Source organism: Oryza glaberrima, chromosome 4, assembly GCF_000147395.1.
Source record: "Oryza glaberrima chromosome 4, OglaRS2, whole genome shotgun sequence".
NCBI lineage: Eukaryota > Viridiplantae > Streptophyta > Magnoliopsida > Poales > Poaceae > Oryza > Oryza glaberrima.
The window spans coordinates 25,750,212-25,817,111 of NC_068329.1; the positions used below are offsets into that span (position 1 = coordinate 25,750,212).

At 45.8% G+C, this 66,900-nt stretch overlaps 4 protein-coding genes across 4 annotated transcripts; 1 reads left to right on the top strand and 3 right to left on the bottom strand.

Moving 5' to 3' along the window:
- Positions 1–29,327: 29,327 nt before the first annotated feature.
- On the top strand, positions 29,328–31,959 carry LOC127772328 (BTB/POZ domain-containing protein At1g63850). Its single transcript, XM_052298357.1, has 2 exons — positions 29,328–30,208; positions 30,293–31,959. The coding sequence occupies exons 1-2, from the start codon at positions 29,411–29,413 to the stop codon at positions 31,289–31,291; spliced, it is 1,797 nt and encodes a 598-aa protein (XP_052154317.1). The 5' UTR covers positions 29,328–29,410; the 3' UTR covers positions 31,292–31,959.
- A 9,622-nt stretch (positions 31,960–41,581) lies between these two features.
- Positions 41,582–44,047, bottom strand: LOC127772294 (scarecrow-like protein 8). Its single transcript, XM_052298322.1, has one exon. It carries the CDS (start codon positions 43,803–43,805, stop codon positions 41,946–41,948), a length of 1,860 nt encoding a protein of 619 aa, XP_052154282.1. The 5' UTR covers positions 43,806–44,047; the 3' UTR covers positions 41,582–41,945.
- An 11,847-nt stretch (positions 44,048–55,894) lies between these two features.
- Positions 55,895–58,960, bottom strand: LOC127769839 (SUMO-conjugating enzyme SCE1-like). Its single transcript, XM_052295497.1, has 5 exons — positions 58,676–58,960; positions 58,447–58,530; positions 56,518–56,664; positions 56,319–56,432; positions 55,895–56,196 (listed from the first exon to the last, which is right to left on the bottom strand). The coding sequence occupies exons 1-5, from the start codon at positions 58,748–58,750 to the stop codon at positions 56,134–56,136; spliced, it is 483 nt and encodes a 160-aa protein (XP_052151457.1). The 5' UTR covers positions 58,751–58,960; the 3' UTR covers positions 55,895–56,133.
- Positions 58,961–63,147: 4,187 nt separating this feature from the next.
- On the bottom strand, positions 63,148–64,307 carry LOC127771802 (uncharacterized). Its single transcript, XM_052297738.1, has one exon. The coding sequence runs from the start codon at positions 64,292–64,294 to the stop codon at positions 63,293–63,295; it is 1,002 nt and encodes a 333-aa protein (XP_052153698.1). The 5' UTR covers positions 64,295–64,307; the 3' UTR covers positions 63,148–63,292.
- Positions 64,308–66,900: the final 2,593 nt, after the last annotated feature.

The window sequence follows — 66,900 nt, forward strand, 5'->3', positions numbered from 1 at the left end:
ACACGACGAGTGCTTTGTCACGTCGCGGGGGAGTCGCAGCCGTCTGCCCTTATTTCAGAAATACTCCACTCCTACTCTACTCCGTAGCGTTTACCAGCGGTTTTTCCCTGATATTTTCCGCTGCCATCACGCCACACTCATGCTGAAATCTTGAGTAGGTACAGGTTAGAGTAGTATTCTTGACAATACTTGTTGTATTCCTACTCTGAGAACAGAACATCAAAGGGGGTTGTACATGGCTACATTGGCTATGAAGTACTAACTGCAATCTCTCCAAAAATTAAAAGAGAAGAAAGTGCCAATGCATGCTGCAGTCCTCTTTTCTCAGTTTGGCTAAGCCAGGCCCGGCTATGGCTTCATTAGATTAATCATGACCCGTACGTCGGTGCACATTCTTTATTTCTTCCAGAAAAGCATCCGTCGGTTCTTCACTCTGCAGTACTAACAATTGTTAATCCTTTCTTGAGTTGGTCAATTACGTGGTCTAAAGTGGTTTAGAACGCACGTATTCAAAAGGTTCAGTCTAGATATCCTTTCCAGAAGTATAAACAACGGGAGCTAGTGAGCAATGACCCCGTTCAAAAGGTGCCCTGACGCAATTGGTTGGATTAGCAAAAGATTGCATCAATCGGCAGCTCGTCTGTGCCTATAACAATAATGCTCAAAGATATCCTTTAATTATGAATAGACAGTTTGTTGACACTGCTGGTGCATGAATGATGCATTATGAATGTCGTTCGGCACACTATCATACTCGATCAAAGCAGTGGAGGGAGCGAATCAGGGATTCTGTATATGCACTGACAGTGCTAATGGTGGTGCAGAAAATACACCTGGCACCTGGCAGCTGAACTTTTTTTTCTTTCAGAAGGTGACAGTCCTGATATGAACTGTGATCCCGGTGAAAATTAATTAATCCGATTCAGGTTTGTGTTCCGTGGAGGACTGTAAACGATGGTGGTGTTGGAGCTGATTGGCATCAAAAGGATCAGGGTGAAAACTCCAGCAGTGCATGCAGCATGTCCCCTGGCATGACAAGCAGAAATTAGTCAGCTAGTAACTAGTGAGGCGCAGGAAATTTTCGTTGTTCCCTTGCACGATCGAAAGAGACGTTCACCAATTTCCAATCACTAGTCAATCAGTCGCGAATTTGGACTTCCAAAGTCTGCAATAGCAGCGACTACAAACGCGCCAAGCCAATTGGCATTACAGTTTAGACCTAGAAATCAACAAAAATAATCTCATCGGAAGCAAACAAAACGGCTGCTGTGTTAGGCTGTCCCGCCGCCAGCTGCATTGCAGGACGACTCGATCTCTAGTACGTAGTACCGTTCTACTATCACTCATGATTCATCCAATGCAAAGGTTGTGATGCCCCATCATTAAGATTAGCCCAATCTTCTTCGATCCATTAAGTCAAGTACGGAAGCACCCCATCACCGTCGCTTAATTGCGTGATAACCAACGTGTCGTGGTGTTTGGTCTAGCTAATGAAGTGATCGGACATGAGAGCCATGAAGTCTTGTCTGCTGAGATCCTGTTCCCTCCTTTCCATGTTTGCCTTTCAATCTGAAAATGACATAAAGAGGACGATTGAATAAGAAAGGATAAGAAAAACGAGCCAGTTACAGTCTTTAGTTCAGTAAAAAGAAAGAGTTTGTATGCCAGATTAATTCTTCGAGCTGAAGTGCCAATGCACCTTACATTGGCACATTGCACAGTGCTCTCTGTCTATTCGCGGAGCAAAAACACCACTTAACATCCAGCGAACAAGTGTAGGATTAATTATCTTATCTATACACATCAACTCCCCCAGCTATTTGCCGTCGCTTTTCCTGTAGATTTGCTGAGGCGACCAACCAAAGAGGATTCCCTCTTATCTTGGCACTGAACAAGCTAAAGATGTACCGTTGGCTAGCCAGAGATAGAGTACTTTAAATTAAAACGCTGATACACATAGGCGACAAATAGGCATGGTACATCTGAGAAGGATAGGAAATAAAAATGTTGCATCAGGTAATGTGACTTCACCAGCTGTATCCTCGCTAACATCACAGACCGTACGATGCCACCGAGCTTCGTGAATCCTGATTGCTTCCAACTCCGCAACAGGGGTACTGTAGCTAGGACAAACTGTGGCAGCCTCCTGTCATCTATAGATCTACAGGACTACAGGAAGTGAGGACCAAAAATAGCTCAGCGAGAATTTTGGATTTTTGTTAACCCGACCTTTTAGAAAACTTATTTTATGTATAGACCCCATATAACTACCCTAGAAGTAATATTAGGCTGTATTTCCCCGGCACGCAAAACAAAGTACATATTATTGTATGATTAATTAAGTATTTACTATTTTTTTTCTTAAAAATGGATTAATATGATTTTTTAAGCAACTTTCATATAGAAATTTTTTGCAAAAAAAAGAATCGTTTAGCAGTTTGAAAAGCGTGCGCGCGGAAAACGATGGGAGGTTGGGAAAGGGAGGTAACCACCGGAGCCTTAGGCTTGTTCTATTCTAAGGCCCCCTTTGATTCAAAGGAAATTCATATGAATTTTAGAGGATTTTATTCCTATAGGAATTTTTCCTATAAAGCCCTTTGAATCAAAGGAATGAACCATATGTAATCCTATGAAATTCCTATGGAATGCCTCTTCCTATACAAGATTTGGAGGAATTTTAACAAGAGGTAAAACCTCATGAAAGAAATCCTTTGAGTCTTTATCTCCTCAAATTCTTGTGTTTTTCTTGTGGTCCAATCAAACGGTCATCCCTATGTTTTTCCTGTGTTTTACAATCTTCTGTTTTACATTTACATTCCTGTCAGAATTCTATGTTTTTTCTATTCCTCCGTTTTTTCATTCCTGTGACTCAAAGGGCCCTAAACCTTTTATGCTAGGCATGCAAAACGATATAACTCATTAACAGTTCACTAATTAAGTACTAACAAACAATTAAAAATAGATTAATATGTTATTTAACACAACTTTTCTATAGAAATTCTTTTGCAAACAACATAAGCGTACACGTAGAAAATTTGGGAGTAGTAGATTGAAAAGGGTAGTGCCGACCACACCCTAAGAAATGGGACCAAAACCTCGGTGCGTCAGTAGTTGACGTTGACGTTTGAACGCGTGGGGATGAGATCACGACACACATGGCATGAAATCCACATCAGTAAGGATGCTACAACGGATTTGGCATTGAGCTAAAATCTTCTTAGGCTTAGTTCTAACAGAAAAACTATACAACGGGATCCCGTCACACGGGATCGAGTCTCAAATCGTATCCTGACATAAACAGCTCTATAGCCTTTAGACCCGCCTCCATTTTCGCTCTCTCATAGTATATGCGTCTGGTACATATGTCGCAGTAGGGTCATGCATAGTGGGGTCCATGCACTTAGGGAATGTGTGCATGCATGCACGATGGCAGGCCCAAGAACCAGTCAAGTCCTCCTGTATGACTGCATGGTAGAACTAGGCTTTCCTGTATCCACGTGTGCAGCTGGTAACTAGTGAACCAGTGCATGAATCATCAAAAGTACAAGTATATCTGTATGTACCTCAATATCAGGTCTGGTACCCAGGTACCAAAGTCTGTGATACCTAGTTACCAGCAAGGTACCAGGTACCAAGTATCAGTCGGTACCCAATAAGTACCAAATGTACCAGGTACCAGGTACCAGCTGGTACCCAAGGTACCAGGTGCCAGGGGTGGTACCAGTTGCATGGTACCTGGTGCCTGTGATAGCTGGTACCTGATACTTATGATACCTGACACTTAGTACCTGTGATACTTGGTACCTGGTATCCGATACCTGTGACACCTGATACTTGTGATACCTGGCACCTGGTACCTGTGATACTTGTTACCTGATACCCGATACCCGATAACTGTGACACCTGGTACCTAATACTTGTGATGCCTGATACTTGGTACCTGGTATCTGATACTTGCGATACCTGGCACCTAGTACTTTGTGATACCTGGTACCCGATACCTGATACTTGTGATACCTGGCACCTAGCACCTGTGATACCTGGTACCTGATACCTGTGGTACGGCATAGTGTATAAATTAATCACACATTAAAATTGTCCCGTGACTTTACTTTTGCACGGTATCTCGTGGGCTAGCTGCCCTCTAGTTCTAAACATATAATTTCTCAAAAATTATCGAGCGGATTGTTGAAACGGAGTATTGCTCTACACTTAAAAAATATAATTTCTCAAAAAACAAATCTTCTACTGTCAGGGTTACGGGTAAGTTATATCCTCTATCATTCGATATACGTCACATATCGATATGGTATACTCGCGTGTATATGGACGTTTTCGGCATACGTTAAGGAAATTCATCATGGAGTTCTTAGATGGAAGGAGTCCTACTCGGACAGAACTGGGTCGTCATTGTATCGTGCCGGGTCCGATGTCTCCGAGTCCTACTTGGAGACCGGTTGACCTGCGATATAAAAGGGACCCCCGGGAGGACCTAAGGCATCAAATCTCATAGCCAACACATCCACCACAGCCGACAAAGTTGAAGCCTACAGGAGCCAAGTCGCCGGGAGATCTAATCGAACCTGTTCGATTACGACCTCGTCGGTATCATCGAGTTATGCGTTTCCCTTTGTAATATGTGGTTTCCATCATATAATCCCATATCTACTGGATTAGGGCTATTACCTATCAAGGGGCCTGAACCAGTATAATCTTTGTTTTTTGCCTGCTTGATGTCGTATTACGTAGATCCTTGTATCGGCGTACCCCAATACCCTCTATATCCGGTCTACGGGTATCCCCCGTCGATAGTGGCGCGCCAGGTAGGGGAACTCGGTGCTCAAGGTTCTACTACTATGTCATCCAGCTTCGTCGACAACAGCGTCAACACCAACCTCAACCAAGGAGTTCTTGCTTCAACAATGCTGGTGTGGACTCAAGTCGGCGAAATCGTCTTCCCAGTTTACACCACGGTGCCGATCTCGGCTGGTCCATCAGTGACCGGAAGCGAGAACGTAGTGGCTACAACCCAGGACGACTCCATGTCGAAGGATCCTCCCACCGAAGCGGAGAACGGAACATCGACGACATCCGAGCCCGAGAAGGATCCTAGTGCGGCCAAACCATATATTTCCGATAAGAATCACAAGCCGACGAGGATGAATTCCGAGGTGACAAGGTCCTGGTGTCCTATCCACAAAACCAGAAAACACACCTTGCAAGCCTGCTGGGTTTTTCTCAACGTCCACGCTGAAATTCGTGTCTGCAAAGAGCGTGGAATTCAGCGCACTTCTCCAACTCGTTATGTCTATTGTCCTATTCACAAGACAAAGAATCACGACCTCTCAAGCTACAAGGTCTTTCTCAGCGCGATGAAGACATCACCTCCTAAGGTCTAGCAGTCACATATCCCCTTCAGGGATGAGGACAAGGAACAAGGAGCGATGCCGATCTCAGATCGATTCGTTGGGGTAATCGACATCGATCCACACGAACTGTCAGTCCTACACCTGCTCAAAGACTATGGCTCATCGTCAACGAGTACACCACGCAAGCTATTGGCTATCGACGGGACCAGCACGTCAGCGCGCGCTAATGCGGAAGCGGAAAATCAAGTGACTACCCCGGCCCAGCACATCAGGGCCATCAACGCAATACTGAGGGAAACGCCCTACGATCCCGTTCTGAATGACGATCTAGCACGGTGGACAGAACGGCTACGGGAATCAGTGACCAACCTCAGCAACGTGTTTGAAGAGATCGCTGCTGCAGCGCACCCGGAACAGCAGCAACTGGCGGTGCTAATGGCGAAAACCCTGAACAGCGGGAATCGCCTCATCGAGCCACCCCTCCACCTCGCGGCACCGGCGATCTCCGCGATCACCTGAATGGCCGCCGAGAGGCGCGACGTGCACGAGACAACGAGAACCGTTCACGACATCGCGTCTCTTCACGACGTCACGATAACGAAGAACGAGGAGGCTGTTCGAGCGAAGACCGAGACCGTGATAACCGCCACAACCGCCACGATCACGATGATCGCGAACGGCGGGTGCTGGGCGATACTGGTCGAGGATGCCACCATAATGACGATGACGATGGAGATCGGCGCCGGGACAACAACGGGAGACGATGACAGGATTCTTGAGAACCCGGCCGACGCCCTCATAATCGTACACCGGAACCAAGTGACCCATCGTCATTGTCGTCATCTTCCTCATCCTCATCATCAGTTAGACATCCACGAAGGACGTACGATCGCCGACAACCCACCGCCCCCAGCGCTGGGTGTAGAGCTTTCAGTCGTTCGTTGCGTGATGTCCGATGGCCTGAGAGATTCCGACCAGGAGCAATAGAGAAGTACGATGGGAGTACCGACCCAGAAGAATTCCTTCAGGTTTACTCCACGGTACTCTACGCGGCCGGAGCGGACGACAACGCGTTGGCGAATTATTTGCCAACTGCATTGAAAGGCTCTGCGCGTTCATGGCTGATGCATCTCCCGCCCTACTCGATTTCTTCGTGGGCAGACCTGTGGCAGCAGTTCGTCGCCAACTTCTGAGGAACTTACAAGCGCCACGCGATCGAAGACGACCTACATGCGTTGACACAGAACCCAGGTGAATCCTGGAGGGATTATGTTCGGCGCTTTAATGAGTGCAGAAATACAATCCCCGAATTCACTGACGCTTCTGTAATCCGCACCTTCAAGTCCGGTGTCAGAGATCGCTATACTACCCAAGAGTTGGCAATGAGGCGCGTCACGACTACTCGAAGATTATTCGAAATTGTCGATCGATGCGCTCACGCGGACGACGCACTGAGACGCAAGAACGACAAACCGAAGACCGGAGGAGAGAAGAAACCAGCCAAGGACGCACCTGAGTCAAGCAAGAAGAAAAATCGCAAGAGTGTGAAAAGGAAAGCTCAAACGGAAGTTCTCGCAACTGAATACACGGACCCTCCCAAGCGCCCAGACCCACAAGGTAGCGACATGGAGAAAACATGGTGCCCTATACGCAAGTCGGACAGATACTCTCTAGAAGATTACCTCGTCTTCAAAAAGTCGCTCGCAAAACACATGGCATTGGAAAAAGGCAAGCGAGTACGTGTGGTCGAGAAGGACGTTGAGGCGGCTACTCAGGAATCGGACTCAGCACTACGTTACCCAGATACGGCGATACGGATACGGATACGCGTATATATATATATATATATATATATATATATATATATTAAAAAATAAAAAAAATTGAAGAGTAAACTAGACAATTAGCAGAGCAGAGCATGCCAACACCAAGCGACCAACCATCAGATTCCATTACGTGCTCTACCTTCAATTGAGTCAAAGGAATTAAACCCACTCCCAAGCAATGAAAAATTTGCAAACTGTTGTTTGATCTTTCTTAAGTCATCCCCAGAGAAATACCTTCTAAAACATTTATTTCTCATTTCTGAAATCTCTACATCCATATGAGGGCCTTGGCTGGTTGGAACATCCTCCAGCCAAGTTTCACAATAATAATTAATACCTACACATTGTAAAAAAAAATTATCAAGCTGCTAGCAACTATTACAAGATATGGAAAAAAAATCAAAATGAATTAGAACTTTACTTGGGGTTTAGTGAGTGTGCCAAGCAATGCAGGGGAGTACTACTTTTTGCCCATCGAGAGTGTAAGATCTCATTCACATGAAAGAAAAAAGAAGAATGCTTATCAAGTTTTGTCCCTTCACGACAGAGCTGCGCCTAGCAGAGACGACAGCGGACGGCAGAGGCACGGTGCTACGGCTGCAGACGGCGGAGGTGCGGCCCGGCGACGGTGGACGGTGGCGGCGCCGGCGTGGCGAGCCGGCGACGGCGGAAGCGCGGCGCTGCGGCCGCGGACGGCGAAGGCGCGGCCCGACGACGGTGGACGGCGGCACCGCCGAAAGAGCGGCGCTGCGGCCGCGGACGGCGGAGGCGCGGCCCGGCGACGGTGCACGGCGGCGGCGCTGACGCAGCGAGCCGGCGACGACGGAAGCCACGCAGGAGAGAGCGAGCAGAACCAGGGTTGGGGGAGGCGGCGCTGGTGGTGTGGAATTTGGATCGCTCGATGCAGGCTGGGGCTTTGATGGAGGGATTTAGGGTTTGATCGTATCGGAAACGTATCGGGATTTTTTTTATTTATTTGAAAATCAAGAAAAGAGAGGATACGTACGGGATACGTCTCGGGGCGTATCCGATACGTATCCGTATTCGGAGCCGTATCTGATACGGATACGAGGCCTGAGAGGAGTATCCAGGTAACATAGACTCAGCATACCCGGACTCCGATCTCCATGTCTCACACATCTTCGGAGGTTCCACGGCATACTCCTCAAAGCGAGAATACAAGAAAGTGGAACGTGAAGTCTGTTCGACGTGGCAGGGAGCTGCACCCAAGATAAAGTAGTCTGAACAGAAGATAGAATTCTCTGTAGAGGACCACCCAAAACTACTGTCATCCCAGGGCGATATCCGATCGTGGTTGAACCCACTATTCGGAACATCAGGGTCACGCGAGTTCTGGTCGACGGCGGCAGCTCAATCAACCTTCTCTTCGCCAGCACCTTGGACGCGATGGGGATCCCACGAAACGAGTTGACGCCCACTGATCAACCCTTCCATGGAATCACTCCCCAGTTATCGTCCAAACCATTGGGCAAAATTACGTTGCCTGTGACTTTCGGCCAAGCAAATAACTTCCGAACGGAGCAGATCACCTTCGATATCGCTGAATTCGATACAACATACAATGCCATCATTGGGAGAACTGCACTCGCGAAGTTCATGGCCGCATCTCACTACGCGTATCAAGTGCTCAAGATGCCGGGACCGAAGGGAACAATCATTATTCAAGGGAATACTAAGCTGGCAGTACAATACGACAAGCGGAGCCTCGATATGGTCGAGCACACGCCCAGCCCACCTGCCACAGCTGAGCCACCCAAGAAAGTGAGCAAAACAAACAAGACGCTGAAACCCGACGGCGCAATCAAGATCGTTCCACTCTCCAGTGCCAACCCCGACAAGACCGTTAAGATCGGGGCATCATTAGACGAGAAATAGGAACTCGTGCTCAGCACCTTCCTCCACGACAATGCTGACGTGTTCGCTTGGCAGCCGTCCGACATGTTGGGAGTACCCAGGGAGGTGATTGAGCACAAACTCATGGTGCGACCCGACGCCAAGCCAATAAAACAAAAACTGCGGAGATTTGCACCAGATCGAAAACAAGCCATACGAGAAGAACTCGACAAGCTTCTCAAAGCTGGTTTCATCAGAGAGGTACTCCATCCAGAGTGGCTAGCCAACCCAGTCATGGTGCGGAAGGCCAACGGGAAATGGAGGATGTGTGTCGACTTCACCGACCTCAACAAGGCGTGTCCCAGGGATCACTTCCATCTTCCTCGAATAGACCAACTGGTGGACTCAACAGCCGGTTGCGAGTTGTTGAGCTTTCTCGACGCTTACTCCGGCTACCACCAAATCAGCATGGCGAAAGAGGACGAGGAGAAAACAACATTCATCACGCCGTTTGGGGTATTCTGCTACGTTAAGATGCCGTTCGGACTAATAACCGCAGGAAACACTTTCCAGCGCACGGTCCAGGGCGCACTTAGCGACCAACTCGGAAACAATGTCGAGGCCTACGCTGATGACATTGTTGTCAAGACCAAGACAAGCGACTCATTGATTCACGATCTACAGGAAACGTTCGACAACCTCCGACGATATCGCCTCATGCTCAATCCAGAGAAGTGCACGTTCGGGGTACCATCGGGCAAGCTACTCGGTTTCCTCGTCTCTGGCAGAGGAATAGAAGCAAATCCCGAGAAGATCAAGGCAATCGAGAACATGAAGTCGCCTACAAGACTCAAGGAAGTACAGAAGCTAACCGGATGCATGGCGGCACTAAGCAAGTTCATCGCTAGGATGGGAGAGCGAGGACAACCTTTCTTCGCTCTGCTGAAGAAACAAGACAAATTTATATGGACACAGGAAGCCGAAGAGGCATTCGTTGCCCTCAAGCGCTACCTATCAAATTCCCCTGTACTTGTTTCCCCCCAACCTAATGAAGAGTTATTTCTCTATATTGCCGCCACGCCATATTCCGTTAGCATTGTCATTGTTATCAAGAGAGAGAAGGTGCAACGACTAGTCTACTATGTCAGCGAAGCTCTCCACGACGCAAAGACAAGATATCCACAGATCTAAAAACTGCTCTATGCGGTAATCATGACATCAAGAAAGCTACGCCACTACTTCCAAGCCCACAGGGTCACAGTTGTATCCTCCTTCCCTCTCGGTGAAGTCGTGAGAAACAAAGACATTGTCGGCCGCATTGCGAAATGGGTAGTCGAACTAAGCCAATTTGATGTCCACTTCATGCCACGAACAGCCATCAAGTACCAGGTACTCGCCGACTTCGTAGCCGATTGGACTATGCCTGATAACAAGCCAGACAACCAAATCGACAACGAAACGTGGACAGTGGCGTTCGACGGCGCACTCAACAGCCAAGGAGCAGGGGCAGGATTCATCTTGACATCACCTTCGGGAGATCAATTCAAGCATGCAATTCACCTCAACTTCAGGGCGACCAATAACACAGCCGAGTACGAAGGACTACTCGCCGGGATAAGAGCTGTAGCTGCACTCGGAGTTAGGCGACTGATCGTGAAAGGGGATTCCGAACTAGTCGCGAACCAGGTGCATAAAGATTACAAGTGCTCTAGCCCCGAGTTATCCAAGTATCTCGCAGAAGTCAGGAAGCTAGAAAAAAGGTTCGATGGGATCGAGGTCCGACATGTATACCGCAAGGACAACATCGAGCCGGATGATCTAGTACCGCGTGCGTCCAGACGAGAACCACCTTTCTAGACGTCCTGACAAGGCCATTAGTGAAAGAGGCAAGCGGCGAAGATAGCCCGGTCGCCCTCAACAACAGCTCGGGGGCTACAGAGGAAGAGCGCGCCGTTGCCGATATCGAGACCACAGACGACTGGCGCAACCCACTCATCAAATTCATAGGCAGCGAAGAGTTGCCCGAGGACGACGCAGAAGCCGAAAAAATAACCCGTAAAGCAAAGGTCTACTGTATGATCGGCAACGATCTATACAAGAAGGCGCCAAATGGGGTACTCCTAAAATGCGTCTCGTCCGATGACGGCAGACATCTCCTCCTCGACATACATGAAGGGATCTGTGGGTCACACGCCGCCGGTCGGATATTAGTCGGAAAAGCTTTTCGACAAGGGTTTTTCTGGCCGACCGCCCTCAAAGACGCCTGCGACATGGTTCAGGGGTTTGAAGCCTGTCAATTCCACAGTAAACACACAAAGCTACTAGCGCAAGCGCTCTAGACTATCCCTCTTACTTGGCCATTCTCGTGCTGGGGGCTAGACATACTCGGGCCGTTCCCACGAGGACAGGGCGGCTACAGGTTCCTATTCGTGGCGATCGACAAATTCACTAAGTGGATTGAAGCGAGACCCACGGGGGAAATCAAGGCCGACAACGCCATCAAATTCATCAAAGGGATATTTTGCAGATTCGGATTGCCTCACCGTATCATAACGGACAACGGCTCCTAGTTCATCAGTGCCGATTTCCAAGATTACTACATCAGGCTGGGAGTCAAGATCTGCTTCGCCTCGGTTTCTCACCCTCAGAGCAATGGACAGGTCGAGAAGGCAAACGGCATAGTACAACAAGGAATCAAGACCCACGTCTACGACAGGCTCATGTCACATGACAAGAAGTGGGTCGAAGAACTCCCGTCAGTGCTATGGGCCGTGCGTACCACACCAACAACGTCTAACAAGGAGACACCCTTCTTCCTCGTGTACGGCTTAGAGTCCATGCTTCCCACTAAGCTACGACATCAAAGTACACAAGTACAGAAGTATTCCGACGAGGATCAGGAGGAGCAGCGAAATGACGATGTGAATCTACTCGAGGAACATCGCGAACGAGTTGCCGTTCGAGCAGCCAGCTACCAACAGGCCTTTCACCGTTACCACGAGAAGTGCATCCGAGCACGCACACTTTCGATCGGCGACTACGTCCTCCGACGGGTTCACAGTCAAGCAGGGCGAAACAAGCTCTCACCCAAATGGGAAGGACCGTACACGATCACACAAGTTTTGCGGCCAGGCGCATTCAAAATTGCAGACGGTGATGGTCGCGAGTTGGCAAATTCCTGGAACATTGATCAATTACGTAAATTCTATGTATAAGTCAATAGTATCCATACTTGTAAGGCACCTTACAGCTTCAATAAAGCCTATTTTCAGGTACAGATTACAATCAAAGTGTTCCTTCCCGACGATCCCTTACCCAGATGACACCTAGCGTTGAAACCTATCCTCATGTCCCTTTACGCCGTCTTGACAAGGCCTTCAAGGAACCTAAGGGAACTTCGGCTGGGGACGTCCAGAGCCGATAAGGCCTTGTCGGATCCTATAGAGACGAAAGACCATGTAAGATCTGGTTGTGTAAGAGTTCTCGCCGTGCATATTAACCAAGTCGTGTAATCAGAAATTAATTTTCCAACTTCACGGCTGGGGTCTAGGATCAGTGCTTGTTCAACCGAGGCAGGTCAAAGGTCCAAGAGCCTTATCTTCCGAGAAGAATTCCCCAATGACAAGGCTGGGGGCTAGGGAGAGTGTATAACTCAAACGACTGATCGAAGTCGCGAAGTGAGAAGATACTCTTACACGCTACGTCCAAAGTAAGAAAGCTTAGTTACATAGATTTCTTTTCTATTTCACAAGTATTTCTTACAACTCCGTAAAAATCCAAAATAATATTACACTTTTCCCTAAGACATTTGTCACAGGACACGGAGACTACCAGGAAGGCCAACGCCAGTCCATGGACTGGAAGACCTTCTCCGCCAGCGGTGCCATCGACTTCGCTAGGCCATCTATCTCCGTAGGAGTTCTCCAAGAACGAGAAAACCCTTCGTGGAGGAACTCGGGGTGCAGCTGCGGACGATGATCTCGTATGCAAGCCAGTACATGCCCCCCGGCATATCGGCTCGATCAACGGCACTCCTGCTTCAGGGCCTCGTCGATACGCCGGCCGATGCCTTCGAGCTGGGCGCAGGCCCCATTCAGCCACGAGATGTATCCAGCTGCCGATTCCTCGGGATCCCCACGAGGTACTCGGAGCTCTCTATAGACCCTCGTCATGGACGTGCAGCAACTCTTCAGATACGAGCTGAACCACACCTCGCGACCTCGGAGTGTTTTCATGGCCTGGTCCTTCTTCACTTCCAGCATAGTCCTCTCGAGTTCCGTGACCTCAAATTTCGTCCTCCAATACTGGATGCGGCGATCTTGGTCAGGAAGCGCACTCTCGAGGTCTGCTCAGCATGGAAACGACTAAGGCAAACTGCTCTTCTCTCCCGAGAACACAGCAAAGCAAGTCGATCCAGACAGAAGAGTAAAGGAGATGAAAACAAAAATAACCAACCTAAGGAAGTCGTCGCCATGCCTGTTTCCACAGGAGAATTCCGATCTACATCGCCCTGCGACACATATGGCTCGAACGCAAGTGCCGGAACGATCATTGGCAACTCAGGCTGCCCGCGCTGCTGGACATCCTCGACATCAACATCTCTACAAACGACAACAAAGTACTCGAGATCAAAATGCTAAAGAAAACTAAGGTGACGACTGCACACACAAAGGCGGTTGGATCCAATGAGAGTTTTTACAAAGCATGACTAAAGAGTACAAGGGAGCCGAAACCCTACTCTTCAAAAAGCGGGAGGACGGACTCCCCCAGATCGCCGACCTCTTCCATCACATCCTTGCGCACGTCGCTAGCCGCCCCCTGATCCAAGATCTTCCGCAGATCGAGTTCAGGGTGCGCCAGCCTCACACACGCAAGGACATGCACGCCCCGGTATAGATCCCGTTAGACGTCTCCTCTCCGATCCTGGCCGCGTGCTTGGAGGGGATCGCCTCCATCACCGTCGCCAGTTCTGCAGGCGAAGACGTCAGCGAGAACTCGTCGGGATTCGCCGGTATGGTGGTCTTGACGCCACACTCCCCGGCGAGCTGGTGCAGACTGGTGTAGGTGACCCGCAGCGAGCCACGGATTTCTGACAAGTTGTTCTCGAGCTCCGACATACGACGCTCGAGCCCTTGCCGTTGTCGCTCATTGCCGGCCACCAGCTCCCTCATCTTCTGGAGGTCCTCCCGAACCTCCGCCAAATCACGCGTCAGCCGGTCGGCGCGCTCGTTCGCCGATGACGCCACCGCTGCCCTCGCCTCCGCGATCTCGCGGCTAATACCGCGAGCACCAGCCTCAAGGAGGCGCCCCATCTCGACCTGGAGCTCCTTCCAGGTGAGGACGGCAGCCGCCGGACCCCGACCAGCCGCGACATCGCTGGCTGGGCCGCTAGGCGTCGCCTCCCGACTCTTGGGCACGACCACGACATCCGTCGAGGCCACGGCAGGAGACGCGCTGGAAGTCCTTCCAGATCCGTCTTGCGCTGCCTTCGCCCGCGCTGCCCTGTGAAAGGCTGTGATTGAGACAGGCTGCAAGAGTTTGATGAAGCGACGAAACCTCAAATTCATCCACTTACTTCTCGCCGAGCGTCACAAGCCGCTGCCGTCGCGGAGGCGGGGGAGACGCATCCGAGGCCTGGAGTATAACGGGCATGATGTGAGGTGGAAGTTTTCCGACTACGCGATGAAGGACCAGGAGAGCTTACCGAGGTTGTGGGTGTCTTCCGACGATTTCCGAGCACGGAGGAGAATTTCCTCCCCCTTTTCGGAATATTGCCGCCACTCGTTGTGGCAGCAGCGGCAGCAACATCGGACACCTCCTTGGTGATGTCCTCCTTCAGCGACGCCGCCGCCTGATGATCCACGAGCGGCCCGATGATATCAGTCAGAGGGAGAGCCTATACTTCATGAAGTCACAATGCGATCCTGGGAGAAAAATGCGAAAGGGCCGCCAAGTACACTTACATTGATGGCAGCCTCGCGTTCGGCTGCCCCCTTCTCGCAAAGGGGGACGGGGACTTTGCTCGCCGTTGTCGGGCCGCTGATCATCAATTGGCCGACGCGGCGCTCCACGGTTTCGCTGTTCAAACCTGTAGATCGAGAACCAGAATTCGATAAGTCAGGAGGAACACGCATATAAGGAGGTCAATTCAAATACAAGAAAAATACCCCGAGGAGAAACCCGGGTCGCCTCGTCCGGCCCAGAATAGTCAAAGGCTGGGTGGGCTCGAGCCTGGAGCGGCTGGATCTGCCTACCAATGAAGTCGGCAGCGGCTTCATACCCCGACAAACCTCGTACTCGGAGGTCATTGATGGCATCGATGAAGGACTGAAGAGAAGGGGTTAAGGCGGGTTTTGCGGTCCAAGACCAAATCTTGTCTGGTTGTTCCTCAGGAACAACGAAGACTGGATCCGAATTTTCTATCTGAAGATAGAACCACCTTGCCCGCCATTTGCTACGAGAAGAAGGGCACTGGAAAGGGATATAGCGCGACTTGAGGCCATCCCGGAGTCGGAAACCGACGCATCCAGATACCCTGTTGGATTCCATCCAACGCAACTCGTAGTAGAAACGAAAGAGGTTAAGAAACGGCTCTACACCAATGTAGGCCTCACAAAGATGCGAAAAAATACTGAGGAAGGCGATGGAATTGGGGTTCAAATGGAGCAAAGAAAGGCCGTAGAAATTCAAGACCAAAAGAAGAAATTCAGAAGGCGGAGGAAGAAAACCACAGAGAATATAGTCCTCGATCGCAACCATGCGACCCAGGACAGGCTGGGGTTCAGTACCTCCTGCTTCTCTCTCCATGGTCCCGCGACCGGGAAGGGCGTCGTCCTCCTGTAGTTTCTTTAGCGACGCGCTGGTGGAGGTAGACTTGTCGAGGTCCATTGCCGTCGGAGATCGCCGGAGAAAAGACCGAGATGAGCTAGCTAGGGTTTTTGCGGGAGCGGAGAAGATGAGGAACGCTTGGAGGCTGGAGAATTTTCTCACAACAGGCGGACTTCAAAATGGATCCCCAAAACTCCCTTAAATAGTCGCACTTCCGATGGTGCGAATTCCAAGGAAAGGAGAGAGATTGCCGCCGGGAATTTCTAGGTCCGTTACACGCGGCAGTTTTTCGGACTTCAATTTAAATTCACTCATGACCGTTGAGCTTCACTTGGCGTTGTCGATTACTCCTTGTCTCTCGGTCCTCACACCGAGAACGACAACAACCTTAACATCAGAAGTCACGATCGGTTACACGAGTTCATTTAAGCAGAAGTCGGGGGCTACTGTCAGGTTTACGGGTAAGGTATACCCTCTACCCTTCGATATACGTCACATATCGATATGGTATACTCGCGCGTATACGGACGTTTTCGGCATACGTTAAGGAAATTCATCATGGAGTTCTTAGATGGAAGGAGTCCTACTCGGATAGAACTGGGTCGTCATTGTATCGTGCCGGGTCCGATGTCTCCGAGTCCTACTTGGAGACCGGTTGACCTGCAATATAAAAGGGATCCCCCGGGAGGACCTAAGGCATCAAATTTCATAGCCAACACATCCACCACAGCCGACAAAGTTGAAGCCTACAGGAGCCAAGTCGCCGAGAGATCTAATCGAACCTGTTCGATTATGACCTCGTCGGTACCATCGAGTTATGCTTTTTCCTTTGTAATCTGTGGTTTCCATCGTATAATCCCATATCAATTGGATTAGGGCTATTACCTATCAAGGGGCCTGAACCAGTATAATCTTTGTTTTTTGCCTGCTTGATGTCGTATTACGTAGATCCTTGTATCGTCGTACCCCAATACCCTCTATATCCGGTCTACGGATATCCCCCGTCGACATCTACCATATGGCTTAGACCACTTATTTTAAGTTACTAGTTAAGTTTATTTATCAAAATACTACTTCCGTCCCAAAATAAGTGCAGCCATGAAAATCCGTGTCCAACGTTTGATCGTTCGTCTTATTAAAAAAATATGAAAAAATTAAAAAAATTAGTCACACACAAAGTACTATTTATGCTTTATCATCTAATAACAATAAAAATACTAATAAAAAAATTCAAATAAGATAAATGGTCAAACATGCCATATGAACAGTGCAAAACTGCACTTATTTTGGGACGGAGGGGGTATTTAAGTTGTCCCTATAATCAAGTAGATAACCACCAGTAGCAATTGTTCAATATTCTGTTTTAAACTAAGCCTTAAAAGGCTAACAGTGATTTAGATAATGATACATACGTGGAATCGATGCTTGCTCTTGTGCCCTCTTGCGCCGATTTTGATCCTCGGTTGGACAATTTTTTATTTTCCCTTTCAAAGTGGCATGCATTCCATGAATTGAGGATTAATTGAAGAAGAAAAAAGATTGATAAAGAATTGATCCCATGAATTCCATAAGGTGTGCTTCAGAGATTGGGTTACTATTAGTTACCTTTTTTAGCAATGATGACCGGAAAACAAAATACAGACTACGTACGAAAACATCTGTTGACCAAAAGACCAAGACGAACTAGATGTCCAAAATCATGATATCAAAATAGATGCATATTAAGCAAATAGATTTCCTAGATGGCTAATGGTGAACGCATATCGCAAGATCTTTCGTGAAATAATTACTTAGAGGGTAATCCTCCTTTTGGTATGTCCAGCAAATCACGAATTTTTCAATTTCGTAACTGTTTAATGAAAGTGAAAGACCATTTTTTCATGTATGGGTCTTTTAGTATGTGGCAATTAGACTAAAATAATATTTTGGAAAAACACGTGGTTGGGATAGCTCTCAAAGATCAACATTCTTCTTTATATAATGTGGTTCGAAAGAAAGAATTTACCGTGGCATAGGTTACGAGCAAAACCCCGTTGATCATATTTCTTTTAAGCGAGCTATTGTTGACCAAAAACTAATCGAATGGAACAATTTGAACCTTAGGTTAGCTAATATAACCCTATCAAATGAGAAAATGATTACTTTGTATGGTCAATTCGTAAAAAAAGAACAATTTTCTGTTAACTATAGGTACATCGTGATCATGAACTCCAATATTAGAATTCGCAAGAGGATTCTATGAAATTTAAAGGTACCATTAAAATGTCAATGTTTTATGTGGTTTCATAATAATGTAATCTTAATGAAGGATAACATGGCTAAAAGAGAGGAGGGTGAGACAAAAAATGTGTTGATGTTATTGCATAAAAGACAATCCAACATTTTTCTTTGAGGGTCACTATTTGGAGAGGTGTGTTCTTTGCTTTAATATCCCCTTATAATGCCAAAAATATTTTGGTACTTTACTACGAGGAATGTCTAGGTCCATGAAAAGATGATATTGTTTGGATTTAATGCTTTATGTTGGTTAATTTGATTACCAAAATTAATGATAAAAGTAAGTTTATAATGGTAAATGATTATCTAACTCTATGCAATTTAGCTTAATGTCTTACTACTGGCTCTACTATGATCTACAATGTTATCACAAAAGGAACATGATACTATACGCAGTGGTGTTATACTCTTGGTAGCCAACAAAGAGTCTCTTATTACACTTTGGTTAGTGCAGTTCCATCGAAAGTACCGGTTAGAATATATTTGGTTTAACACTAATCAATGAAAAGAGAGTTAGGAGTTTGTCCAATTATCTTATGTCTTTTTGTATTTGTTAAACAAATTTATGGTTGTGTATATATGATAGAAAACCAAAAAAGTAAATTATTTTCATTATTAAAAATGTGTTCCTGGTTAGGAAGAGGCATTTGAACCACCAGAGCCCTCTTCAACTCACTAAGATCATAGCCCATTATCATTAGTTTGTTAACTTTCTTAGATGAGCTGAGTGCCATGCAACTCCTTGAAACTTTAATATTGTGCCATGTGTATTCAGGGTTCCCCTTACCGTTTTTGACGCGGTTACCGCACTCCAGCGGTAAGGCGGTTACCGCGAAAACCGCGTGGTAACCGCGAGACATGCCATGGTTTCAAAAATTGAAAAGGTTACCGCGCATGGTAACTGAAATGGTTTTGTAAACCTTGTGTGTATTACTCTTTTCGATAATTTTGAAATAACTGATATGGTTCACATCCACATAACCAGTTTTTTTTTTGGAAAAATATCAAGTGATGGAACAAGTCCTTTGCCCCTCTGAAAAAATAAAACTAATCGCATAAATTCTATAGGAGATATTAACTGTAGGCGTCAATAACCCCCATTCTCCATAGCCGCACGGCCCAATTCATCCAAGGAGGGGGGCCACTTACATATAGCATCTCACTTACACTTTCATTTGTGTTTTGTGTTAAAGGGTTAACCCAGAAATGGTACAATTAGAGGGATATTGTTTTATAAGTTGGTTCCACTCTTGCTTAACTAATAATGTGGTACTATCTAGTGCACATAATACATAGGTCACATCCGGTCACATCCTATTGGTGGGTCAGGATGTCACATTTTGCTGAGGGTTTACGTATCAAATAAGTTATCTAAAAGGATTGTATTGTCAAAATTCCACGAGCACAACCTAGATCGCCCTGTGCAAACCAGCAATAGCATAGCATACTTCCTCGCTCTCCACATGGATCATGTATTTTCAACCAGGAGTACTGTCATGTATTTCGGACTCGAGGGAGTATACAGTGGGTGCTGCATGCTTTTAGATCTGCAAGAATCGCCAAAGGAGGAGGACTCGCTTCTTTCTCTAAACGTTGGCAAATGTGATGGCGCAAGGAGATCAGCAGTGCATGACGCACCGGTTCTTTTTTTTTTCCTTCTTTTTTTCCTTTTGGTGAGGAATGCCGCAACGTGCTTCACTAAAGTTTTACGCTACACGTCAGTCCGAGGTCTCGAGTCTCGACGATGGAAGGAAAACGACGGCGGTTCGGGGAAAGCTGTGCGGATTGATACACTAGTGGCATCACATGGTGGTACATTCAACCTGCGGGGCCAGCCGGGCCTTGCCTATTCAAGATTCCAATGATCGTGCAACCCGCAGGACACACAGCAGTTACACGTTGCACTCACTGGCGACGACGACGACGACGAAAGTAACTCCCTCGGATGATTGATTCGACTGCCCCCAGCAGCACAATTCTGGTTCAGGCCTCATATCAAGAGGATCCTAACCTTAAATTTTCCTCCGTTCTGTCCGCCCTTTTCCCCCTCGCCACGGAGAAATGGCATGCCTCGTGCCTGACTTTCACGCTACGCTTGCCACACGGCCTCCGTGGCTTCTGCACTTGCCGTGAAAGCGTCCAAGTATTGGACAACTTTGAGTACGCCTCGGTAGTATTACGCATGATGGCATAGTACATAAACCGCACCTAGCTGTGTGTTTAGGGTACAGTGATGGTTGTAGCCTTGGCGTACTGCAAAAAGTACTTTCCATGCAGCTGATGTAAACTACAGTGACGTGCGCGCTCTAGTGCGCGCGATACGTACTGCATTTTTTTGCTGTGTCCTCCTGTTCTAGTCTCGCTCAATTTCAAAGTTGCTGTTGCTTGCTCACGTAGATCAGGTGCTGCTTTTCTTTAGTACAGAAACTAATTATATCCACATCATGAGACAAGGTAGTACAGTACTGGTTGGCGCTTTGTGGTGAGAGAGGGATATACTCAACTTTGACTTGCCAACAGATCGATGACATCGTTATGTACTCAAAACACACATCAGAGAGGGATATGTTTTTTTGTAGTCCGTTTGTTGGACATGCCAAATAAAAAACGTCCTGCGAAAAGAAAAGGTTCTTTCACTATCTACTAATGTGCACATAATGGTATATAGCGTCAGGATTAATATTGATTTAATTACAAAGAAACAACCAATTGAATTCGACTCTAAAGCGGACTTGAAGTGCTTATGATAGTGAATTTTGCTGGCTTATTTCACTTAACTTTGGTGCAAATGGAAAGTATTAATAAATAATAACCATAATGCAAAGTAAAAGAGAACTACTCCCTCCGTCCCATAATATAAGTGATTTTAGAGGGATGTGACACTAATCACTTATATTATAGGATGGAGGGAGTACTACTTTTTTTTTTTTGAAACCGTAGCCAGGCTAAGCTGGAGTTATATTAAGGAGAATAGAAAGTATTTACAATATCACCAAGAGAGGTGAAAGAGAGAAAAAACGAAAGAAACAGGAGGGAGTACTACTTAAATACTTTCCCCATGCAAAGTACCTTGTTTTAATAATCAGATAGGTAGTGGTAAGAAATTATACGATTGCGGGGTTTTGATGGGTTTGCACATATGCGCGGCGAAGTGCGCTTCTCACGTGGAACGCTTGATGTTCAAATCAAAGTACATGAATGAATCGCTTGAAGCCTTGAATCGAGATGCACGTGGTTCACGAGGCGCAGGGTATCGTTGTGTTGGGTTTTGTTTGAGATACTCCATCTATATAGCCCAGCCATCCATCATAACCATTCAAATCAAACAAAAGGGAATTAATAACGATTTTTTTCCCGGTAGTGGGGAGGTATTGATATAGTAATTAATTAGGATTTTCTGGTTAGATTCTTGCAGGTAATGGACAAGAGATCGATCTGTCGATATATGAAATCGGATTGTGTGATCTGCTTTGTATGGTTTAACTACTAACAAAATCAACCACATCTGTTATATATAAGCTGATGGTTACGGAATCCTGTGATAATTCAAACTCCTCGTTTCCATTAGATATCTTCCCAAGCCCGGATTAATTAATACTCCTATTAACTAAATCAACCACATTTATCGGTGTGCTTTATATATAAGTTGATTACCGAATCCAGTGATAATTCGATCTCCACCTCTCGATTCCATGAGATCGTCCCAAGGCCATGCGCCTCATCAGCTGATCTAGTCATCTACGAGTGTGTTTTTGTGCATGATCTAGTCATCTAAACAGTCCCTCGATTGCTTAGAGTGCACGCTAGTTTCCATCTAGCTCGTGACCGGCGAGGACGCATTAAGCCCATGCACGATGTCACTTTTAGACGTTGAATCATGTTGTATATCTCGAACAGATCAGCCTTCCTGCGTACCTAGGATGGCATCCAGCCATCCGCACTTGGATCGTAATGGTTCTCCACACTCTGTTATATTCAAAAGAAGAAAAATTCGAGTTCGATCTAGTCCTGGTCCACTCTCTAGTTCCTTAAAACCAATCTGTTCTACTACCTTATTTTTTTAAAAAAAAAATATTTTCATAGTTTCGATCGGTTCCGGGCGATTGAACGGCTCAAAATCCTCAAGTTGTTGACGCAATCATGCTGTCCTGAAGACCCGAACGGAATCCGATACATAATCAAGGACGCCGCGCCGCGCCGGCCGGCCGATCGTCCAGCTAGCGTGATATACGATCGAGCACATGGATGGATACCCACGCAAAAACGCCGCTCGCCACGAGGCCGGGCACGCACAGAACCCGCGTCTCGCGCGCGAATACTGTTCCCACACGTGACGGTGGCGAGAGTCCCAACGTGAGATACGAGCCGCCCCCGCACCCGTACGTGAAAACACCGCGCGGTCCACACTGCCGGCCGGAGACGACGAGCTCCTGTCCAGGGTCCATGCCCCGCGCAGCCGCAGGCGCCGCTCGCGCCACCCACATCCACCACGGGTGGACGCGCGCCGCGCTACACGGGGTGTGGGACGGGGGAAGCGAGTAGCCGAGGAGAGCGGAGCTCGCGACGCGCGCGCGGCCAACAGCTAACCGCGGCGGGCGGCCCGGCACCGGAACCAGCAGAGCCACACACGTGTATATCAGTTCAGGTTCAGGGGAATCGCGCGCGAGAGTGACGGGGACCTTTGTCTTAAACCCTCCTGGTCCCTGGACTACGTGTGCCGTTCTCTGAACCTAGCTTTGCCTGAACAAGGGCCGGGTACACTCGTACGGACGGCGATCCTCTCTCGTGATCGGGTTTTGCACCGATCTGCATCGGGTACAGGCGTACAGCTCAAGTACCCAACCACGGACAGGATATGGTATGTCTTCAAGTCCGAGCTGTCTGGTGTTAAACAGGATCGTAACAAGGAGATCCTGTGCATCCAACAGGTGCTTAGCTTAGCTGTTCGGTGCGTTGGATTTGGTTCGATGATCGGTCTCGATCGGAGGTGCACAGCTCCTAGAAAGCGCAAAAGGCTGTGGTGCCTTTTGGCCTAGCTGGCTCGCCGCTCGCGTAGTGGCGTGTGTGAGTCATGCAGGAAAACTGTCGAGTTTCTTTGGTCTTGATTTGTTAAGGCTTTACCGGGAATGGTGCGTCTTACACTAACTCTGGGTGAATGAAAGTGCGAGCTGGCCGTACTTGATACCGAAATGCGCGTAAGATGCTTCCCGTCGTCCTTTGTTTACTGTGGCATATTTTGGCTTCTAACTTCAGTTGTACTGGAATAGTAAGTTTTTTTTATATCCTAGTAGTAGTAAGTTAGTACTATCTCTGTTCCAAAATATAATAATTTTAGCTATAAATTTAGACGCACAGTTGTTTAAATTTGTAACTAAAAATATTTATATTTTAAGACGGAGGGAGTACTACTAACGAACAATCGCTCTGTCGGCGGCGGATGATGCCTGAGCCCTTCCTCCTCACATATTGGCTTCACACATTATTCACCAACCGTACATGACGACGGCAGCTACGAGGTCAAGGAATAGTATAGGCGGTACTACTACTATGGCCCTGTTTAGATCCGAAGGGCTGGAATCTTGATATTTAGGAGTATTAAACGTAGATTACTGACAAAACCTATTCCATAACCCTAATGCTATTTTGTGAGGCGAATCTAACGAGGTATATTAATACATGTTTTGCTACAGTGATGCTACAGTAATCAGTCGCTAATCATGGATTAATATACATCATTAGATTCATCTTGCAAAATAGACTAGGGGTTATGGAATCGGTTTTGTCGGTAATCTACGTTTAATACTCCTAAATAGCAAGATTCCGGAGGACTATTTAATAGCTCGGAGGATCCAAACAAAGCCTATATTTATCAGGCTGTGTTTAGTTTACACTAAAGTTTGGAAGTTTGGTTGAAATTGATACGATATGATAGAAAAGTTGTGTGTGTATGAAAGATTTGATGTAATAGAAAGTTTAAAGTTTTAAAAAAAAAACTTCAGAACTAAACAGGGGCTGAGTAGTTTTGCTTCCAACTTCCAAGTCACAGTTTACTTGGCAGCATTGGCCTTTTCATGGTTCGAGTCATCCTTATCAGAATAAGATCGCGTAGCATATGATAGTACCAATCACTAATCACTCTGTCGGTGCGCGGGGTCATGCCCTTTTTCAGCTTTCGCTGCCGATGCCTCTCTATCCTTCTCACAAGTGTCTCACATGATATCATTCTGGCTTTTGAGCGGCCCCTACATGCTGATGCAACCCATCGTGCTAGCTAACTAGGTTGGGCTACGCATGCGCTTCGTCAGGATAAGTTGGCAAGGTTAGTTGTACTTCAGTACTGACTTTCCGTGGATGCATTGCACGCGCGCGCGTACGAGCATTGCTTATCCGAGAGCTAACAGTTGTCATGCCGTGCGGGGAAGGTCATGCACTCATGCTTTATCATATCGTACAGCCTATGATTCTGCTGTTAACGATGATGCATGGGGCCGCACTTATCCAGTCGTAGCAGCATTCGTGTGATTTGGCAACTTAATTTGCAGCATGTTACAATGATAGGATTATTAAGTCTTTGTTGCGATAATGCAAAGCTAGCTTAGAAGATGGATCTTTCACCGTTGGCATTGTGCCTCGGTGACAGAGAACCATTGGACCTAAAGCCAGTTTGCATACTAGGCCCATGACCTATATTCCACACAGACATTTTTCAAGCTCGGCGCAGTCCAAAGATGGTTGGGCATCTCTCTGAGCATGAATAAGTTCATCAGAGGTCCCTTAACTTGTCAACAAATCCGATTTTCGTCCCTCAACCGGAAAACTAGACACAACGGGTCCCTCAACTATCAAAACCGGTGCATACGAGGTCCCTCGGCGGTTTTGGCTAACGTGACGCCTATGTGGCTAATTTGACTCGGTCTTTATCTGACGTGGCGCTTACGTGGCAATTCGATCTAAAAAATAATAAAACCCGTGGGACCCACATGTCAGTTTCATACACAAAATAATAATAAAAATGGTGGGCCCCACATGTCATCCTCACTCATCCCTCCTCTCTCTCTCCCCTTCTCTCTATCCCTTCTCTCTCTCTCTCCAGCCGATGGAGCGGCGCGAGCGGTGGCCGGCAGAAGCGGGCGACAGGCGGGGCGGGGCTGCATTGGGCGTCACGACGGACCTCACCGTGGGGGCGTGGCTAGCCACCGCCGCCGCCGCCGTTGGCAATCCGAATGACGATGGGGGAGATGGAGGCCGCCATCGCTGCCCTTCCCGCGAAGAAGGAGGCGCTGCGGGAGAATGGTTGGCCGCTGCCCTTCTCCCTCTCCGCCGGCGAGCCTAAGCCAGCCAAGCGCGCGAAGAGGGAGCCGGCGAGGGGGCAGGCATCGGTTATATCTTCTCCCTCAATGAGCCAAGTCTGATTAACCTCGCAAATCGGTTATATCTTCCCCTTCTTCAACTATCCAAACTAGTTTATTATTCATCCTCAAGTGGTTTTGAAGGTATTTTGTCCTACGTGCACGTACATAGCACTACAGTTAGCGGTCTTATCTGATATGGCATGCTGACTTGGTTCACCTATACTAACATGGTGTTTATGTGGGATTTCAAGCAGAAAAATAAAATAAAATAATCGATTAGGCCCAAATGTCAGTAAAAATAACCATCGATGCTACCTCATCACTCCCTCCTCTCTTCTGCTATATATATATATATATATGTGTGTGTGTGTGTAGACAGACACACACACACATATTGTCTTAGTGGCAAGACGGTTGTCCAGCAAGCAGCAAACGGCGGCTATCCCAAGAATATCCATGTGGCGACAGCGATAATGAGGCAAAGACGGCAGGGCTTGGGATGCGCGTACCTCAAACTTGCGTAGGGCGGGCCGAAGTAAGGCTTGGAGCTTCTTAGGAGGTTGAGCTCGAGCACTCGAACAACTAATTCCTCTTGATGCCGACAACAACACAAGTTAGCGGTGGCTCTCGGCAAGCCCATGAGTCGTACGTCCCCTGCAAGGTGAGCCTACGGCCATTGATCTTGGCTGTCTCTGGATCCCCTCCATCCCCTTTTCCACCATGAAATCGGTCCTATCGTGGAATCGATCATGCCATAGTCATCCTTTTGAGAGAGTTCGAGAGGCTGCTGAGGTAGAGGAGAGGTGACATGGGTCTAGTGGCTGGAGAAGGGGAGAAAGCCGAGGTCAGGGGTGATCTTCACTACATCTCGCTGTGAGATATCCGGCAGAACATGCTGGAGGGCGAAGAGGGTGACTGAGGGTGGAGGCCAACAAGCTCAAGGAAGGCTGTGTCGATGTCCATTTCGCTGGGGATAAAGGGCGGGGATCCCATCTCGACTAAGGCTCCGTTCGTTACCTCTCTTTCCCAACCTCCCTCCCCCGTTTTCTACGCGCACGCTTTTCAAACTGCTAAACGGTGTGTTTTTTTGCAAAAAAATTCTATAAGAAAGTTGCTTTAAAAAATCATATTAATCCATTTTTTTTAAAAAATAGCGAATAATTAATTAATCATACAATAATAGATGCTTTGTTTTGTGTGCCGGGCCCAACCCCTCCTCCCGAACACAGCCTAAGGTTTTTGTTAAAAGGCCGTTAGCTCTCTGAGCTCACTGTCCGCTTCTACCTCGCAATATGTTGGTAGAGACAGAGGAGAGGGAGGAAGATGTGGGAGATTGAGGGAGGAGGATTATGTTGGTGACATGCGAGGCCCATTGGATTCTTTTTTTTCTTTTTGCTAACTATAACGTCACGAATGTGGTACGATAGGTGACACATCGGATGAACCTTAGGTCAACATGCCATGTATGCATCCGGTAGGATGAACTGGTATCAAAACCATTCGGGGAGGTAAAATGGCTTTGTTTAAAAGTTGGGGGAGGCTTTCTATTTGATTTTGCAGTTGAGGGGTGAATTAGCTTCGGATCATGGTTGAGGAGGCAAAATGGACATTCTTCTTGTCCATATAACTCCAGTTCCATCTGGCCCAATATCATATGGTGGCCACCCACTTGTGACTAGTGAGGTTGCTGTGGGCCGCGGCGGCGCGGTGGTGCCAATCGCGGGCTAGGTTGACAACCTGAAAATTTCCGACCGAAGCGAGCCAGTGTATGTCCTGGCAAGGGGATTTGCAATTATAACACTGTAAATATTAATCTTTGCTATAATTATACTGGACCCATATTTCATACATATACATATATATATATATATATATATATATATATATATATATATATATATATATATATATATATATATATATATATATATATATATATATATATATATATATATATATATATTGATCCATTTGTCATTCACTTGGAGTGTCAAAACAACGAAGCCCACATATTTGTAGTTCTAATATTACAATTTTCTCGTCCTGGCCTCGTGTGTGTCCTGGCCTGTCCTTGTGTTTCTGACGTGAATTCTGAGCGGCCAGCTGGTACTTTCTCAGGTTGTACCTGGGATTCTTCGGTGCAATGGATGGTAGGATCAGCTGGCCGACCCGAAACATCACTACTATGCCTGGAAACGATTCCAACCACCGGCCCATACGTACCATCTTGCCGAGGACATCAGAATCAAGGCGTCTGTACCGGTACCGCTAGGCACTAATGGTGTTAGCTAGACATCTTAATTTCCTACGTTAATTTTAGTCCTCTCTTCATTAGATCGTCTCCGGATTCCGATTCACCCCGCGCACATCATCTATTCAGAAATTTTTTACGCATACCCGGATCAGTTTTTCAAGTAGCACTCATTAGCTGTACACTGTGCAATGCAAATCGTCCGTTTAGCAATCAGCACAGCGGCTGGCACGATCATGTAACTGCTAGACTCGTGCAATCTCACATGGAATGTTGCATATGGGCCAGACCTGCAGCCTGGGCCCTGGAGAGTGTCAGCTAGTTGAAAATCAATGGAAATGCTCATTGTTTTCTATGAACACCATGGAAATGTCAAGTGTGTGTGGCAGTGTGTGTGTGTGCGCGCGCGTGCGCGGGTAATGGCGGTGAACTGGTAAGTATGTATACGATCGAGTGAATGTTATTGTCATCAGGGGAAGGAGGGCTATACACATCAAGGTGTCAAAGTCTGTCCTCGTAACAATTAACTATACCTGATAGGACCACTATCGGATTGTGGCACTGTTGACGCCAACTGTTGTCTGTCCCGGTGGATCCAGGTAAGGCCGGTAATCCCTGCAAAAGCTGCTGACCTTAACAGCGAGTGCCTTGGTTGTATGTCGAGGAGAAGCGTCTGGCCATCTGCATGCTGATCTGCATTTGGAATTTGTGCGTGGTTTGGCATACAATCAAGCTGGACGTTTGTCTTGCAACACCAGTTCGACGAGCAAACACCAAAATTTGGGTGGATTGGAATGCAACTGCCCAGTGCCCAACTGTTTGTTCTCTGGCTGCTGAAGTGGAACCAAAAGCCTTGGATGCACTTAATTGCTTATTATGCTATGGCTGGTTAGTAAAGGCCAAAAGCTAACGAGGAGGACGCACATGCGGCGCTCATCCGAGTGCAGCCGTCCGTGGAAAAGGCCGGCTGGCACGTGAATTAATCGCTGTCGTCGCCGTTTCGTTTAGGCTAACTAAGCTGGTGTACCATGCCCTGTCATTAAACAGGGAGCAGTCGTCTGTTCTGGCGAGTACTAGTACTCCTACGCTTTACTAGCTTGAAGATTCAATTTGTCAACTTCATATACTAGTTCGACCAAAAATACGCTCACCCCGTATTGTCATACACGATGAGTTCGTAGCACGGCGCACCCGCGCGCTACCGTGCGCACAACTCAATTGCTCGGTGCTTTGCGTGCACAATAGTACGGGTTTAGAGTACGAGTTACGCGGGGACACGACAGAGATCTCCTCCTCGCGCGCAGGCGGCGGCGGCGGTGATACAGTGATACGGCCCGTCCAGCCGGCGCGCGGGCAACGCTCCCCGGCTCACGTACGCCCCGCACACACCCACGCCAACACCACCACCACCCGGGCATTGATCGCGGCATGTCACGCCTTGTTCGACCCACGGCGGCACCGGGACGTGCCAACCGGGTGGTGGTCCCCCCCGCGTTCGAAGTCCATCCAATCCATTAACTCCCCCCCACGCCCCGTCCCCGCATCAAAAGACGACAAGCAAGCGCTCCCCGTGCTGCCCCCGCGCGGCGAGAATCCCCACGACGCGCGCCCCATCCTTTCCTTCCCTCCCTTGCCAAATACCGGCTCACCGCTATGCCCGCTTCCTCCCCTTCCACCTCCACCTCCAGATCCAGGCCGTTGTTCCCAAAGCCTTCCCCTTCCCACCTCGTCCCCCACGACCTCGCCTCCTCCTGGTGCTGCGCTCCGCACGGCCACACCCCCACCCCCGCCGCCGCCGCTGCCTCTTCCTCCCCGTCATCCCAATCCAGCTCCCCCGCCGCCGAAACGATGGATCCCCCGCCGCAGCCGCCCACCTCCTACCCGTCCAGCTACACCAAGTTCAACTCCGCGCTCAACGCCGGCCTCCTCAACCCAATGTCCCCGCCGCCGCTGCCGCTCGACAAGACGCGCTCCAGCCCAACCCTCTTCGACATGATGGCCAACGAGCAGGACTACCACCCGCGCACCGCCGCCGCCATCCACTCCATCCCGGCCCCGCCGCAGCAGGCGCACCCGCTGCAGCCCGCCCGCTCCATGGACAGGCAGGTGCTGCTCCAGGATCGCGTCGCCGAGCTCATCGGCAGCTGCAGCCCCGGGAACCAGTTCAACGACGCCGACTCCTCCGACGTCCGCCTCACCCTCACCTCCAAGGATGGCCTCTCCGTCACGCTCTGCGTGCACCGCCACATACTCGTCGCCCACAGCAGGTTCTTCGCCGCCAAGCTCTCCGACCGCTGGTCCAAGCAGCAGAGGACGTTGCCGCACATCGTTGAGATCTCCGACTGCGACGATGTCGAGGTCTACGTCGAGACGCTGCGGCTCATGTACTGCAAGGATCTCCGCCGGAGGCTCATGAGGGAGGATGTGAGCAAGGTCCTCGGCATTCTAAAGGTGCGCCCTTTTTTCCTTCTTTCATCCGGAATCACTGACTTTTGTCCACTGATCACTGAGATTTCCTTCTTTCTGTGATTGTAGGTGTCCGCGGCCATTGTGTTCGACGCTGGGGTCCTGTCTTGCTTGGAGTATTTAGAGGCAGCTCCGTGGGCGGAGGATGACGATGAGAAGGTGGCGGCATTGTTGACACAGCTGCACCTCGAGAACTCGGGCGCTGGGGAGGTGCTTAAGAGGGTCTCACTGGAGTTGGCTCCCTCGGCAGTGGCTGAAGAGGTGGAGGTCGGCAGTGGTTGCAATGGTGGTGGCAATTCAGGTGGTGGGGAGGAGGTGTTAGTGAGGCTCCTGCAGGTCGTCCTGGAAGGGAAGGACGAGAAGGCAAGGAGGGAAATGAAGGGGCTGGTTTCCAAAATGCTCAGGGAGAACAGCACATCGCGTGGAGGAGCCATTGGAGGTGACCTCCGGAAGGAGTCACTGTATTCGGCGTGCAATGGCTGCTTGCGCCTGCTGCATGAACAATTTGAGATGGCTGCAGGGGGTGACCAATCTGAGGTAGCGCAGATTGCCAGGCAGGCTGACAACCTTCACTGGATGCTTGACATCCTTGTCGAACGCCAGATTGCCGAGGATTTCTTGAGGACGTGGGCAATGCAGATTGAGTTGGCAGAGTTGCATGGCAAGGTGCCAGCAATACACCGCTATGAAGTTAGCCGAGTGACGGCAAGACTCTTTGTTGGGGTTGGCAAGGGACAGATCTTGGTGTCCAAAGAGGTCCGTTGTCAACTCTTGAGTACTTGGTTAGAACCATTCTATGAAGACTTTGGATGGATGAGGCGAGCCTGCAAGGGGCTTGACCGGCATTTGATTGAGGATGGACTGGCAAACACCATCCTGACACTGCCGCTAGCAACTCAGCAGGAGATCTTGCTGGCATGGTTCAATCGGTTCCTGAACTCTGGGGAGGACTGCCCAAATATTCAGAGAGGATTCGAGGTATGGTGGCGGCGTGCCTTCTGGAAAAGAAACGGTGAACCCGATCAACCACCTCGTTTGAGGATCACAGCAATCTGTGAGAATTCTTGATTACGTTGGTTCAGTTCTCGGATACAATGTGTGGCTGATGTTGTGATGTAAAGGTTAATGCTGTTTGATCTGTAGTTGTGATCTAACTGTCTTGTTGAGCTCTCTATTATTTCTGTTTGATTTAGGTGATTATACACGAGTATGTTCATCTTGTTCAATTATACCAGATCTGATGTACCTCTATGCTGGATCCATTTTGAATTGGAAATGAAGTAGGATGTTTTTTTTTCCCACCTAGTATAATCAGTGTTACCTGGACACTCTTATCCAAAAAATTTTCTGGAATCATACACCCCTAATCCAAGTCAGATTCTGAGAGAGATTTTGCATGTACAATTCTTTTGTGCCAAATCGACCACATGAATCTGACCTGGATTACATGTCTATGTACAGATAACACTGAGTAACAGCTTATGGTACAGGAGTTGAGAAATTCATCTTCAATTATACCAGATCTGATGTGCCTCTATGCTGGATCCATTTTGAATTGGAAATGAAGTAGGATGTTTTTTTCCCACCTAGTATAATCAGTGTTACCTGGACACTCTTATCCAAAAAATTTTCTCCAATCATACACCCCTAATCCAAGTCCGATTCCGAGAGATATTTTGCATGTACAATTCTTTTGTGCCAAATCGACCACATGAATCTGACCTGGATTACATGTCTATGTACAGATAACACTAACAGCTTATGGTACAGGAGTTGAGAAATTCAGATACAATTTGAAGTAGTATGATGTGCTTTATTTGCTAGGGCCAAAGGAATAATCTGGATATTTTTTTAGGTTTTAATTTCAGAGAAGATGAAAGTGTACTTGCTTTTATCTCAAGGTTTTTTTTGTGCTCGATCAGTTCCATATTCTGTGTGTTTATTTGTGTGCTTGCTATTATTTCAAGGTTTATATGTGCTCATCTGTGTACTTGCTATTATCTCAAGGTTTATATGTGCTCAGTCAGTTCCATATTCTTGTGTTTTTGTTTGTGTAATTACTAGTTGGGTGCATGTTCTACACATCCTTTTTTATGTCTCCTTATCTGCTCACTAACCGAGCTGTCATGCCATGTGAGAAAAGTTGGTGTACAATTGGAATTGGATGGACGTTTGCTTCGGCGCAGTGTGTAGAGTAGATTCTGACCCAATCAGCTTGATTTGTTGTATTTGTCAAGTTGCTGTTGGTTGAGCTGCTATGCCGTTTTCAGGAGGGAAATGGGTGTGGTAAGAATGAGGTTATATGATATCAGTATGTACCACTGCTTATTAAAATCCTTATTGGCCATGCCATTTGTTGCACCTATTTTATAGAACTTAGGCCGAGTTTAGTTCCAAACTTTTTCTTCAAACTTTCAACTTTTCCATCACATCAAAACTTTCCTACACACGAAATTCTAACTTTTCCATCACATCGTTCCAATTTTAATCAAACTTTCAATTTTGGTGTGAACTAAACACACCCTTATGTTGAAGCGAATAGCAATCAAATCTCATCATTCTATGCAGCTTTCCCTATTTTTCTGAGGGTTGGTGTGTTACTGTATCGTTCAGCATCCTTACGATTTGGGACTTCTTATTCTTCTAAGTAAGGTGATCCACTAAAATATTGTTGTATTGCTACCTAAACCAAAAGATAGAACAAAAGGTTATTTTCAACTAAAAAGTGCCCACAGTTGGCCAATCCCTCTAGCAGTATTTTATAGCTTTTGATTGAAATGCATGTTCTGCAATCAACTCTGCCTCCGTACCATCGATGTGTTACTTCGCTGTTTTCTTCTTCGGGAGTAAATGTCTTTACCAGACAGAAGGTACATTTGCCTTATCTTTTTCAGTCAAGAAAGGTGTATAAGTGTATTCGCTTTCGTGAACCGTACTGCATCTACTAAACAGGGTTTCTGTGATCCCCTGCCGCGTCGAGCAATTTGTTTTCTGAGCTATTCACACATTTTTCATGGCCAACATTTTCTTTCCTAATAAATGCAGGAATTGACTTGTTTCTTGTTTGCTGAACAAATTTTGTTTATCTGATATGAAACTGAGGAAGTATGACATCAACCTTTTTTGGTCTGAAACAGAAAGAGCATTGCATGTACATCAAGGGGGAAGAATGGACAAGGGATACTGTGAAAGGGGAAGTAGGAAGAAGTACGAGAAAGAATCAGAAATGGCTAAACAACAGTACGATTGCAAGTCTTATACCATGTGTTTTCAGTTGCTCAGTCCATCTGGTAGAAGCACAATGCTCAATGACTGAATTTCTTCTTCTAGAGTTTCTTTGTGACCTCAAAGTTGCGAGGGATGTACTTTAGTAGGTTCTTTTTGCTGGAGGCCATAGAAATTTCTTAACAAATGCTGCGAAGTTCTATTAATTGGTGCAAAAGATGGTTGAATTCAAAAATTAAAGAGCCTTAAAGTATGATTGAATCTGCAGGAATGCAGTGTAGCTCCCTCGCTGCCTGAAACTATAATGACGGTTATTTCCCTACTGAACTTTATATGATCAACATTACTATTACCCTGCGGACTCTGTAGGTTCAACATTGCTGTTTTGTATATGGGGATTGGAGAACTGAAATTATCTAAACCTGAAGGAAAATGTACAAGTGGGCAGCTGACCAAAACCTGTCGTCCTGATTCATCGTTGTGTTAGGTGCCAAATCTTTGAATGTGCAAATAGACATTGAATGTTTCTTCCTGCAAATTGAATGGGGGAAGGAACAACAAAATTTCTGTCCTTCACCTCCATGTTGTGCTTATTGTAGGCTTGTATAGCCTGTTGGATCAGGGATTTGTAAACCATAATTAGTTGACGAAATTACAGTACTTACATTCTTCCGCATAGGGTGCTAGTAAGTGATGCGAGATCTTTTACGACAGTGATCGCATGAAACAGCTACCTGCTCAGCTTCCGCTGCTTCTTGAACCTAGAATCATCATCCTCTTGGATCTTTGTAGCACTAACCTGTGTTATTTGTTCGAGAAGTCTGAAATAAAACGGCAGCCACAGAGCGGGCTGAAAAGTTCAGAATTCTGGGTGTCAGCAAACTCCGTTCCCGACCGGCGTTGGCTCGGCAGCCGTCAGCTCAGACCCGGTCTTCGCCGCTGCAACTTGCATGCCGACGAGGGCACAAAAAAAAATGCGAGCTTCTGTTTCTTTTAAGGGCGCACAGCAATTTGGCCAACCTACTTGCAAGCGTGTGCTCTGCTGCTTCCGTTTGTCAACGCAAAAAATTGCCAGCACAAGTGGCGCCACCATTTCTATCCAGACGGTGGCTGGCTTGCTGAACCTTCTCTACTCACCTACCCTAGTTAACAACTCCCTGTACTGCCCCCCCTTCCCTTTCGACTGTCAAGTTGCTCGAACCTACGCAAGGCTTATATTGTCCGATACCCTCTTGGTTCGTTCGTCCTAACACCGGAACCTGCCGACTTGCTAAAAAGGATTTAAAGAAAGATACAGTATTTATCTGCCAAACTACATATATATTGCCAAAAAGAAGCTGTGTGTCACTTTTTACCGACGCAAAAATAGTATATTACCTACTTGGCTGTAGTTGCAGTATAAAATACTTGAACATAAGTGGGTATAGCATCCGTAGGAACACATGTGAAAATGGAAAAGGGGCAGAAAGAAACCATGGAGAACACGAGTCAAACCGTCGACGATACACCGCCACACCGGCCGCTGGTTCAAGCGAGATTGACAAGCCACCAGCGGGGGCGTTGGCTACTATTCCCCGCGCGTGGCCAAGTGAACTACTGTTCGCCCCTGCACGTATGGTGGCGCAGCGCGGCGCAGAGGCTGATCTGCCGCTGACATGCGCACGCGTGGGGGCTTTCGGTTGCTGGTGTCACGTTCCCCTCCCGTCTCCACTGGCGCCGCGTGCGGGCGCGCGCGTCTTCTAGCCGTGGCTGGCCACCGGCGCGGGCAGCACACACGGCCACGGACGCTTCGGTGGTTGGCCGGGCGCGCGCGCGGCTCGTCCGCTTCGTCATGCATCGGGCGCCGCCTTCACCGCGATTCGCCGTATCACCGTAAGCGCGTGACGCTGGCGAGTAGAGGTCAGATCGATTAGTCGCAAAACGTTCGGGAAGGTGCGAGTAAACCGCTGAAAACGTTTGCGGGGTCACGTGGAACGAGCTAGACCACCTCTTTTAGCTCATGATCGATGCCCTCATGCTCATCAGAGACGCATGTGTTGCTCATGCAACAATAACACCTATTGCGTTGCTTTCTTCTTCTTCTTTTTTTCCCTCCGGACATGTGTGCCGCGAAGGGCTTGGAAGTCGTTCTTGGTATGAAACGTGCAGTAAATTAACGATGGCGCACCTCTAGCCTACTGATCTTGAAGAGATCGATTGATTCCTACCACGACGGCGTAGGCCTCCAGGGGCTTGACCTTTGATTGTAGTACGATGCCTAATTCATCCCATCACGCATATACGTGCAAATGCAGCCAAGCTAAAAGTACCGCGAACAGTTTTCCTCTGTCCATTCGTTCTTCATCGGTTAGACTCACATCAGTTGACACGTCAACGCCACTCACTATAAATACAAACAAACGAACAAACTCGTCTCCGATCTTTTGTGTGAATGGTGGCACAAGATTCCTCGGAAAAATCAATATGGCCTCGTTCGTGTGGTTGGCCTGTGCCGAAGCGCGGCTGGTTGGTGCGCGCTACTGCGATCTCATCTTTGTGACTTAGTTGATCCCGTGCAGAGGCGGAGAGGCTAGTGGCCAACAAGAGATCGTTTTGGCTCTACATTTCTCCATCTTGTTTCGCACAAGTTCCTGATTCGCGCCCCAACCGAATGTTGGTGAGATCATATCGATTGGCTCGGTCTGGGCGTACGTCACGGTACCCTGCTCCAACTTGAAACCGATGCACGTACCTTGGGTCCCAAGTGAATCGCCAACACACGAAACCTATCAGTAGCACTTGGGTTCCACGGGCTCGACAGCCGTGTGCCGAATTGCAGATGGATTTCAGCTTGAATAGCGTTGTACAGTAAGGTGCACAGTACGTACGTTGCCGGCCCTGGTGGACCTGATGGGAATCAGCAGGCGTCAATTGATTGATTAGCTCTGTGATTTTCTCTTGAGATCTCAGGGGACATCGGATGTTTGGACGCTAATTTAGAGTATTAAACATAGACTAATAAAAAAACTAATTTCAAAATGAGAGCTAATCCGCGAAACGAATTTTTTAAGCCTAATTAATCCATAATTATCAAAAGTTTACTGTAGCATCACATTGTCAAAATTATGTCATAATTAGACTAAAAAATTCGTCTCGCGAATTAGTCCAAGCTTATGGAATGAGTTTTATAATTAGTGGATGTTTAATACTCTAAATTAGTGCTAAAACATCCGATGTGATAGGACTTGGAATAAGTCTCTGGAAAACAAACAGTCCCTCAGTTTATGCAATGCGCTTGATTGTGATTTGATGTCCTCCCTTGCAATTAATGGGTGGATATTATTGCAACTCTGCACGGGGGGTGGGCACGAGAGACTCCTGTTAGAATGTTAGCTGGGGCTCATAAACTCAAGGTTAGTTAAGCCTTAGGCTCGGTGTAAAAGGCCCGACGAAACTACTAGTACAACACCAGTGTTAATTTACTATTTAGTCGGATTTTTCAACTCAAATACTATGCCAACTCTTCGAATTTCCTATAATGTGCAGGTGTTACTGTACTATTTTACACGGTATGCCTAAAGGAAAAGAAATTGATGGAGAGGACTAGACAATTCTGCAGGTTTTCATACAAATATAATGATCATGATCGCCACATCATTAGAATGTGCCGAAATGATTAGTGTAACAAGTGGCGTTGTACTATTCCTCAACATTTCAAATTAATGGTACAGGTCTTTCGAAAAAAAATGGGACGGATTCTATAATACATTTTGTAATATTCTGCATTAACATCCTTCCAGCTAGTGGTGAATGATTGTGTAATTTTGTTTGGTTGATCCAACTTTATTGGTGGGTAGTAGTACCGTGTTACTACATGCAACCTTAGTAAAATGCATTTATCTAGTACTCGTAACCTAGTACAGTACGTGATGGCACGTGAACGCATACATCTAGGACTCCTACCTTCGTACGATCATATTCCCCAGCCCATATACTACGGCTTAAATATAGACTACTAATTTGGACACGTATCACATCGAATGTTTTTTACACTAATTTAGAGTATTAAATATAGACTACTTATAAAACTAAATGCATAAATGAGAGCTAATCTACGAGACAAATTTTTTAAACCTAATTAATCTATAATTAGAAAATGTTTACTGTAGTATCACATAGGCTAATCATGGATAAATTAGGCTCAATAGATTCGTCTCGCGAATTAGTCCAGGGTTATGAAATAGGTTTTATCATTAGTCTGCGTTTAATACTTCAAATTAGTATGCAAACATCCGATGTGACAGGGTCTAAAATTTTTTAGCCCCATCCAAGCTCCCCCTAAAGCCTAAAACAATCTTGTATGGCGTATAGTAGTATTAATTTAGGCTGCAAAATTAAAATTTCGATAGTTGATTTCTTGTAAAATTATTTATTTTTTCTTGTAAAAAGTATTTCTAATAAATATGAAGAGAAACGACCAGGGTTTTTCGTCTAGCTCCATAAGGTGATGGGCCAGCCAGCTTGGTTCAAAGCTTCACCACTTCTATCTATTTGATATTTGATATTAGGTTTTTTTTTCCAATATTTGTGTTTTTTAAATAAATATGAAACCAATATTCCGTCAAAACATTTTGAATATAAATCTATTGTTATAATTTTTATGCGCTAAATGCACTTGTAATTTGACTAATTGCTGGTTAAAATCTATAAGGTTTGACTTTTCGAAATCTAAACATGTGTGCGGTTTTATATAGCCACCCCATCTCTCATGTGTTGCCTCAACCTTGCAACGACGTCCATTAACTTCAACTACTTTGCATTGCTCAAACTTTATGTACGAGGGAGATGTCAACAATGGGCGAGAGCGGTAAGATTGGAGGGGGAGAAGGGTGAAAACAGAGGACGATGGGTATAGAAGCAAAATTCTTAGTAACTAAAGTGTTAATGTTTGTTGCAAGGTTGAGGCAACACAAGAGAGCTAGGGTGACGTTTAGTCTGAGAAAATGGACATTTAGCCATATTCAAAACTAGGTTTCGCTATTATGCCACCTTCAAAACTTTATTTGATAAAATTTCAATCTCGAGCGCACGCTACTCGTCAGATTGCCATTTTCTCATTTTCATTGACTTCCAAAATCAATTTTTGCTCTTCACGTTATGATCAGATGAAAATGCCCCCATGTGCTACCTACGTGGAGCGGCCATGGTCGACGACTACAACCTTGCATGACCAACCAGTTGTAGTGGCGGCAGCAGGGGGTAGCCTGTGCGCTTGTGCTGGCTGCTCAAAGAAAGGGAAGGGAGAGGAGGGGCGGTGGTGCTGGTGCAAGTGGAGCCGAAGGAGGAGGAGGCGGCGTTGTGGGGCAAGGCGGAGGAGGGTGGCGGTGCTGTTGGCGCGGGTGGAGGCGGCGGAGGAGACGACGACACTGTGTTGGGGTGGAACAGGGGACGGTGGTGCTAGCACGGGTGGAGGGGGAAGTTGTGGTGGTGGCGATGTTGCGGTGACGGTCACGCACCACCACGTCCTCCTTCTCCGCCGCTCTCCAATGATCGGGAGTTCCTAGAGCCGCTCGAGCCCATACACCACCTCATCCTCGGCATCCCACTCGTCGAGGGTGACAAAGCCAATGAGTTGGGTTATTTTTGTTCTATCATCACCTGTAGAGTGGAATTTTTTTTAAAAAAATAAATGATAATGAGAAAATGATAATCCATATAGTGAGATTAGCATTTTATCGTATCAAGTTTTAAAGATGGTATAGGCCGAGTTTAGATTCAAAGTTTTTTTTCAAACTTCCAACTTTTCCATCATATCAAAACTTTTCTACACACACAAACTTTCAACTTTTCCATCACATCATTCCAATTTCAATCAAACTTTCAATTTTAGCCCTTGTTTAGTTTCCAATTTTTTCTTCAAACTTTCAACTGTTCCATCACATCAAAACTTTTCTACACAGGTGTGTTTAGTTCACACCAAAATTAGAAGTTTAGTTGAAATTGAAACGATGTGACGGAAAAGTTATAAGTTTGTGTGTGTAGGAACGTTTTGATGTGATGAAAAAGTTAGAAGTTTGAAAAAAAAATTGAAACTAAGCACGACGATAATTGTAAAACGAGTTATGAAGATGGCTAAATCTCCAATTTCTCGATGGGACGAGAGCACGGAAGGAGTAAAAGGAAGAATCTCTCTCCACCGATCTGTCATCTGTGCTTGCATCTGGACTCAAGTTTGTTGATTCCCATGGTGATATTGGTGGTTTTGTAGACGAGCGTGACACATAATTAACTTAATCGAGTCAACATCGTTATAGAGCAAGCGAACACCATGTTGGTACGTTCATCGTTATCACAAAGATATTAAAATACCGCATGGTTTAAGACTCCAACATGCAGTGTTCACGGACAAGCATTACCAAAGGATATATTACTCTTTTGTAAGATGATACCGGAAACGTGCAACCAGACTGATACTAAGATCCCACTATGTAATATAATTTTTCCATAGTATTCCAATCCAAAGTACTATCTACGTTCTAAAATATAAGTAGTTTTGATTAAATAGAACATATGCTATTACTACGAATATATCTTGTCTGTTCAGTTGTATGTATCTCTTCTCTACTATTATAAAAATTGAAGATGTTTTTATCGGTATTTTGGTACGTCATCCGTATATGAGTCGCTTTTTTAAGTTCGATTGCTTTTGGAAATACAAATCTGTATTTGAGTCAGTTTTTAAGATGATTCACTTTTGATAATACAGAAGAAATCATATAAGAATTCTATTTAAAAAAACCCGCATGCTAACTTAAGACGATCGGACTTCTAGCTGCAGCTCATGATTTTCTAAAAAAATATATATCCAAGCGGACTCTCACATTGAATTGCATCTTAACTAAATCATATAACAATAATAAGATTAAAATACACTTCACCCGTTACAACGCACGAGCATTTTTTTCTAGTCAAAATTAAAAGTTAATATTGTAGCCTTCAATTTTTACAACGTACTACGAATCTTATTTAAAATTACGTAGTACTTTCTTAAATCTGTCCAGATCCTGATCCTATATTGTCATGTTAAAACCAAATAATTCTAGATAATAGTATCCCGATCCTGATAAACATTACTACTTAGGCCTTGTTCGTGAGACGATCGAAAAGTTTTAGCGTGTCATATCAGATATACGGATACACATTTGAAGTATTAAACGTAATCTAATAATAAAACAAATTACAGATTCCGCCTGTAAACTACAAGACAAATTTATTAAACCTAATTAATTCACCATTAATAAATATTTGCTGTAGCACCATATTGTCAAATCATGACGCAATTAGACGATTCGTCTAGCAATTTACACACAATCTGTATAATTAGTTTTTTATATATTTTATAATTCATGTATGTGTTCAAATATTCAATGTGACAGGGTGAAAAGTTTTTATTTGGGAATTAAACAGGGCCTTAAGACAAATCACACTCGTTCACGGATCCAACCAAAGCAACAAAATCACTAACCGTGTTGATCTCGCGTGAACATCGATCAGGTAAGCACAAGGGACACGTGTGACGCGTTGAACCCATGGACGAGCAAACCGTAGAGCCAAGCGTGGCCAATCAACCAGGTCCTCTCCCTGTGGCGCATGAAACGTCCATCACAGAGTCCGGAATTGGTATTCCGCACACGAGAGCCAAGTCCGGCACGCGGATTCCACGCACCGGCTTTGGCCGTAGCTTGAAGCACACAGCAAGCAGAAAGAAGTAGACAATTCCTCCTCGCACCACAAGACCCGGGGCCCCTTCCCTTCCGTCCCACGAACGCAACCAGATGCCCAACTTGGCAACAAGTGTACGTGCCCAGGCCAAATCGAAGAGGCACGTAGCAAATCCCAATGCTCGGTGCTGCAATGCGTTGGCAAATCCTTTCGTGCACATCTCTTCCCCATCCTTCCTCCCAAACCTTCTCTATACTTTAATCCCAAAAGCAATCAAATATTTTAAGATTTTAACCGTTCAATTCCGTGGGTTGAGCAGGCTGCAAACAGCTAATGTAAGAGCAGCAAACAAGTACTACTACTACCAAGTTGGCAGTTTTGTTACTGCTACTAGTACCATGGGTCATGGCTCTACTTGGCTTGATACTACGTCAGGGAGAAAACATCATCCGCTGTCTACGTGGCCAGGAAGCATCAATCAACAAGAGAAAAAGGTAGGACCGGATGCACGTTTGCGCCCACTTGTTAGGCAATGTACGTATCAGCCAATTCTATCTACATCTTGATCAAGCAACGGAACCACGAGCGAGAAACAGCAAGTAATTGTGATATAATTTACTCTTTTTCCATATATAAGCATTAGCTACCAAGAATTATGAGTTGCTACAACTAATTAAGCTTTACCAGATCAATACCAAACTCACTCACCAAATGGAAAATGAAAAAATGGAAAAAGAGCGCGAATTAATTAAGTGACCGATTTGGTGACGGCAATAATGTCGCGGCATCCCCTGGTCTAACGCCAGGCGGAGGCGACGGTGACCACGCGCCCCATCCATCCGAGCCGGAGCACGCCGTTCTCCGCCTTGACGGCGAACCCTGCCGCGACGGGGCCCTGCCGGGCCAACACCTGGTCAGCAATGCCCGGTCCGAGCGCCACCGGCCGGAATCCCGCCATGCCGAACCGGGAGCGCCACTTGCCGAACACCTCGCACCGCTCCAGCCGGTCGGCGCCTTCCCTGGCCACCGCGTTCGCCGCCCTCCCGCCCAGCGCCGCCTCAGCACGCGCCCTCTCCGCGCTCTCCCGGGGGATCGTGGCGTCCAGCGACTCCAGGATGGCCCCGTAGTGCGCGCACGCGTCGGTGAAGCGCGTGGTCAGCGGGGCCGTGTTGGAGTTCAGCTCCTGCTCCACGAGGGCCACCACCTGCGGGCCGAGGGCGCGCACCCGCCGGAGGATCTCGTCGCGCGGGTTCGCCGGCGAGACGCTCTCGTCGGGGACGTGGGAGAGCGCGAACGCCAGGTTGACAGCCAGCGCCTCCCCGGCCTCGCACCCCAGCTTGGATGCTTCTATCTCCCCTGCTCTGCAGCTCACCATTTTGAACCGGTAATCTATGCCCGCTCGCTCGGCGAGCTTCTGGAGGTGGAGTGTTGCTGTTACAGACTGCGTGAATGGTGAGGCGGGATCGGTGACGGCGGTGACCTTCAGGGAGGTTCCGGGCAACCGGCGAGCAGCGAGGCACCTGATGAGGTCGGCGTGCTGCGGGGCACTGACGTCGAAGTCCACCAGGTGTATGGCGCGGTGGTCGCCGACGGCGTCGACGATGGCCACGTTTGCAGCGTGGAGGGCGAGGCGGAAGCACGGGGATATGTCGTGGAGGAGTTGGGACCCGGCGCGCGTCTCGCCGCCGCAGATGTCCGGGACTGAGGCGGTCTGACCAATGCGGGAGGACAACGCCGCCACCATCATAGCAACCAGCCGCTGCTCCACGTCGCCGCGTGAGTTCGCCGCGCGCTTGAGGGCGGTCAGATGAGTGGCCGCCGTTTCATTGTGTCCGTCGGCGATGGCAGCCGCCGCCTCGGAGAGTAGTTGCCGCGACGTGGTGGCCGAGGTCGGCGGCGAACAGGAAGCCGAGGAAGACGCCGTGGAGGTGGACGAGTTCGAGGGCGACCGCGTCATACCCACGGCGTTATTGTTGTTGTTCGGGGTCGTCGCCGCAGTAAGTGGGGGCGACGGCGCCGCGGTGATGGAGTTGAGTTGCTCCTCCCACTCGGACCCGGTGACCGCGGAGCCGGTCCCGCTCATCGCGGCCTCCACCTCATCGTCGTCTCCGAGAAGCTGCTTCTCGAGCTCCTGCAGGATGGACAGGTCGCTCGTCGCCGGCGCTGGAGGCAGCGCCCTCGCCGTTCCAAAGGCCTGAACCTGTGGCGAGGACGCCATGTATGTCACCTGCTGCTGCCGCTGCAGCTGTGGCTGCATGAGCGGCATCGCCACCGCCCTGGACGCGGTGGTGATGGACGACAGCGTCGACGACGGCGATCCGAAGGCCCCTCCCATGCTGGACCCGGATAGAACCAGAGGCTGGGACGGTGGCCCGCCTAGAACAGCCGCGATATCCGCCGAGGTGAGCGGCGAGACGGCCGCCGACGCCGCGGCCGTGCGCTGCCTCACGGTTCGCAGGTACAGCTGCTGCTGCATCGCAATCTGTCGCTGCTGATGCTGGTGCTGCTGCCACCTCTCCATGTCGCCGAGGCTCCTCTTGAGCACCCCGCCGGCCGCGGCCGCGTCGGAGCGCTGCTGCATCGGCATCTGCACCGCCGATCCGACGCCATACAGGTACCCCTGGCGCGGATCGCGCCACGGCGCGCCTGGCTCCATGCAAGGAGGTGAGGGACGGAGAGGAGGGAGGCGACGGCGACGACGAGACGAATCTACCGAGGAGGAGGAGGAGGAGGGGAGGCTAGGAGAGGAATACCGCTAGGCTAGCTCCAAATGCTATATGGCTCCCAGCCTCCACCAGCTAAAAACCGGTGCCATTCAATTGCTTGTGCTAATAAAACGCCCTCATTATACGCTTCCGAAACAAAAGAAAAAGAAACCCCGCCGTTTCGTTCCGGACCCGACACCGCCACTCCCACTGACGGCGTGGGCCACAGGCGTCGAGGAATTGGTGGGCTTCACTTCCCTTCACCCGCCTTGCGTTTATCGGGAGAGGCGTTATGGCGGGGCCCGCTCGCTGCTGAAAATAAATGCGCGGGCAAGCGAGGCGAATGGCGTGTGCCAGGGAATGGAAACGGAGACGGAGGGGAGGAGGAGGGGTTATGGCTCGCGTCGCGTCACGCAATTCCCCCCCCCCCCCCCCCCCCCCCAACCCACTTTTCGAGCGGCGAGGAGGCGAGGCAACAAGGCTAGACTGGGAGTCTGCGAGAGGGACCTGGCTACGGCTGGCCTCGCCACCGCCCCTGTTGGTTTTTCTTTTCTACAAATTCCCCCCGGTTTCAACTTACGTTTCCAGCCGCGTGTGTTTCGCAAGCAACGGCGCCAAGGTGAAGGTTCACCGGTGGGACCAGACTTGTGCCGCCACGCAGCAAAGCCACGGTCAGGTGGGCCCGGATGCGATTTCCCGAACTCGTAGCAGAGTCCTCCTCATGTTCCGACTAACCATACTAGTACTAGTATTTCACGAGGTTAAGTAGTATTTTCACGGAAAGATTGGTAGGGTTATGCAAAAGTCGCTTTCAAAACCTTTGGTAGGACCCGGCGACGTTGGGCAGTCACCAGGCCGCGCGACGCGAGCGATCCTGCTACTGCTAGCATCAATCGACGAAGATGCCCCTAACCAGATTACGTGATCCACCGAGATGTGGAGGAACAATAGGATAAAACGAGGGCAATCCCGTCATATCGCGTGCGAATTTTCTTTTCCGACTCGGCGGTGTGCGCGGGAGAAGGTTGCTTGCATGGGGTGCGTTTGGAATTAGTTAGGAAACCGAAATATCCACCCAACAACCCCGTACCCACCTTTCTGCGCCCAAACCCTGCTTCTCTCTTCTGTAGCTCTCTGTATGTTCATACCACTTCTCCAAACAGTACGAATCAGGCTTCAGCTTTATTAATTTAAGTGCCTAACAAGTCAACTGCCATAGTATTTCCATGTGTCGCATGGTTGCGTGGGTATAATAACAATACAGAGAATCATGCATAAAGTTTACTGGTAGATTTTTTTTAGAGAGAAGATATGCATACTCCTAAAAATATATATATAGCTTTGCGTAGTGCTCACATTGCAAAACCTCTCTTGTCATGAAAAAATGCCTCCATTGCTGGCCAAAGGACGGCCCCTTTTTTCCTTGTGAATAGCGTAGATGGCTAATTAGCATGAGCTGACAGCTAAAACAGGCTTCATACTCTTGGTAAGCGGTCACGTCTTCAAAATCATCCATTCCTAATGCACAACTGAAACCCAAAAGGTCCACTTGTAAAATTGGAGTTTCTTTTGGAAGAATATAATAAGGCTTTGCCTCACTGGACTGTATTTTAATCGATCCCCTATCATTATTCTGTGAATCTATTCCAATCAACTCTTAAGGATACAATAAGACTAATTTGATTGTTATCTTGGTGATGATACTTTCCTGATTTTATCTCCTTATACACCATGTTCAATTGTTCATGAGTATTTGTGTGCCATTTAGTAGCATAAAAACCAAGAGATATGATCTGATATACAGATTATATTAATTGTACTTTTTCTCAGTCATATTAAAAGGGTTCTTGGTTTTGGCCTTTCTTCATGAAACATATTTCCACAAATCTTCCAGGTGTCATTCACGGTGTCGGAATAAAAATTAAATATTTCATCCGTTTCATAATATAAAACTTTCTAGCATTGCACACATTTATATATATGTTAATGAATCTAGATATATATGTGTGACTAGATTCATTAGCATTTATATAAAAGTAGGCAATACTAGAAAGTCTTATAACTGGAGGGAATTCCAAACTACTATTCATAGTATTGAATTGTCTTTAGCTCATATCACATCTTCTCAAATATAATGTTTATGCAGGTCGAAAGAGGAGACATGGAAGGTCATATCTGATAGAGATAACTTGCATAATGATTTAAGAACATATTTGGTGTTGCACGACATTAGCACTGTCTATCGATGACAAAGTTAAAAATATTAGATACTCTGTTAAATTTAGATTTATACTTGGATATAAATGCGTGCTATGTACAATCGGTATAGATAGTAGTTGTCTTTACTAGGTTATAGCCCTTACAACATTGGTATCCTAGTGTATTTGAGTATACGAATCAAATATAACTTTTAAGGGAGTACCTATATATGCAAAAGGATTTTCAGTAAAGCCCTACTAACTCGTTTGGTTGGAAGGAATTGGTAGTATGAAATGAGAATTTGAGGGGTGGGGGCTGTTAAGTGGTTGGTGGACGCAGGAGTTCTACAAGCTAGGGGTTGGGAAGAGAAGTTTAAGAGGAAACTTCTAAATTTTAAATACCGGGGTATGGGTTCGTAATTAGGAGAGAAATTGTCTTCTAAGTATGACTAGATAAATCTAAGCTATACAATTCAATTTTCACTTGAATTTCTCGTAAATCTCATCTTTACTACTGTATCAAATAAGAGACTGGAAGTAAAAAATTAAACTCCCATGACTAGTATCTCTACCAATTATCTCTTATAAACTCCCAATCCCTTTGTTGTATGTTTCTTAAAAAGGTCATATATGATTTTATTCATGAATTGTTTTTAGCCAGAAAGAATTGAATGTGCTATTATGCCCCCCTAAACTTGTCACTTTATCAGTGGCACTGCGCCACTGCCCCCCATAAATTCATGCCGATACATTATTCTAAAAAAGAAGAAGTCTTAGGTTGTCTTGTTTCAAGATGAAATCTTCAAGTATGAACCAGTATCTTAGAAATTTCAACACAAGGACCACACATTCCTCTTTCTGTGATTGTGTGAACGATTGTTATTTCAGCTTATTTCACGTTTTCTCCTCGTGTTACTTGAAGAATAGCGATAGGTCGTCGCAATTTGCAGACCATATGGACGGAGTACGACCGTAAAACCTTTCGTACTCACACACACGTCCACACAGCAAGGTTGAAGCATAAAATCCAGGGACAGACATACGGTCGGCCCTGGTTGACACGTGTGAGCCAACAAATCCGAATGTTCCGGGCCAAACACGCTTGACCGGCACCACCACCGAGAGAACCCGGACAGGAGAAGCGCCACTGAGCGGTGGGTCCATTCACGTGGACCCCGGAATCCTTGGGTATCTTTTCCGTCGATGCAAAGCCGGGGAGGTCAACATCTCCGTCTCTGTTGTGTAGCACCGGCTGAGAGGCCCCCGGCTACCCCACCTGGTTCACGTTCCAAAGTCATCACCTGCACTCCAGGGCTAAAATGCTAGGTGCACCAGTGCAGCAAGGTGGTACTAGTCAAAACTTAAATCTGTTGTTTATACATCTTGGAGCCAGAAAAAAATTCAGCAAAATGGAGTAATAAAAAATTTTAAAATTGGGCAGTGACCCAGTAGATCATCCAGCATTTTAAAAAAATATTATTACACTTGAGTATAGGTAACCAAGCTGGCAAGCTCTGTAGTGGATAAAACTAGCTGCATCACGTTTACATGCTTGATGCATCATAAAAAAATGATTTGTTGCGTACTAGTAGTACTAGTACTCAGGTTTATTTTTTTGTCCGAAAAAATAAATATTCAGTTTGCAAATAAAAACAAGGGAGAAACACACAAGAATCGAATTTTGTTCTAAAAGGACCAAAGCTTTGCTGTCCCTACTAGTGCAAATTTGAGACGTAAATGCACCTACGTCGTCAGAATCCACTATATTATCCTCAGAACAAAAAGGGCAAAAAAATAGCTAGGTACTCGTATTTGTAGTACAGTGCTACACTACTGATTGCAAGCAGTGGCAATGGAAAGGGAGAAGATGCCTTTACGGCGATTGGTTGGTCACTGGCAGAAAGCAGCTGCAGGATTCGGCGAAATTCTTTTCCCCTCTTTTTTTTTTCTTTTTCTTTTTTCATGCATCCGGTGACCAAACTGCTCCTACATCTATAGTAGGTATCAGCTCCCAGCCCAGAACAACAAGCATACGGTACGGTAGGCGCTGGATTAACGAATTGACGAAGGAATCTATGCCTGGATTTCTTTTGGGACACCGCGGACCGCACACTGTTCCTGTCAGTGATTCTTTCCGGTTTCCCTCCACTACTGCTACCAGGATGCTAGTACTAGTATAAAGTTAAATATACAGCAGTAGCACAATGACCGTGTTTAGTTGGTGTGTAAATTTTTTTAAAGTATACAGACACATATTTAAAGTTTAAAATATATTAATAATAAAATAAATTATAGATTTCGCTAAACTGTGCGACGAATTTATTAAGCATAATTAATTTATTATTAGCAAATGTTTATTGTAGCATCACATTGTCAAATCATAGCGTAATTAGACTTAAAAGATTCGTCTCGTAATTTACATGTAAACTGTGCAATTGGTTTTTTCATCCATATTTAATGCTCCACACATGTATCCAAACATTTGTTGTAACGAAATATTTGGAATTTTAAAGGGAACTAAACACTGCCAATATTGCATATATATATACTCTCGTCTACTAGTACTGTAGTTACGTCTGAACCATTCGGTTGGTATATGTGTACCGATGTACTAGTAGTACGTGAGATGCAACGTGAAATTGTTTTGCTCTCTCTTCCTCTGTACTAGGAGGAGCTCGTAGATCCAAATTATTTCAAGTTTTCAACGCGAGACAGAAAATGTTACTATTACTGAGGAAAAAAAGGAAAAAAAAGAGCAGGCATCAAGGCTGCCGCGAAGAGAGGGAAATTCGGACAGTCTGGCACTGGGCTGGCGCGACCAGGTCTCGCGGGGCCCACCCGCTCCAACCACACCGGAGAGCCGACCGGATCACCCCTGCCGGATCCGCTCCGCCCACATCTGACGCCGTTTGCGCACGCGCCGTCTCTATCCTCCCGTAGCGTCGGGGTTGATCCGATCGCTTTGCCGTCGTTGTTCATTAACTGAACTCAGCTGACTTTTTTCCGCCGTCCGATTGCTCCGCCCCCGTGATTGATCTGACGGTTGCTGTTGACCCGCCGCCGTAGGGCTCCATTGCCCATTTGCCATGGAAGAAGCATCCTGTTTAGTACTGCCTCCCTCCCAAAATAAATCTAACCATTAGTTTCCTTATCCAATTTTAATCATTCATCTTATTTATCTATAGTTAGTATTTTTGTTACTATTAGGTTATGAAACATGAATAATACTTCATGTGTAACTTATATTTTTTACTCCCTCCATTACAAATTGATCTACATATTATTTTTTTAGATTATTCATAAATGATCTACATATTTGTGTTCATTCATTAAGTAATAAGTATATTTATTATTTGTGCATTGGAGTAAATAGACATTGATGCATACATCCATGCACACAAGTATTTATAACCCACATGCAATATCTTGATTTGCTATTGGCTAGGAAATAGTGGGGATGATGCATGCATCGAGTTTGTTGCTTGAGTAAATATAGTATGAGAGAGTTATTAGCTTTTCTTGGTCTTGATGTACCTATGAAATATGTAGATCAATTTGGAATGGAGGGAGTATTTTTTAAAAAAAAATTAAATAAGACGATGATCAAAGTTGGACATAAAAACTTATGGCTATGCTTACTTTTGGACGGAGAGAGTAGTACTACTCTGTATGTCTTCATTTTTTTTAGATAATAGAATAAAAGATCCCGGCCTTTGCTCATCAGAGCTACAGCCAATTATTATAAAAGTAACACCCAAACACTGAGTGTAGTTTAAATGAATTAAACACACCCAACAAAATAAAAGATCAAACTAAGAAAAGGAGAGCACATTTATTCAAGTCTATTTGTGAATCTCCATCCATAGTTTGCAAGGAGTTACATGACCGTTGTCTCAAGCCTACGACATGCAACCTTCATAAGCTCTCGATCATCTTCACACATTTGCAGCTGTGCCCAAAATCGGAGCAAATATGTTGCCCTGAAAATTACCTGCATATATGAGATAGATGGTGATTTGTCAAAAACCATATCATTCCTAGTCAACCACATAGCCCAACATATGGCAGAAGCTCCTACAAGTATGAGTTTACTCTTCTTCTTGTCTACCCCTAAGAGCCAACCATCAAACATATTAGATATGGTAGTAGGAAGGTATAAACCAAGAGAGAACTGTACTGCTCTCCAAACAAATTTTGCATAATGACACTCTATAAAAAGATGTTGAATAGTCTCATTTTTCATACAAAAATAACATCTTAAACTGCCATTCCAATTTCTCTTGCCAAATTATCCTTGGTTAGCACAACCCCTTTAAGCAAGTACCACATAAAAATCTTAATCTTAAGTGGCATCTTAAGCTTCCAAATAATCTTGTTTCTCTCAACATAACCATTATTAATTAAATCTAGATACATCAACCTAACAGAAAATATTCCATTCTGATGATAATTCCATCTAAAGCTATCAGATGATTGATTTAATTGAATATGTACAATAGAAGCACACAATTCATGCCAATATGCAAGATTCTGTCCAACTAATGATCTCCTAAAGGAAACATTGAGTGGAACAGATCTCATAACATTAGCAATAGTAGAACTTTTCCTTCGGACAATAGAGTATAAAGATGGATATTTGTCTTTAAAAGCCAGGTTTCCTAGCCATTTATCTTCCTAGAACCTTATTTGTTTCCCATTATTTACAATTCAAGAACCCATATCTAAGAAGGTATCTTTGACCTTCATGAGACCTGACCAAAAATGATAATCGCCATGTTTCTTATTAACTTGGGTTATAGATTGATTGTAGAGATATTTTCTCTTCAATAGATTTTGCCATACACCTTCCTCGTTAATCAACTTAAAAACCACTTACTCAAGAGACACTTGTTTTGTATTTCCAAGTTATGAACCCCTAAACCTCCTTGATCCTTAAGTTGACAAATGATATCCTATCTAGTAAGTCTATACTTTTTTTATGGTCATCCCCTTGCCAAAAGAACCATGATCTATAATAATCAACTTTTTGAAGAACCCCTTTCGGTATCTCAAAAAAAGATATCATAAACATAGCTAAACTTGAAAGTACAGAGTTAATCAAAACCAGTCTACCCCCAACAGATAAATATTTTCCTTTCCAACTACTAAGTTTTTTTCTCAATTCTTTTCTCAATCATTTTCCAATCTCTATTATTCAGTTTTCTAACATGCATTGGTATACCAAGATATTTAACAGGGAGAGAGCCAAACTTACAACCAAAGATGTTAGAATACTCATCATAATATTTCTTTGCCTGACCAAAACAAAATAATTCACTCCTATGAAAATTTATTTTCAAGCCAGACAACTTTTCAAACACAGATAAAATCAATTTAAGATTCTTCGCTTGTTGTAAGTCATATTCCAAAAAAATGATGGTATCATTTGCATACTGTAAAATAGATAAACCATCATCCACTAGGTGAGGGACTACCCCATTCAATGAACCAGCATCTTTAGCCCTCTTAATTAATAAAGTAAGCATATCTGCTACTATATTAAAAAGAACTGGAGATAAATGATCTCCTTGCCTTAGACCTTTGTAAGTTTAAAAATTATTACCGGTCTGATCATTTACTCTAATACCAACATGTCCCCCTTGAATAAAAGAAGTTATCCACTCACACCATTTAGGAGAAAAACCTTTCATTCTGAGCGTCTGTTATACAAAAGACCATTTAACCTTGTCATAAGCTTTTTCAAAATCGATCTTAAAAATCACAGTACTTTTATTTTTGCGATGTAATTCATGCATAGTTTCATGCAAAATAACAACACCTTCCATAATATTTCTCCCAGGTATAAAAGCAGTTTGAGTAGGGCTAATCACCTTTTGAGCAACACTCATTATTCTATTCGTAGCAACTTTGGTAAAGATCTTAAAACTAACATTAAGTAAGCAGATAGGCCTATATTGTTGAATTTTCATGGCCTCAGCACACTTAAGCAAAAGAATAATAGTACCAAAGTTAAGGGAGAATAAAGGCAAAGTACCATTATGAAAATCTCTGAAAAGATCCAACATATCATCCTTAATGACATCCCAAAAGACCTGATAAAACTCAGCAGAAAATCCATCAGGACCCGGAGCTTTATTATGTTCCATTTGGAAAATAGCCTTTTTAATTTCCTTTTCAGTGAATTCTTGTATTAAAGCTTCATTCTCTAATTGAGATACTTATGGGATGTCCACAAAATTATTTTCATCAAACTGGAGATCAGAATCATCAGGAGGACTAAAGAGGCCTTTATAATAAGTGGTAATATGCGATTTTAGATTTGCATCACCATTTATCAATTGATCCCCATCTTGAAGTTGAAAAATTCTGGTCTTTCTATGTTTGCCATTAGCAACCAAATGAAAATACTTTGTATTTAAATCACCCTCCAAAATATCCTTAGTTTTATCCCTTTGATACCACTTAATTTCTTCTTCTCTCATAAGAGTAGATAATCTATTCCTACAAAGCCATCTAAAATCAATTTCCTCCTGAGTTAGAAGAACAGATTCAGCCTTTTTATCGAACAAATTCAACCTATTCAAAATCTCCTTTTTTTTTTCTTTTTTTATACATACCACTCTGTATGTCTTCATAGAGGAGAAAAAGAAGGCTTTGTTGACGATGAGTGAATGAAATATGAATGAGTGAGCCGTATATCTTCATACTCCTACATTGGATCCACCATTCCAACTTGGCGAATGGCAAATTGGCAAGTTGGGAAGGCAGCATAGAATGTGCATCATTTAGCGGCCAAAGCGTCCATCTGGGACACAGCGGGATCGTCATGTGTGACGTCCAAGCTTCGCTTAGTCCCCCATCATTAACGTACGGTCAGGGCATTCAAGGACCGGAAACGAGAGAGAAGAACACAAGGGGTTAGTAACCAAAAGAGTAATACTACTCCAGTATACAACCAAACTGTCTTCGCAGCCATACGATACGAAGCCAATTTAAGACTGGAAGCTGGGCAGAAAGTTATGGGCGTTAAATTGAGCTCAACTTGACGACGTACACCTTCGACTAAACTGGACATCCGGCTGTGGAAAACACAAGAAATGGACGTGGAAGAGTCCGGGTTTTGGACGAGCGACTCCACTGTAAAAATCCATCTCGCGGCTGTGCAACCAGAAGCTAGAAATCAGTCCACTGGTAATCATGAACCTGGATTCTTCCTAGCTAGTGCTCAAATATTCCCATCCTCAACGGCGTTTACCAACGATCTCTTCCAGATTCACGTAATCACGTGCCTTCGACTCAGTAATACCAGTACTACTCCCTCCGTACTAGTAAAGAAAGTCGTTTAGAACCATATTTAAATCAAATCTTGGGAATATAAATCATAAATAACTTTCGAGTTGTTGAGTTTGAAAATATAAAAATTATATGAATAGATTTGTTTTGAAAAATACTTTCATAAAAGTATACATATATCACTTTTCAATAAATATTTTTATAGAAACCAGAAGTTAAAGTTGTGTTTTAAAGACCGTGTCGCTGTTCTAAACGACTTCCTTTACGAGTACTGATGGAGTACTATACAGTAAATCCATTCTTTCTTGTCCATTTTTGTTTCTGTTATTCAGTAAAGCTCCACTATTACCAAGATGACACGGAAATCATAAAGTAGGACTAGTGGTAGTTGGACTAGTTGGAGCAATAAGCAAGCCGTATATAGTAACTAATGTTAGTAGGAGTTGGATGCAATATACACTACAGGAAGGACAGTACTAGTATACTATTGCACGGATGACATAAATCACACAGATCACGCCAATGGTCGTAGCACAAAAGTGGTAGAACAAGCGATAGTGGAAGCTTTACAGCCATACTGCCTCACCTCTCTGAGATGAATCCCGTAAAGATATTGGATGCTAGGGACCATGCATCGCTCTCTACGCTTGTTAGGCTCATTTCTATAGACTATAAGTTGTATCCCCATTTGGTAGGGAGAAAGGGAATTTCGGATGGTTGTTATCCTTATCGGAAGATTTCCTGTGGAGTACTATTGGAACCCCATGGTTTTATTTTCTGAATTCCTATGTAATGGACCATTCCAAATGGATTATGGTGGAAATTTCAGTGATGATATACATCATATGAAACACCATGCTTCTTGCAACCTAAGTTTTCCTTCTGTCGCATCCAATTCCAAACACTTTCTTGTTACAGCTTCATCGCTTTTTTCATATTAGCATACTCCCTCCGGTTCTTTTTGTTTTGACGTTGGCTAGATTACTGCATTTTTCCTGTTCCTGGCCTTGTAGTTTCCTGCAGTACAGAAAGGCTCTGAATGGTTTCTCTCCCCTTCAAGTAATTGAGAGAGACACGTTTATCTTTGCCTCAAGTGATTGACAATGCTTTCTTAGGAACAAAAAAATCTGGCGAAGTAAACACTTTACCTACTTCCTAGTTCCTACTACTGCAGAAAGGAGCAAGAACATAAGGATATTCATATTCTATATACATTTTAGAAAGAAGTTGCAATTTCAACAAAAGTTTTTTTATTGCATTTTGCCAAGATGTAGCATCCCAATGGTGAAGCGATAAAGGTCTCGCCTAACTTAGATTTATTTTGGCAGGCAGTTTATAGAATCTTTGGTTCAGAATAAGACAGCTTCTGAGATAAGCCATGCCATTGTTTGGCAAGAAATAGATTATACAAAGGAAAAAGTTCCAAAAGATAATCTAGTGCTCTCTCTTGAGAAAAGTCTCACTTTTACGGACCAAAGGAAAGTCACCATCCAATCACATGTGGCTTGTTCCAGTAAGCTATCTGAAGATTCTCACCGAAACACCAGCAAAAGGAATTTTTATAAATTACACAGAGCTTTCAATCAGGAATTTCCCCCCTTTTTTTTTAAAAAAAAAGAGGACAGCATTCGAGAAATTTGCTCAAAGTATGCGGCAAATCAAGTATATCCTTCAGCTGTAATGTCTTTTTCCAAAGGCCAAAACGAAAAAAAAGGACTATCTCTGATCAGCTGTGTGGTGTCAATGACCTTGTTGCTTCTTTTTCCAACGCCTATATCTCAGACTATTTTGGGTTCGTTGCATTTGTTCGCTAGCTGTTCATGGAATACATATTAAACCGTAAGGGCTGCAAAGAAAAAATTGCATCACCAACTGCGAAGAGAACCAGCTCCTTGCCATTGGATGGTATGGTAGACCGAGATGGCTTTGATTTTTCTTTTGGAGCGCAGTACGCGGTCTTGTGCTGTAACTGTAAACAATCGAGCCCCATGTGCACGGCTTTGCGTCGATCTAGGCCATCCGTTCCACGATCCATGGCTAGGAACGAACGCTTCGTCAGTCTCGCGTGCTCGCATATTCTACTCCTGCAAAATTTCCCATCCAGATTCGTTGCACCGAATTGACCACCAATAGCATATCTGGCGAGCCTGAATTCAGTGCATCAAATCATCAAATGGGTCATTGAGTGTAAGGCAAGGGTAGCACTCTCGTGTGTTTATCGCTTCCTCTTGTTTCTGTCCTCACCACAAGTGATTCTCTTTGCCACAATCCTCGGTTCCTCATGAAGGCTGGACACAAATTAGTTGGCAAAATACAGAAGGCTGGACACAGAGACACACCAGCACGAGTGTGAAATGAACAGGCTTCCGGGCTTTAGGGGTCCCTGAAAGTACAGGTGCAACTTTATTGACCAGTGTGACCAGGAAAGGGCAATCTTCTAGGCCCATTTGGGCCACCCCTCTCTCAATCATTTGGGCTGTCCATCTGAACCATCTATTCAAGCAGTCCCTGGCTGAAAGCTTTCCATCACAAAGAAGGGGCGAAAACCATCAGAAAAACTCGAAACTTTCTGCTGTTGAGGCACCGACAGGCCAGAAACAATAGTCATGGAGGTGGACTTAAAAGTGTATTTTAGCAGTTCCAACAGACACATCACCATGTTGCCAACTCGGCAACTCAATACACCAGACGATGAACACCGGGTTTAGTCCCCACGAATTACAGGTGCGGTTCATGATAGGTTCAATCAAAATGTTTTAGCTGCCAGAATCCTGCAGGCATTGCGCGGCTACAGAGCTGAAGGATACTTCTTAGCCTGCTGACGAACGCGTTTCCTGTACTCCTCCATGTCCTGCAAATGACAGCCAATGGGACAGAAGAACATGTTTGTTAAGCGCACGGCCAATTCAGAGTTAAGGAATTTTGTCTCTACTTTGTTTTGCATTTTTATGGAAGTGCATGTCATAACTAAACCTTCCTATAAAGCTCATAGCTTATATTCTGTGCAGCAGAGTTAGGGTTTGGATCATCAAACAATTCCTGGATGCCTATAAGAATTTGCCTCACTGTAATTGAAGGTTTCCATGCCTGAAAAAATAAATCATGGATCAGGGAGGATAATATGATGGTGTATACATGTTGAAAAGAACATATTCACTCAGTTTCAGCTTACGGTACTCAAGATTGATAGGCATACTGCCCCAGAGTCATAGACATTGATGTGGAAGAAACCCGATGGGAACTTGCAGGAAGGAGCGTTGGTTGGATAGTCTTCAGTGAATTGCATAGTAAGTGGGAAATATCCACCCTCCCAATCAGTCTGTAGGAAGAAAATAACTTTAACACATAATCTTACTTTATGGCACGATAGTTATAGAAACATAATCTTATTTCATGCCAGAGTCATTTTGGAAATCAATGGAGAGTGAGCAGAGTACCAAATTTTGCTGTAGAGGAATAACATAAGACTACACTATATATATGCACAAGCCAATAATTCATAAGATAACAAAACAGTGGCATATAATAGGTACTAACAAGACAAGAATTCATCAGTATGTGAAATTTTATTTTGCACAAACTCTTATGGTATCGAAAAAAAAGTAGTAGTGTTTGATGCCCTCATAGAGGAATAAGAGGAGTAACCAGTACCTTGACAGGCTAAAGCTTTAGAGAGGGAAACAATCCAGCATTAGTTAAGGTTATTGCATAAGTGAAATGAACAGATTGGCAAGTTTATGGCAATAACTATTGAACTATGAACCAGTAAAAGTAGAGATTGCGGAAAAACTACGGCAGAAGACTAATTACTGTAGCATACCGTCATTTCCTTTCAGTAAGCTATTATCATATTGTTGACAGAAGAAAAACATCCTAAATAGGAGTAGTATATTTAAAAGAAATAGTGAAAGGACACTTTTCTAATCTTTCTTAAAAATGTCAATGGCTCAGGAAAACTCCTTTGGCCCAGCTATTCCACAGGGCAATAATATTCAGAAACAATATAGATTTGCAGGTTCGGACTACTGTTCATCCCGTAATGCTTCTCATCCATAAGGAGCCATAGTTACCATCAGGTCAGATCATTTGATATGATAAGGCCTGACTTCTTCATTGTGTTTAACGTCTATTGAGAACAAATTATGCAGACCAAATAGTGCAAGGAGCAAACGTTGCCAAGCAGTACCAATAGAAGTGCCAGTTACCTGACTTAAAGATGTATATGCTTTCATATGAACTAGATATAGATGAGTTTCCTCAAGGGTCTAGAACATATTATGCCAATTTAGAGGATCCAACGACCACCAACGTCCAGAGCAAGAATCGAACGGTCCTTGTTTCTTTGATGACGTGGCACATTAATTTTGCAAGAAAGATTAGTTCTTTCACTACTTTAGATAATTTTTGGCTTGTTTATTTCAGATACAGAGGTCTGCTGCCAGACGAAAGATAACACCTATTGAGATTAAATGTGACAAAATGGATAATTTGGAACCTTTCAACTGTTATAATGAGATTTATCCATTTCCGAGCCATTTGTCTTAGATCTTGATGTAACACCACAAGTTAAATCAAATGAAATGAAAGTGACAAATGGCCCACTATAGCTATGGCCTAGAGTTTATCTGGTAACATCAGAAATATTCAGAATACAGTGTATTGTTAAACAAATAATAGCACTGCATTAAGCAACCAACGGAGCAAGAGAGCATGCAGATTCATTCAAGCGTCCAGGACCAGGTCCTGTAAAGTGTAAACTCTACTTATATCAAATCACACGGTTGCGTTACAAGAGGGCCAGAGGGGCATAAATCAGTTTACAGCTTTGCATGATAGTAGCAATGGTTGCAAAACCCTTGCAGCAATTCCAAAACCCACTATGCCGGTGATTTCCCTATTCCCGAGTGGCTAGATAAACCAGTACAGATTACAGACTACTCGATCGTGGGCATATCTTAGTATTCAACTCAAGAATCGAACTGACCACTAAATATAGATCAAACCAAAATTAACATGCTAGTTCAGCCAAGAATAATAGCATGCACAAGGAACAGCCAAGTGCCAAAAAAAAAAAAAAAAGGCTTCTTTCGATGTTTCTTACCCCTTCTTTGCCGGGGATGATGCATCGCCAGACCATGAGGTTGACGGACCCATCCGGCAGGGTCTCCGGCTTGGCCACGAAGCCCTGAAACCAACCAAACAAAAGAAGCAGCAAACGTCCCCATCACTACTAGTAAAAACAAAGAGGGAAAGAAAGAAAGAAAAAAACCTAGGAAAAGACCGAATAAATTAGCCCGGACAGATCAGTATAGCTAGTTGCGGGCGCGCACATGGGGGTGGTTCTTGCGCCACGCCTTGCGCTCCTCGGCGAGGCGGGCGCGGGCGATGCCTCCTCCGGATGCCATCCAATTCCAATCTAAACCAGCGAATGCGCTCTACAGGGGGGGTCGGTCGGCTGCGGGGGTTGCCGCTGCTTCCTCTTCTTCCAAGGCCCTCTCGTGGGATTCGCTGTCTCGTGGGCGGCGCCGGGAGGCTCGCCTCTTGGGGTTCCTCTCCAAGATGAGGAGGAAGAACCGAACAGGCCAAGGCTTACTTCCGAAGCTGCCAATGCAATGTTTGCCAGTCCAGTTTATTCATTTCCGTTCCTTTTACCTCGTTTTTTTTTGCAATCAGTTCCTTTATCGTCTAAGAGTAGGTACAATAATAAGCTATAAACCAGCTATAAATATATTTTAAAGAGAAAAGAAAGAGAGAGAAAAGCAGCGGGCTATAAATCTGTAGCCAGCTGCAGCACTGACTCCAAGACGTAATGTGTGTATGACAGGTGGGACCGGATATTAATAGTATAGTAAGCAACTATTGTATGAATTAGCTATTGCATTGACTATAGATGATTTGGAGCCAGTAGTGGGCTATACTATTAAACTTGCTCTAACATAACTGCAAGACTACATTCTTCACTGATTTATGGGACCCACTACCGATGGTCCACATGTCAGCGACAATGCTATGATGACGTTATCACGTTACCTCAGAGGAACTGGTTTCCGCTACGATCACTAACCTAATAAAAAAAATCATATTTTATTTGTCAATTTGTTGGTTGCTCTGCCTCTTCCCGCTAATTGTAGTTGTGTTTAACCGTCGTAGTAGTCTCTTCCTTTTTTCTTAGTTTTTTTTCTCTTTTTCCTTAGCATAAGTCGGTCTAATTGATTGCGTTGTGTAACAAACACCCTTTTCTTTTAATATATTTATGTGCAATTCTCGTAAAAAAATTATCGATTTGTTACAGTGTTTTATAGGTATAGATATATCACAAATTAAACAAAGATATTGAGGGAACTTAAAAATAGGATTGCAACTGTTGTTCTCCCTCTCCACGTAAATTTATTGGAGTAGGTCTATTTGCTCATGTAAAGAGTAGTGGCTATTAACCATAGTGGACGATAATTCTCACGTCACATCTATCTTGTAACAAGGTTTCAAATTTTGTGCAACACTAAAATGTGATATCTACATAAAAAGGGACAAATGCGAGCAACATTTGGAAATTTTTATTAGAAAATGAAAATGAAAAATGACAATATAGAACTAAAAAATGAGTTTGCAACAACAAAATTGTCATTGGTGTTGTAACAAAACCAAATTTGATGGTACCGTCGATCTTATACTTTGTGGATAATATTGTAGCATTGAGAGAGAACACCACCACCTTGTTATCTTCACTACTTGGTTGAGATTTAAGTGTAAGTTTGTTTCATGCTTTCAATTCGTAACTACTCGTCTACTCCTTAATCCCCCCAAAAAAACCAATATCCTATAAATCATTAATTTCTATTAATGCCATGTATGGATTGAGGTCATCATGATCTTTCAAGGCATTGCCATAGATTCGAATCATTCCTTACCAAAGAGGGAGGCGATGGCTAGTGACACGTTTCCATAAGACATAGGAAGGAGGTTCGCTTTATAGAGATCACAAATAGACTATAGAGAGATGTGAAGGGAGAGGAGTTCGACTAGTCAGGTTTCTAGAATGAAATTTGTTCATCCGGGTTCAAATCTAAGTTCTTTCAAGGATGCTCATATTTACCGTTATTATTTTTTTAGAGTAAATTTCACAATACTACATGTTTTATGGTTCAAGTTGGAGAAAACTACACATATTTTGACACTTGACACTTAAGTACATATATTTTGGTAGTTTAGTTTCACGAAACCACACTATCGATGAATGGATTCACCCGTGAGATGACGTGGTTGCTCCACCTAGGATGATGACGTGGTATATCCTATTAATTTCGTGAGATGGCTGGTAATAGGATATCATGTCCTTATCCTATGTGAAAGAGCCACATCATCTCGTGGGTGAATCCGTTCATTGATAGCGTGGTTTTGTGAAACTACACTACCAAGATATATATACTTAAGTGCCAAGTGTCAAAGTGTATGTGGTTTTCTGCAACTTAGACCATAAAACGTGTAGTTTTATGAAATTTACTCTTTTTTTATAATAGACTACGTACACATTAATAAAAAGACACATGTGGCAATTTTTTATGTGTTTTATAGGGATGGATATCCGTGTGCACGTTAATAAAGACGAGTGTAGACATGTATACTATATGTGAGGGTCGCGTTTGTACTACGCTTCTTTTACGCAAATGGATGTATGCAGAATATACTGTTTGGGCTTTGAAGTGTATCGGGCTTAATTTGAAGTTGGGCCGTACGGTCTGGAGCCCTCAGAATGTTAGCACTGTTAGCGCTATTCTTCTATTTGAGGTTTTATTATCCTCCTTTTCATTGGTATATTTATGACTGGGACTTTGTGAGAAGTGAGAAAGTGGATGAAGAGGTATATTGTACGCTAAGTTCCCTTTCTTATCTTAACTAATTAAAAGATTTGTATTTTTCCTTTCGTCACACCGGATTTTTGACCATACGGCAATTTTCGTTCGTCCGCAACATCATCACAATCCTACATCATCTCATCACAAATCGAACTCCAAAAAAAAACAAAATCTCAATCCAAATCCAAATCCAAATACAAATATAAATACAAATCGGAATCAATAAAGATGACTAGAGAAGGAGGAGAGGAGAGCAACTCCCAATCCCGAAACCCAAGATATATACCCGGTCGTCGCTCCATCGCCGCCGCACACCTCCATCACCCTAACCGCTGCCGGTGCGCGCCTCCTCCAACCTCCCCGCCGCCCGATCTGTGCGGGAGGGGGCCGCTGCCACCGACGGACGCATCTACCACCCTCCCCGCCACCGGATCCGTGCGGGGAGAGCTGCCGCTGACTCACCGGATCTGGCGAGGAGCACGGCGCTAGCGGCACCCCGACGAGGAGGAGTGGCGCCACCGGTGGGGAGGGCGCGGAGGTGGCAGTGGTGGGGAGGGGTGCGGAGGCAGTACTGGTGGGGGAGGGGCGCGAGAAGGTGCCGCCGGCCGTCTCCGACGGTGCGCGGAAGACTATGGGGAGATGACGGGGAGAAGCTCTAGGGCAAGGCCGCTCGATGGCGGTGCACTCACCCTCGGGCGAGTGCGCACACCGGTGAGGGGTCATGCGTCGCCGCCGCCGCTTTTCGCCGTTCGCTCTAGCGTCGTCGTGAGGGAAAGGAGGTGTCGCCGGCGGTCGGGAAGGATGGGATTTTGTCCCTCCCAAGTCGGCGATCGAAACCCTAAGATCGGATAGTCGGCACTGGCCAGGCCGAAATCGGCCCAAGTGGAGGCGCGTGCGGGACGGCTTCCCCGGCGCAAGCCCAGGGGGGAGCGCCCGCACATGCGCATGACGACCGTGGGTCAACCGGCCACGCCAGGAAAAGTTTGTTCTTCGTCCCTTGGCCGAATAAAAGAAGTTTAATTCTATATCTAACTAATTAAAAAAACATCCTACTTCCATGGAAGTGGTTATAGTAATTTTTTCCTAGCTTTACTAATTTATCATAAAAGGTAGATCTGTCATCTATGTTTGGATTGATTTCTTTGTTAGTGATGAGTTGTAAATTTGTATTTTTTTTTCAAAAATATTATTCTTTTAAAGTGCTCATATCACAAAATTTAATCATCTCGTTAAATTTGAGTGTTCCCGGTGCAATACACGGACACTTTGCTAGTCTATAGAAATTTTGTGTAAATTAGTTCTAAGTGCATGTATAAAGATTGAGCCTGATATAACTTCTTAGTTAATACATATTCACTTAGGCAACGTTCGTTTTGGTGAGTTAGGGTGAGAAATCACATCGTAGTCCGCGCGCATGCTTCCCAAACTACTAAACGGTGCGTTTTTGGCAAAAAAATTTCTATAGGAAATTTGCTTTAAAAAACATATTAATCTATTTTTGAAATTTAAAATAGTTTATACTCAATTAATCATGCGCTAATGGCTCACCTCGTTTTACGTATCTTCCCAATCTTTCTAATCCCCTATCCCTCAAACTCACCCTTAGAGATTATTGAGACACCAAAACATCTTAATTATTAATGCACCTAAATATTTTTTTATTATTTTCTTTTCCTTTTCTCCACCTCATGCACTGAGTTCTTGTCATACCTAGAAATCATGCTACCGAATTTACTTCCATGACGATGGAGAAAACCCATTAAGGTTATCAATTCAAAACTCAAAAGGAGGCCTAGCGACTAGCGAGCACCAGACCACCAGTGGACCGGAATGGATGAGTTTCACTGAACTACATTGTACCAACCAATGCATGCTCACCAGGATATCATGTGCAGTACATCCTACCTCCAGAAATATATACGACTTAGCAAGATCATACAGGCGTCGAAGAGAGTCGCGAGCATCCATAATTTACCCCCAATTATTTATTTAAAACATACTAGTATTATCACAGGTAAAAAAGAATATGAACCGAAAATCCTAAAATGAGAGCTTAAAAAAAATCAACTTCAATTGCTTCTTTGCAGTTCTCTGTCACAATGCGGCGCAGTACTCATTCTCGAGGGCGTCCGGCGTGGTGCGCGACCCGCCCGCCGACGGCGCGCGGACGTGCCCGACCATGGACACGCGCAACGCCTCCTCCTCGTACGCCCGCCGCGCCATCTCCACCACCTCCGACTTGCGCCGCTGGATGCTCAGCACCGCCACCAGGACCAGCCCCAGGAGCACCGTGCCGCCCGCGCCGAGCGCCGCCCCGAAGAGCGCCAGCTTCCACTTGCTCACCTCGCCGGCCTCCGCCACCACGCCGCCGCCGTCGCCTGCTCCGCCCAGGACGAGCGCGAAGTGTCCCTGGTCCCACACGTGGCAGGTGTTGCTCCCGGCCTGCACGTCGGTCACGGTGACGCTGCCGTTCAGCGCCACGGCCATGCAGAGCGGCACGGCCCCTGGCTGCAGCGCTGGGACCGCCATCGAGAAGTTGACGCGGATGGCCGCGGCCGTGACGAGCACCTCCAGCCTGGCCGTGCCACCCCGCCGCGCCAGGCCGTAGAACGTGAGCCCGAGCACCGGCGACGCGATGCGGTATCCGCCGCTCGCCGCGTACTCGTCGAACACGGACGAGAGGTTGCCCAGGTTGGCGCGCACGGCGAGCAGGTGCGAGGCTTGGCCGCGCACGGCGAGTCCCGGTGGCACGGCGAACTCCCCGAACCGGCGGACTCCGTACCTCCGGAGGCTACCTGCCCGGAAGCGCGCCACGTCGGCCGCGACGCCGGACAGGCTCCCCGGGAGCGAGAGCGGGTACGTGACGCCCGTCCGCCGGTGCCTCCCGTGGTACCACGCCTGCGCCGCCTCCTGGACGACGTCGTCAATCAGCACGGCGTCCTGCAGCTGCAGCTCCTGCAGCGCGGCGGCGCACGGCAGCGCGACGGCGACGGCCGCGGCGAGCAGGAGGAACGCCCCGCGGCTGATCAGACAGGTGGTGGACGACATGGCTGGAAATAGAAGGCGTCGCGTAAGACAGCGACAGCATGGGGACATTTTAGTTGCAGGAGTGAAAGTGAACATGAATACATGATAGCAAAAGCTCCTTTGCAAGGTGAGCGATTAATATGAGAGATGCGTCACGTCGATCTCTCTGTGACTTGCAAGTGAAGCATAATCCGTCGTGCAGCATGGCTAGAGCTGATCTAAGTTAGTGCGGTGATGAATTAGTTAATTAAATTAGTACGGGGGCAGCATGATGAATACAGAATGGTGCTGTTTATCACTACATGCAAGTGTACGTAGGGGGTGTGGTTCGCTGGGACAGGACAGTATTACGGACTTCTTGGGTCTGGTGATTAAGCCCGGTGGGGAGGAGGCAGTAAAGATTGCAACTTGCAAGGCAATAGATTGGAGAGGAATGTTCTTCACCTGTCAAGGAATGATCATGTCTGCAAAGCTCTTGCAGCAGGTGCCCCTGCCTTTGCTCCGTTTGTCAAAAGAGGCAGTCTTCATGAAACTGTACAGGCACTTCTATCTATGTGCAAGAACAAGATCGTCTTTCTGCTGAGTGTACGTGCAATGGAACGGTTCTAAGAAAGGGAAATGCCCAGATGTATGCCTGAACTATGAAAGGGGGATCAAGTGTTGTTCTTTCAGCGTACCACCGTGTTCTCTTTCAAATTGGTTATTTAAAGTGGCACCGTATCTGGTGCAAACCAGAGTTGCTGTGCAACCTTGCAAACTTACAATTAAGACCACATGATGCTCATCCGATGGCTAGGGACAAAGGTGGGTTACTTTTGCATTTAACCACCCGCACTCATCTCTGCTAATCTGTTTTATTTTTGCAAATACCCCCCTGCTTCGTGTGGCCGCCGTCCTCCGCCCTCAGCCTCGCCGCTCCCTCCGCCCTCCCGTCGTCGCCGCTCGCCGCCGCGGCCGCGTCCCCGCCCAGCCGACTCGACGCGGTCACTGGCCTGCCGAGCTGCGCCTCCCGCCGTCGCCGCTCGCCTCCGTGGCCACGTCTCCACCTAGCCGGCTCGACGCGGTCGCTGGCCCGCCGAGCTGCGCATCCCACCGTTGCCGCTCGCCGTCGCGGCCACGTCTCCGCCCAGCCAGCTCGATGCGGTCGATAGCCCGCCGAGCTGCGCCTCCCGCCGTCGCCGCTCGCCGCCGCGGCCGCGTCCCTGCCAGCCGGCTCGACGTGGTCGCTGGCCCGCCGAGCTGATATGCAATGGAATCGTGTTCTGAGATTGACACTGATGTACTGATTTTGTAATCTGAAACTCTGAAAGATTGTGACTGCAAATATGCAATGGAATTGTGTTCTGTCATTTGATAATGAGATTGAGTCAGGTGGAACCATAAAAAAGATTTTCTTGCTTGTGGTGACAGTGGAACCTATGGGTGTGTAACTGAATAATAGCCTGAATGAACTACCAGCTGTTTTCTGTGTCAATCTGTCAAACTGAATATATGCTTTATGCATTCGGATGACAGATGAACTGAAACCAGCACGGATTTTGTAATCTGTCAAACTGTCAAACTACTTGTTCTGCATTTTCTGCACATGTGCTAGAGCACAACAGCTTGATAGGTTTGATACAGGTTCAGTTTCATGTATTGTCATATATTGATGGCAAACATGTCTCAGATAAGAAGCTCTTGTTGCAGTTCAGATTTTGGCAGCATGTACCCCTTTTTACTAAATTTTGGCAGCATCTACCCATAACAAGAGCATACAGGTTAAGATTAAAATATTCACAATACGAAAATAAGCATGTCTCATTCAGGAATACATCAAGTATAGGGATACAAGTTTAGAATAAACTTCCAGCAAGTACACTTCCACGGTTCATAGTTCACAGCTTGTTTGGCCCGCGTCCACGATGATGACGGCATGATCCATGGCGGCGGCCTCAACGAAGACGGGATCAATGGCGACGACAGGATCAACGGCGCCCGCCCGCTGGTCCTACACAGAGTCTGTCGTGGAATCCGAAACGTCGCGCGTGCCGGACTCCATGGCAGCAGCGGGGGATTTCCATAAAAAAACAGATTAGCAGAGATGAGTGCGGGCGGTTAAGTGCAAAAGTAACCCACCTTTGTCCCTAGCCATCGGATGGGCATCCTGTGGTCTTGATTGAAAGTTTGCAAGGTTGCTGTGCAACCTTGGTTTGCACCAGATACGGTGCCATTTAAAGTAGTACTCGCTATGCATTTACTTTTATCTCTGTATTTACGATTTTACGTACTTCATAACAGTTAATTGGTTGTCGGTTGCAGTTATACAGGATCTAACTTCAATCAGCTCGTATTCAGCAGGTACTACTACTAACGAGCAAAGATAGCTAACTGAATTTCTTCTGAACTGAACTGAATATAGTCTGATATAGATACTGAATTTCACCTCACTCACTCAACCACAAACAGCATATTTTACCCCTCAATTCTGAGCGAGTTAAACTGCTTCTCCATCATACTCAAATCACTGTTGGTTTTGATTTTGACTGTTAAATTCTGCCATGCACGTACAGTTCTTACACTGTGTCAGTCAGAGACTTTGAGTAATTTGGAGGGATGGGTACTGGAGCCGGCCAGGGAGGCAGGGAACTCGCTTTGCGATTTGATCATGGTTGGAATGATGGCGCGGGCATCGG

What these genes read in the sequence shown, in the direction of transcription:
- LOC127769839 (XM_052295497.1), bottom strand. Translation starts at nt 58,750, where the DNA reads ATGGCATCCGGAGGAGGCATCGCCCGCGCCCGCCTCGCCGAGGAGCGC. An exon ending in GGCGCAAGAACCACCCCCAT is followed by an intron (nt 58,531 to 58,675) that starts GTGCGCGCCCGC and finishes GGTTGGTTTCAG; the next exon opens with GGCTTCGTGGCCAAGCCGGA. An exon ending in TCATCCCCGGCAAAGAAGGG is followed by an intron (nt 56,665 to 58,446) that starts GTAAGAAACATC and finishes TTCTTCCTACAG; the next exon opens with ACTGATTGGGAGGGTGGATA.
- LOC127772294 (XM_052298322.1), bottom strand. Translation starts at nt 43,805, where the DNA reads ATGGAGCCAGGCGCGCCGTGGCGCGATCCGCGCCAGGGGTACCTGTAT.
- LOC127771802 (XM_052297738.1), bottom strand. Translation starts at nt 64,294, where the DNA reads ATGTCCCCATGCTGTCGCTGTCTTACGCGACGCCTTCTATTTCCAGCC.
- LOC127772328 (XM_052298357.1), top strand. Translation starts at nt 29,411, where the DNA reads ATGCCCGCTTCCTCCCCTTCCACCTCCACCTCCAGATCCAGGCCGTTG. An exon ending in AGGTCCTCGGCATTCTAAAG is followed by an intron (nt 30,209 to 30,292) that starts GTGCGCCCTTTT and finishes CTGTGATTGTAG; the next exon opens with GTGTCCGCGGCCATTGTGTT.